At 36.0% G+C, this 72,089-nt stretch overlaps 6 protein-coding genes across 9 annotated transcripts; 2 read left to right on the top strand and 4 right to left on the bottom strand.

The window, feature by feature from the left end:
• Nucleotides 1-61: 61 nt before the first annotated feature.
• On the bottom strand, nt 62-1,347 carry LOC126799189 (LOB domain-containing protein 2). The gene is made up of 2 exons (XM_050526329.1): nt 563-1,347; nt 62-349 (listed from the first exon to the last, which is right to left on the bottom strand). The coding sequence occupies exons 1-2, from the start codon at nt 1,209-1,211 to the stop codon at nt 288-290; spliced, it is 711 nt and encodes a 236-aa protein (XP_050382286.1). The 5' UTR covers nt 1,212-1,347; the 3' UTR covers nt 62-287.
• A 199-nt stretch (nt 1,348-1,546) lies between these two features.
• On the bottom strand, nt 1,547-5,006 carry LOC126799484 (protein APEM9). Its single transcript, XM_050526692.1, has 6 exons — nt 4,842-5,006; nt 4,606-4,758; nt 4,275-4,352; nt 3,355-3,640; nt 2,972-3,276; nt 1,547-2,512 (listed from the first exon to the last, which is right to left on the bottom strand). Exons 1-6 carry the CDS (start codon nt 4,979-4,981, stop codon nt 2,383-2,385), a joined length of 1,092 nt encoding a protein of 363 aa, XP_050382649.1. The 5' UTR covers nt 4,982-5,006; the 3' UTR covers nt 1,547-2,382.
• A 264-nt stretch (nt 5,007-5,270) lies between these two features.
• On the bottom strand, nt 5,271-7,991 carry LOC126799644 (ribosomal protein S19, mitochondrial-like). The gene is made up of 4 exons (XM_050526885.1): nt 7,910-7,991; nt 6,298-6,377; nt 6,109-6,185; nt 5,271-5,943 (listed from the first exon to the last, which is right to left on the bottom strand). The coding sequence occupies exons 2-4, from the start codon at nt 6,367-6,369 to the stop codon at nt 5,655-5,657; spliced, it is 438 nt and encodes a 145-aa protein (XP_050382842.1). The 5' UTR covers nt 6,370-6,377; nt 7,910-7,991; the 3' UTR covers nt 5,271-5,654.
• A 12,858-nt stretch (nt 7,992-20,849) lies between these two features.
• Nucleotides 20,850-23,269, top strand: LOC126800987 (rac-like GTP-binding protein RAC2). Of its 2 annotated transcripts, none has more exons than XM_050528419.1 (7): nt 20,850-21,157; nt 21,247-21,334; nt 21,648-21,757; nt 21,854-21,917; nt 22,029-22,093; nt 22,210-22,275; nt 22,909-23,269. In XM_050528419.1, the coding sequence occupies exons 1-7, from the start codon at nt 21,059-21,061 to the stop codon at nt 22,960-22,962; spliced, it is 546 nt and encodes a 181-aa protein (XP_050384376.1). In that variant the 5' UTR covers nt 20,850-21,058; the 3' UTR covers nt 22,963-23,269. The 2 variants fall into 2 exon arrangements, with proteins under 2 accessions (XP_050384376.1, XP_050384375.1); XM_050528418.1 differs by having other exon boundaries at nt 20,853-21,157; nt 22,864-23,269.
• Nucleotides 23,270-23,922: 653 nt separating this feature from the next.
• On the bottom strand, nt 23,923-25,299 carry LOC126799102 (DNA-directed RNA polymerase II subunit RPB7). Its single transcript, XM_050526224.1, has 2 exons — nt 25,212-25,299; nt 23,923-24,664 (listed from the first exon to the last, which is right to left on the bottom strand). The coding sequence occupies exon 2, from the start codon at nt 24,622-24,624 to the stop codon at nt 24,094-24,096; it is 531 nt and encodes a 176-aa protein (XP_050382181.1). The 5' UTR covers nt 24,625-24,664; nt 25,212-25,299; the 3' UTR covers nt 23,923-24,093.
• A 13,253-nt stretch (nt 25,300-38,552) lies between these two features.
• Nucleotides 38,553-57,900, top strand: LOC126801252 (uncharacterized). 3 transcript variants are annotated; one of them, XR_007672777.1, is made up of 20 exons: nt 38,553-38,956; nt 39,119-39,193; nt 39,301-39,451; nt 40,086-40,154; nt 40,269-40,441; nt 41,289-41,426; nt 42,205-42,330; nt 43,707-43,805; nt 44,060-44,180; nt 44,435-44,498; nt 44,952-45,006; nt 45,435-45,559; nt 45,969-46,042; nt 47,018-47,067; nt 54,552-54,638; nt 55,918-55,968; nt 56,036-56,119; nt 56,957-57,007; nt 57,297-57,439; nt 57,552-57,900. XR_007672777.1 is itself a non-coding variant. In XM_050528747.1 (19 exons), exons 1-19 carry the CDS (start codon nt 38,648-38,650, stop codon nt 57,378-57,380), a joined length of 1,986 nt encoding a protein of 661 aa, XP_050384704.1. In that variant the 5' UTR covers nt 38,553-38,647; the 3' UTR covers nt 57,381-57,900. The 3 variants fall into 3 exon arrangements, 1 of the variants encoding a protein (XP_050384704.1); XR_007672778.1 differs by having other exon boundaries at nt 57,549-57,900; XM_050528747.1 differs by having other exon boundaries at nt 57,297-57,900.
• The last annotated feature ends 14,189 nt before the right edge of the window (nt 57,901-72,089 follow it).

Genomic DNA, 72,089 nt, shown 5'->3' with positions numbered 1-72,089 from the left:
TGAAAGTCGATTGAATAAACTTGTGAAGTCGAGAATTACACATGTATAAGCAAGTGTTTAATTTCTGCATGTACAGAATAAGCCATTTATAACTCGATACACATACCAACCTTTGATTCAGCTAATTGTACCAAGCAAGAAAAGCAAATGTCATTTTACAAGTAACAAATTATGGGAACAGGAGAATTACACATATATTAGCCAGCCTCCTGCATATTCTCTTCTAGTTGCAGTGTACGATTATGAGACAGTAAGGAAACTGTTTCATCAATCAACCCTGGAATCTATTACGGTCCGCCTTCCCATGTTGTCCGTTCTAATGGCTTCCCAATGATTTGATTAAGTTGACCTAAGATTTAAACAAAATCAGAAGAATTTTCATCAGCTTAGCCATGGAACATCAGTATTTATAGATAAATTAACTACAAGAACATCATGAATTCTAATTTCTAACAAATTCTGGTGAATGATCTCTCTTGAGTATTAAATTGTCTTGATCACAACGATTATGAATTTATGAAATACATACAATATTTTGCATACGACGTGGAACTTTATTAACCTGAAATATAGTATTGCTGATTAATGTTGTTGATAGAATGCCCCTGCTGGTGTACTACAGGAACAACAATGGAATCAGCAGCCATTTTCACTCGCTTTATCTTCTCTGCTGCAATCAGCTCACAAGTTAAAGGATAACCATATGGCGGGATTGAATCAATTCTGACGTTTTCGTTAACCTGAAGATCATAATCCAAACTGTTAGTAGTAATTCCATTTCCTCCATTCATGCCATTGCTAATCCCATTACTTTCATGGTTCCAAGCAACCAAATCTGACAGAGATTTGTAACACATGCCATTTTGCACTTGCAAAGGAACTGGTTGGTTCTCATGATTTTTATACGTCTTGAGCTCATCGAAAATCATCCTATACTCTCCATAAGGACCAAGCACCGGGTCTTTCTGCCTGCAAAGAGCTTCCCATACCAGTGAATCGACAACCTTTCTCCGATTTGCTTCATTGGCATTCTTCACCATCTTGGTTACATTGCTAACCCCGAAAATTTTGTGCACTGCTTGGAACTCTCGATTCCTCTCCACTGGAAAATATGGTGCCAAAGTGCAGCCTTCGCTGCACTTTTTCCTTTGATGCTTGCATGCTGCACATGCCTGTACTGCTCCTGGTGTGACACTACTCTCCCTCTGCATCCTATATATAGATGATATATCAACTTCTATCAATCAAAACAATAGCAATTCTTTAAATCATGTTGAAAGAAGCATTACTCAAAAGTAAAAAGTCATTGAAGTAACTTATACGTAAACAAACATACAGAACAAGAAGCTTACAGAGACCTTGACCCTTTTTCTGATGCGAATGAAAAGGCAATGTTGGATATAAATAACGAGGATTATGAAATTATCTAGAAGTCTACATGAAGGTTCAAATGTGTCTAAAAAAAGCACGTAAAGATTGGCAGGTTTGTGATGTATATAAAACAATGAGACGTGTGTAAGTTGAACAGGATTTAGGTAGCTCATGGGAAGAAAAAGAGTACTACCAAAAGAATAAAATAATTAGGGAACTATCTTCTAATGGGAGGTAAACCCTTAAGTGCTTCAGAATATAATTAAGCATACAATATTGATCATTATCAGAAAATATGTTTTACATAGTCTACTTGCGCATGAGTATTTTTCTCTTGAAGACCCCTTTCCCTCTACCGCAATGAGCTATCTTGCACTTCTGTTTTACTACTGAACCTGCCTGCTTCTATTGAAAAGTGGAGGGACTCGTATGAGCGACCCAATCTGCAGGGGAAAAAAATTAAAAGAAAAGAACCAGCAGATCTTCACCCGGGTTGGAAGGCTGACCGGTCGATTGCGAAAACACAAAAATGAAAGAAACTAACGAAGACATTGAAGATGGAGTTGATGCCCTATGCGGAGGACTTCAACAGATTATCACTTAATAAAGAGTCGCACAGTTTAGAGTTTAGAGTTTAGACTTACAAGAACAACCTATTCTGTTCTTTTTTCCTTATTAAATGAATGTATTCATCTGAAAGTGTCAGATTTTGTATGCTGAATATAAGCAGTAGCCGCTAACGAACAACTTCAACTCATTCATTTCAGAGTGGGGTGTTTCTTGTATTATTAAGGATGTCGTTTATTCAATCATCTGCCCAATATGCCCGTATTGTGTGAACAACAAAAGCCATAAGAAAGGACACTTGAACTGAGGAAAGGTGTTAAATGGAACATGTGAAACTATAGACCAGGTAAAAGAGCACAAGCAATACGCGTTTGTTTCATGCTATGTCTGCTGTTTGGTGATGATTCTAAGACCCTGCACTATTGAGTATCCTTGACAGAGTTATCACTGGCCTGACCTTGCTGCAGCAGCCAGTGGTTGCACAGCAGCTAAAGGATTCACTTGGTATGAAAATGCAAGCTGCCACACGTCTACTAGAGCATTTTTTATTGACATAGCTTGTCTCTGAACAATCCTGCAAAAGAACTTTATTTATGAAAGATGCTGTGGATATAATGTAGTGTACATATTACAGAAAATGAAACATTAGGAAAACTGAATAACGAATTATGAGAACCAACACATTCTCAATAAACAATTGACTGTTCAACATGTTCTCAATTGTAATGGATGTTTTCATATTGTTAACTGTTCCGAAACTAAGGTGGAAGGATTTTGCTTAAGAGTGGGATATACTGAAAGCAATGGAAGTTTAACAACGACATGAACTGAGAGAAAGCAAAGAGTATTCAGTCCTTCTGGTGAATATTCTCTTATTTCCACTACAATCTAAGTAAGATCAGATCCATTTTGCCAAAATTAGCAAGATCATTCATATTACATTTTGAAGCTGAAGATGTGAAAAATAATATCACAATTTGACCATCAGTATTGGATGCACACATAACAAGTATGGAAGAGAATTATTTCTCACCTCTTTAAGTTAGCTCGATTTCTCTGCAAAACATAAGATATGAGCAAAATCAAGCAGCCCAGGGTGATCTTTCCATTTGATAATACCATCCGCATATTCCCAAACTTCAGGGTAAAGGTACGGAACCACCAGAAGCATGGTTCTAATTTTTTAGACAAGTTTAAAACTGCTTGATTCTGAGCAGGATCTCTGATTAGAGGGTATTTCGCTTTTGGACGTCCCTCAGGTGATGGCACTTCATAGTTGTCCTCTGATGCTTTGGTGGCTTTAATTGAATGCAGAGAGTGTAATCGCCTCAGAAGTACCTAGAAAAGGGTGCAGATAGATCAATATGGATTCAACTTTTGCTTCTCTTTTAAGAATAGATGCATGCGTATGTTTACCTGTCTTCTGTCCTCTGGTATTTTAGCATTCTCGACCCAAGAAGTTGCAAGATCAACGTCATTCATTATGGTTCCCAGCAGATTCAAAGTATACACCTCAACTACTTCTAAATACTTATCAACTCCCAAGACAGAATGTCCATTGTATCGTTTTGTATAATCTGCACCGTCTTCTTTACCAACATGAACATAATATTGTCCATCCACAAAATTCCAACCTCTAAGGAACACTTCCAAAAATTCTTTAACACCTGAATAATTACCTTCTGAAATACAAAAGCATACCCTGACAAAAACAATGAAATAGAAAAATAAAAATGGAGCTTTTCCACTGATGCTTTTAGCAAACTCTTATAGGTGTAAGAGTATTATAAACTATCGCATGAACAAGGGATGTACTTTACTGACTCAAACTAAAAGGTAGGACTACCAAGCATCTATATAATGGGGGCCCTCCTCTAACTTGGAAGGAAATAAGATAATTTTCTCAGTTTTGTAAATTTTACAGTACATCTACTAGGACACCTTTGTGTTCGCTGCTCCAAGAGAAGGACAGATGTATGTATGTATGTATCCTATCCTATGAAGAAAAAATCATTCAATTCAAAACCTCATTCAATAAAAACGCTGGGGAGTTTTTCAGACTGATTTTTCCTAAGCTCCCTCTTTTAAATAAACTAAAATAAAAAAATAGGTCATAAGCACTGCACTTATGCATAGAAACAGGGAGCTGTAACAAGGCTACCCTAAATTTGGCTTTGTAATTCGACCAATGGCTATCTAAACACCTTAAACATACTACAATTTACATAAAACTGTTGGCGGTTACAATTAAGAAATATCCTAAAAATCCGAAATTCATATCACAGAAAGACTTAGAATAGAAAAATGGAGTAACTGGAGCAAGAGAAGAAAAATACCCAGTAAGAAGAACTTGAACAGGGATGGCAGGAATGGAAGCAAATACCAGTTTGAGCTCATTCAGAATCCCTGGTGTCCTGCGAACCCAAATTACATCACATCCATGATCAAAACAGATTAGCAGGACAAGTTAATACAGATAAATAATGAGTAAATAGTATAAGGAGATCAAATCTATGAAAAAAGATCGACATCAACCAAAGAATCAGCATAAATTGTATCGAATGAACACATTGCACACGAAGCCCCATTATTTTCGACATAGACTGCAGAAAATAAGATTGAGCATATGAAACTAAAACAAAGTTAAATACATATGTGACATCATACCTTCCGAGTTGTTTCAAAGATTGCACAAGCACCATACCAGCGGACTCCAACAGGTCATCTCTGTCTTCAAAGTCTTCACTGTGTTCCGAAAGCTGTTTGAGAATAGAAGAAGCTAATAAGGCTGCCTCCTCGTACATGGAGCTAACCAGGTAGCTGAAACACAAGTAAACAAGTCCAGAACGAGTAAGACGAGTGTGTTTTATGTACAATACAATCAGAAACGGATTATAATTCACCTTTCCGAAGTTTCAATCTGTTCCCAGGTTGTTGCTGTGGAACCCGTGTCGTCGTTTCTCTGTCGAATTGAAAAGTGGGTTACCTCGAACGAAGACGACCCATTGCTATTGGGGCTCTCTCTTTCTGCCTCCGTGTTCATTTGTCTTTCTGGTTTCTTTGTAGCAGAAGTTGCAACAGCTTCTTCAGGCCACAACTGATCCTCCGAGCACTTTTAAGACTTCGAACCGGTTGAGTTCGGAGGGTCAAAGTTGTAATTGTTCGTTGATAAATTACAAAATTACCAATAACTACAATTATGTAAGCAATAAATATGATCAATTGATAAATACCAATAAATATTTGATTTCCCTATTTCAGTTTTGTAGGTAAGTCGCATTTGATACATTTTAAATATGATCAATTTGATAATACAATTGATGAACCATTCATACAACTTCAAAGACTTGTGGTTAAACTTTCTTCCAAACCAAAAAGGAAAAATTCAGGCTGAAAAGAAACAAATGAAACTAAATCAATTTGATACAAAATTGTAAATGCAAATAACTATTGTAAACCTATAGAAGTGATTGCTTCCTTTCCATCAGCCCTCTAATACCCTCCACAAAATCATTAAGGAAAAAAGAAAAAAAAAACAAATTCCAACCAATGACCATGCGTGGTAGTGCAACTTCGATTCCAGTACACACCTGATCTTATTAGATGAAAAGGAGTGAAACTGAAATGTTAGATCAGGAGGCTTTCTCTAATGCATTGGAGATATTCTGGTTTCTTGACTGCTATATTCCATATGCATATCGTATGGACCAAGAGATTCACTTTTTCTTGCCGGTTTTATTCGCTTTTCTTAGTGGTGCAGCATTTTTCATTGGAAGTCTCCGTTTCCGAGTCATAGCAAATTCTCCGAACTTGTGACCGACCTTTTCTTCTGTGATTTTGCAGCGAACATGAGTTTTTCCATTGTATATACGTACAGTGCAGCCAACGAATTCCGGCAAAATAGTAGACCTCCGGGACCAGATTTTCTTGTTCATAAGAAGCTCTTTGTTATTTTTCATTTTCATCAGGAATGCATCCACAAAGGCACCGTCATAATAATGAGATCTGCACAAATCCATCCAGTGAACATCTCAGACATAAGTTTAGTAATCTCTTTGATCTCTATAACAAAGGCCAAGTGAAAAAAATACCAAACAAACACAAAAATCAAGGTGATGAGATATCTTCACAAATAGGAGAAAGATAGAACAATAGCTGAAAGAAACATACTCTTGCTTAACTTGCGTACTGTAACCCGCTGTACCATGTCCACCCAGTCCCACAGAAACAGCCTTTCCTGATTCCAGCTATATACCGCATTGACCAACCAAGATTACACCAATGGCATCCAGTAATCACCGTCAGATCCATATATAACGTATGAAAATACAGACTAATAGATATGTGCATTATACTAACCTTATTGGAGAATGTTGGGAGGAGTTTCTGAGCCCAACCATGGCTGAAGATTGAAGTCAGATGCTTTGCCATGTTTTCCTCTGTTACATCACAATTGAAATCAGATTTTTCCAGCATGAAATATACAGATAAATGTTTTTAAGAGAAGAAAACTAGCAGGGTCTCGATTGATGCAAACTTGGTTTATGCTACATGGAACCAATCTCTTGCTGGTCTGTAAGACTAACATGTACAATTCGATGGAACAATCCAAACAAACAAAAGAATGAAAACAGATTGAATGTTATGTTTAGGAATTGCACACTACCATACCTCTGCATACTTGTAATCAAATAGGGTTTTATGGGGTTTTTCCACTGAGTTAACGAAATCAGGACCCAAATAAGGGGGGATTAAACTGATCTTGGAACCCTATTGTTTTTAAACCCAGACTAAAACTCTTGGGTTCAGTAACTTCAGTCTAACTTATTCACTCGAGCAGTCTAACAATTTAGTACTCGTAACACCAGAAGCACTTAAAAGATGCACATAAGTCCTCTTTGGAGTCGTCCATCTAGACTTTTCTAGTAAGACAAGCAACAGAGAACACTTCATGAACAACCCATCTTGCTGAATCAGAGTCTTGACCAGACATAACACTAGAAAAACACGGGCTAACAGATCATTCCTCCACCCACACATCTTCCCACAATCTAATTTTTCTACCATTACCGATCATCAATGCAAAACAAAGATAGAACCAATTTACTTGAACAGATAACCCTTCTGGGGATATATATACCCTATTCTCTAAGAACATGTTTGGCATCCCTTCAAGTGACAATGTTCAAAACCACAACAATAACAGCAGAGAAGAACCGAACTCATTCATGTACAATGATGACTCTCAACTATTACCCTTAATCTAATAATACTCAAATGAGCTCCTAAAGTTGGATTATGGTGTAGTTAGAGCACATGACATCAGAGTAGAAAAGAAAGTTAATCCGATCAAATCATCAAGGCAGCAAAAAACTTAATGCAAAAAATCAAAAGCACCAAAGTCATGTAGCTAGGTCTGAAATTTAGCAACATGTATAGTCAGTTACTATAAATATAGTTGAATGGGATGCTTCGATTTAATAGGAATCTTAGTGTAAGCACAGCAAAACAATGTTGATTATGAACAGAGAAGTAATCAACATTTCTACGAGGGGAAAGAAGCACATACACAGAAAACAAAAATACATCAACTGTACATACTTCCAAGATTCAATGTGCATTGTACCTTCAAAAACTTGTGATTAACAACCTAGATTCCAAAATAAAGGAGACACAGAACCTGTAAAACATAGAAATCCACATAAGTTGAAAAAGCTTAGCAAAGAAAGATATCACTATCATAATCCAGGTGATTCCCAGTTCTTTGACGCATCAGGCCTCTCCTTTCTTCTCTATCATATCAAACCCACCAAGCTAGTCACACCCATTTCCCAAAATTTAATCAAACCCATAACTCGATTCAATTAAACGCATGATTCAGTTCATCTTACAAGTTCACAAGTACAACCATCGTTTAAGTTAACACTATGAAGCACCTTAACTCAATCAACAGAGAAGTGCTATGACTTACCCGATGCCAAGCCTCCAGCCCAAATGACGGGAACACTGCTTTGTGCAGAGAGACAGAAGTCACAGAACAGGCGCAGAGTCTGTTCGAGAGGTCTCACTCTTTTATTTCTTTTTGTTACAACCCCCGGCTTCCCACTTATTTCGACATATCACACATTTTGTAGCACATTGTCATTTTATTTAAATATGAAAAAAAAGGTCCAGTGTAGTGATACACTATTACAATAAATTTATGACGTTTTCTGACGTTACAACTTCATCATCAAATTGCTAAAATATGACTCACATAGTTTGTCATGTTACGAATTTTGATCCGTGTTGTAAGAGAATTACTTTTCGTAACCTTTTGGTGTATTCGTCATAATTAATTTAAGTTAATCTAGATAAAAAATGATATATAATTTCTTATTTAACATGATACTCAATGTAATGTCTATATATAAGATCTATTTATCAATGAATAAAAATTATTTTTTCTCCCTATTTTGATGCGTATTATATTCTTCTGTAACACGTTATCAACACGTAGTTCTAGTCATGTGTCTAATAGCCAAGAACCCTAATTTTTGAAAAATTCTTTTCTGTTAGGAAAAAATTTCATAGAAGAATAAGAAAAGTTTCTGCTGAAAAAAAAAACCAAAATCGATTTGACCAGAGGGCACAAAGAAATCTTTTCTGGGCAACCCCCTTCTTCGCCGACATGTCTTCTATCGAGACATGGCGCCGCCGATCTGGCACCTCAGTCCTACGCGCACCCATCGAACCCAAATAGATGGCAAAATCCTTCGGCATCGCCTACCACCTCGTCAACCTCGACGATGGACCAGCGGTTCTTGCCCAGAACTGGCGTCATACACATCTCGCCGATGACTTCTCCTTGCGACACCAATGACTTCTCTGGCACCATCCGCAGCCCAACTCATAGCAACGACGACCATCGTCGATCCTTGAGACTTCGGTCACACGAGCAACAGCAGCATCCAGATTTTTTGGATCCAACCCAGTTGAAGTGTCGATCCTACCCGGCTCAGTTCAAGAGAGGTTTTCACCTCTAGGTAAATCAGTAGTATGGTTAAGAGGCATGGTAACTTTGCCTCAAGGGTAAAAGTTTATTTACTTCAGTAATTCTTTTTTTATTTTATTGATTTTATATATGGTGAATTTAACTAACCATATGTTTTGTTTCCATGAAATTAATCGCACGACGAAACAAATGCAATGGTGAGTGTCACTTCGCCGCATATTCGTGGAAATATGGAATCAAGCATGATCGTAGAAATTAAACAAGAGCAACACTTATATGTTATTTATCTAGCAAACAACCAAGTATGTTTTAATTAACGTTGTTGCTTTCATGCAAATTTAAATAATTCTGAATTTTGTCTTTCATCGGGGACTTTCAACCTCTCTTTCCTTTTCAACCTGATTCTTTCGCTTCTCAGGTGGTATACAGAGATATGATTCCCCTGGTGTACCGCTGTTACCATCCGTTGCCGTTGTGTGTAGCTACGAGTTTGAAAAAAAATGGGATAAACATCGGCTTGCGATGGAAATTGTCGCTTATACCATTGGTTTGTGACGAAAATTGTCACTTATACCATTGTGACGGAATTTGTCACGGTTTAAAATTGAGTTACCATAATTTGGGACTTGACCTACTTTAGTACTTGGAAGTTGTATTGGATTTTGATACTAATGAATCTTCCCTCTTGTTGATCACAACACACTACAAGAAAAATGACATACGACAACATTATAATAATAACATGCGCGTTTAGAGCATTGTTGATTACTATTTTCGACAACCTGCTTATTTTGTGCGTTGTGAAAAGTTATGTTCAACCACATGCATCATTGGTATGTTGTTAATCTAGTTTTCAACTACGCATTATGCGTGTTGTTATTTGGAAGTTGTCGATTCAACATATTAACAACTAGCAGAAAAACATGTTGTTAAAGGCTTTCAAAATAACAGCACGCAACACGTTGTTACATGTTTATAAAAAACAACATGCAACATGTTGTTAAATGTTTCAAAGATAACAACATGCAACACGTTGTGATATGGTTCTCTTCAATTTAACAACACGCAACACGTTGTTAAATGTTTTTACAAAGCAACATGCATCATGTTGTTAAATGTTTGAAAAATGACAACATGTAGCTCGTTGTGATATGGTTCTCTTTAAAATTCGAAAGGGAAAAGGGGAAATAGAAAAAGAATCGTGCTTAAATTTTTATGAGATTGATCAGAATATCTTTTCTACCAAAAATGAAACAAAAAGACCTAAAAAATACATCTCATATAAAAGGAAAGCATTTATTTACTCTCAACAAAAAAAATTCTGACTTCGTCTCTCTAAAATTTTTCTCTTCTTCTCTCTCTAAAATTGAGCTCATCAGATTGAGCTCCATCTAATCGAAGCTGTAGGTATGTTCTGAATCCTCTTATTGCAGTTCTCTTCTCTTGTTGTTTGATTTGTATGCTTCGATTTCAATTCAAATTCTCACTTACTTTGAATTTTCTGTTTGTCATTCAAATATCAACCGGCGGAGCATCCGCCATCACTTCTGGAAAAGCTACTTTTCAAGGTAATGTTTCAGATTTGCTTTCTTGTCTGTTTAGTTTCGTTAATTTTGGTGTAGTTGTGTGTGGTTTTGAGTGGGCTTTAGAAATTGAGTTGATAGAGTTTGGAATTTTACTGGTGTTGCGTAAATGATCTAGACAAGCAATGAATTACTTTTCGTTAATTAATTTTGGTGTAGTTAATTAATTTTCGTTAATTTCGTTTTGTCTATGGTTGGATCTGCTCGATCCCTAAGAAATGAAGTATTGTGTTTCATATTGCTGTTGCCCTCTGTAACTAAGGGTTTTAGTTAAGTTTGTTTCTCATGTTTGGTATCTTTGTGATTGGAACAAAATAACTTACGAAGTATGAACTAATCTGGAGTAAGCTTTGTGATGACTTGGTTTTCCCTTTGTATTTCAGTTCAGCATCGTTCATTCTCAATATCTGAAATGATGTTGTCGAAAGAAAATATTTTGTGGAAGTAATGTGGTAATTGTGATGTTATATTTTGACTACAAGATTGGGAAGTTCTGAGTGGTACAACATACGTCAAGTATTCAGGTTTTGTATTTGATCTTTGGTGCCACTGTTCATTTTTGTATTTCAAATCGAATACCCCATTCCCTTGGCATATATATATTAGCAGGATTATATTCATCTCACTACTATATTGAAGTCTTGATGCCTTTGATATTTGGAAAGATAGTCCTCAGCGCCTTTGACTTGCTTGGCTTTGCTTTGCTATTAAAACTTGAAGTTTTGAGTGGGCTTTCGCATGATTCTTGTTTTTACTCTTATGATGAATGTTTACCTTGACCATGCTTATAGATAGTTATGATATGGAAAACCAAGGATATTTTGTCTGTGGAAGTACCGGGGTTGAAGCTCAATACCTTGTAAGTTCTTTTATTTACATGCGATCGATATTTGTTGATTAAAAGAATAGGGTGTTTTTCACTTTGTACTTTTCTATTTGCAAAGTATGAATATCATCTTACGCTAATATGGTGTCTTGGTGGGATTAAATCTGGAAACAAGGCCCATATTCAGGGTAGCATAAAATTAAGAAAAATATCTCCAATCCTGCAATTCAGGTTAAGTTTTGTTTCTTTAAAGATGATATTGAGACTTTGAGTGATACAAACTTTATTTAGCCCTTTAAATAACAATATTTTAGCTTAATGCTAGTGTTCTGCTGACACCACCATTTTAGATTTATAACATATCAATTACATGGATGGTCATAAGGTTCACTTTGTGGACCGTATACATATTATTATAGATTGGAAAGGATATATAAATCATGTGTTATTGAGATGACCAACATGATTTGGTAGTTTTAGGATGTAATAATGTTCACTCCTGATTCTTTAGTTTATCCTTGGAATTTCTTCCTTTGAGTGTATCTAGATATTTATATAATCTCAACCAAGCTCTTGTTTTTGATATAATGTAGGTATCCAGTGAGGAAGCAATTGAAACTGGTAAGTTGCATGCGCTAAAAGAAGGCCTTCAAGTTAAACTTAATATCTTGTAGACATTATTAATCTTTCAGATACTTTGCAGGTGAGAATTTCATCTGGTGCTGCAGCAGCAACAACAACGACTATAAAGTTGGCATGGTGTATCAAATTGGTACCATGCAGCGGGACTGCCTTCTTAGAATATTAGCATTTTATATCAAAACTGGGATTCTTTAATTTCATATAGTTTGTTTTGTTTAGGACTTGTATTTTCTCAGGGATACTGTAAGAAATCTTATAAGAGCCCAGCAAAATGGGTGTGATATACAATTATATTAAAATGCTATAACAACACATTCAGTAAAATAACAACATACATGTTGTGTTGTAGAAACCTTACAACAACATGTCGGGCATGTAGTTGAACACGAACAATAACATGCATAACTTGTTGTTAAAAAGTACAACCATAAACTTACAACAACATGCAATGTGTGTTGTAAAAAAACACAACATGCATTCTGTTTGTTGTTGAAAGATTACGAAAATAAACAATGTGTGTTGTTAAAATAATACAACAATGTCCATCATATCTTTTTTACAACGTGCAAGTCGTGTTGTTAAAGGACTTTTAAAGACTTTGACATCTACAACATGCGCGAAACGTTGTCAATTACTTTTGACAACATACATTGCATGTTGTTAAATGCTTTTTATGGTGTAGTGACATGTGCCTGAAAATTTGACATAATCATGTTGGATATATTTATGCAACTAGTCCAGATTAATATCTTTTGCTGCAACATCATTTCATTGAGTGACGAAAACATTATGGTCAAAATATACATTAGCGAGATATGAGAAGTTCTTGAAACAATACACTCATTATATGGAAGAACATGAGAATATTTTCTCACTATTACAAATTTCAAAGTAATTATACATTACGGTTATTAAAAGAAAATAATGATGCATAAATGCTTCGGTTAATAGTTTGAATGACTATAAATCCGTGTATTTTCCCAAGTTTTTGTGAATATATTCACCGCATAAGTGTGACTATAGTTACTTAGTCATTACACTTTGAATTAATTTCATGGTCAAGATCTCAATACAATTGTTGGTTATATATTCTCATGAAGTTCAAGTAAATGAACATACGAGAATGTCGCGATGCAATTATGGTTTCATTATCAAAAACAATATGTTAATGTAATGTAACGCATTACATACTACATGACACTACCTACATAAAACCACATTTTAAATTATCGCATTAGTAAGACTTACACGATTTTTGTGTGGCGCAATGCACACTTTTTATGATCCTTGATGTTGTTAGTATACATTTGTTTCGGTTCTCCATAATCTTTGGCGGATTAGGTCATCATCTATTGATTTTGATCAAAACTTTGCAAACTAGCATTTCAAAATTCCGAAGGACTATGAGCCATGAGCATTTGCTCTCAGCTGTATTTCGAACTGACAATGCTTGTTGTAACATAATTATGCCTCGTTGGCATGATGAAGCCTTGATTGATGTCTTGTTATGACATGTTTCCACCTTGTTGTGGTTATGATTTGTAGTGTTATATGTCATGTAATGCACTCTATATTCCACCGTTTTAAAATATGGTGATGTTTTCACAAATTTCGAATTGAACTAACGGTCGTATAAGATTAGGGGAGTGGCAAACTATAACAGGTTCGTGAGTTTCAACATTGGCAGTATCGCCAAGATGTTCTGTCTGCCGCCCGATTTTACCCCTAATGGCATCAAAAATTGGCTAAGCTCTTATCTCGAACCCTAGGCATCCAGCAGCCCCACTGCAAGGCTCCCCCCGCAGCCCCCTGCATGACCCCCGCACGGCCTCCACAGCCCCCTCGCACGGCCTCTTCACGAACTCTTAGCCTTTTTGGTTCTATTTTTTTTAAGCCGACAACTCTTTTTGGGTATTCCTAGGCAACACCGATCTATATATTTGGATTTATAGTGTATATACATAATATTTTCATGTCAAAATCACTCGTGAATGATGTTTGAGGGTCTAAAATCCTTAAGTAACATTATGCGGCCATTTGGGACTATATCAGTGCACTTGCCGAGCTTTATAGTGTGATATTTATATGTCTTAACATAAGACTACTTGTCTATATATTCTTGTTTATAAATATGTTCAAGAGATTTTGAGTGCATAGCTAGAAGAATTTAAAGCTATTAATGGATTTAATTTTTAATCCATTGTGACTACGAAGATAACAATGTCTTATGGCTTTAGAATTCAAGTCACATGTTTTTATGCATCAAGAGAGCAATTGAACTCTATGAAAGGGTTTTTGTCATAGTAGTTGTCTACGTTGATGAATTCATAACGATACTATATATAAAAATTGATGAGACGATAAGCTACTTGACGACAATCTTTGTGTCAATATTGTTTATCACCTACAAACTCATTGTGAAAGAGTTCTTATGTATCGATTCAAAATGATGTAGCGTATCTTATGAGTTGAAATAGTGTGAATGGTATTCTTTCACGGTACTATGATTCGGAATAATGAATCAATGACTCGTTTAGGTTATTCTTTTGAGCAAATACATTAAAAGGATCAATAAAATTCCTTCAAAGTAATGGAGATGTAATATATGCGTTAACAAGTGCATAAGCCTCCTCTACGATCCTTCATTGACTATGCTCAATCTCTAAGTCTATTCTTTAGTAAAATTTAGGAGTGTCATACACCCTCCTACGCTAAAGAGAATATGACATAAGATGAAAGCCAGAAATGGCTTATCATGATTCATTTTGAGGATAAAGTATGTTGTGGTGATACATATATCATGGTTAAACTCAAACCATAACATTTGGATGTTATGGAGCACCATTCTGGCTGATTCGGTACTTTTCTTACTGGTTCCGATAATGAGACTGGTGGCATTGGATTCCTAACACCCATATTTACTTGTTCCTAAAATTTCGTAGCATTCGGAGTTCGGGAAGTCAATGAACCATTTAAGGAAGTATAAAACAGAGGTTCAGTATTGGTTGTTGATGTGCCTAAGCTTCCAATGAACCAACAATTCAAACCATAAGCTACAGCTTGTAGCATGTCTTGTTTTACGGTATCCATCTATACCACCATCATTGACATTACAGTTGTAACGATTCAAATGTTAGTGTTTCAAGTCTAGCAATATGCATGTTTGTTAACAAATTATGTTAACAGTTTATCGTCAACATATTTTATATGCCAAATTGCGCCTTCATAAGCACATAATGATGGGTTAATTGATGTTGAATTTATCTTTGAATAGAACATGAACTTCCGCCTATGTCCGCTTGCTTATATAAAGACTTTAACAGACGATCTCGTTTAGTCACTTTTGTTGAGCCAGTCTCCCCGTCGTTAGGGGGAGAGAAGAACAAGTTTGTTCAAGTTCAACAACTTGGTTTTGTCGTGGTTTGTCCCACTGTGCCTCATCATGTTCCTAATAGTCCTACAGATACAAGTGACAACATTAGAGATACAACTGCAACTATGCTTGTAATAATTGATGTCTGACAGATGGACATGTGGTCACTCTTTATTGGTGACGTGGTGACTCCACAAATGTGATAGATGTTATCACCAGCCCGTGGCTCTTACGAAAGTGTAGAAAGACAACTTGGTTCAATAATACTTGTTGATTGCGAGTGATGACACAACTTGATCTATGATCAATAATACTTAATCGTCTGTTTTCTTGGATGATGGTTATCACTGGGGGACGCCTCAATGTCAATACTAATCTAAATAAGATCTTGAAGAATGACGATGCTGAATGAGTTTAATGTCGAATCATACATACATACTATGTTGAAGCAAAATTTCAACATTACAGATTGGCCTACATGGAAAGTGCTATCTAGCAGGAATTGATAGTGATGATCGACCTACATCGCCACCACAACCTCCTAGAAAGCCATAGGATCTAGTTTTAACAAAGAGATAGGTCATTGGTTGGGTAATGCCAACACCACACATATAAATCATATCGGTTATACTTTTGTTAGGCGTAGTGAGAAATAAAAGAGTTTAAACTCACCTTATGGCGCAAACTCTCTGATAAAACGCCCTGGAATCAAATATGAGACAATTTGTTGTCATAATCCTTGTTAGTTAGGTGGTTTTCAAAACAACTGAATTTGCAGCTTGTGGTCACATATCATCTCTGTTGGGACTAAGTTAAGAGATGTAGATAAAAGATCCTGAATAAATTAGTTTTAACCTAATTCAAGTGACTCCAGACCATGGAGCGCGATAACTTGATTAAGGTAAGGATATTAAAATGAAGTGTGCTGGACTCTTGATGAACTAAGAGCCAAATGCTGCAATTCTGAAGCTCCTTGCTTAAAACTCAGAGCTTACCACCTTGACCATCCAATCAAGTCTATTACACTAGATAATGCAGGAGAATTCACTTCGAAAACTTTTTATTGCATGGTAGGATAGATGTTGAACATCCCATAACCCCATGTTCATTCTGCATAATGGATGTGCGCATGAGCGACAATTAAGCGGTTATAGCTTATAGCTAGGGCCCTCGTTACGCATAAGTATTGTACCCATAACTGCCTGGGAATATGCAATATTGCATGCAACTGTACTTAGAATGAAGGGATCTTGAGAATAATAGGTCTCGAAAGTGATGAGCATGCTATTCATCAGGCTAAAGGCAGTAAGGACGTTAAACCGATGCCTACAAGTATTCCATGAATCAACGAAGTCAGGAAAAGACGTGTTTCTGCCGTTTGAGCGATGATAAGTCTTAAGAGTTGAAACTTCTAATATTTAAGTACGATATGTGTATGCATGTACTTGTTGTAATATACTTGACTCGACATCTCATTCGGTTTAAAATCATAAGGCCAGATGATGGCTGAGTGCGCCCACACATATGTCAATGCTTGATCACAGCACGTTATGACATCAAATCCTATATCCCAACACAAAAGACACTTTAATGAAGCGATGTCAGAATCTGCCCATATTTGTATGTCAAATTCCACGAGACCGATAGGGTAGCTCACTTGTTGGAAAATGGTTAATTTAGTATCATTGGAAAGCTCTATGTCTCTACTTTCCAAGAACACCAACCATTTGACCATATCTGTTATATTGAATGAGTTATAGCTGTTATAGTACAATATGACGAATCTGTTCGGAAATTGCAGTTGAGTCAACTTAGACAACGCTATGTGATCAACTCTGAATGAACTAGGTTGTGAATCATATATCACTAGAAAAGCCACGGGTATCTAACTTCCAGAAATGTTTATGGTTCATCCATACCTATTGTATGAAAGATGTTATGACTGTTATGGTTCATCCTACACGTGAATCTGATTTTCATTGCAAACACTTGTTTTGAGTTGTTATGCAATTCTCTTTCTTTTGATCCATGTACGGATTAGTATACATGTATGATTTAAGAATTTTTGGCGAGATTTGATATTCAATTCATTGACCCATTGCTACTTTTGAAGAATGTGAAGGGCGTTCGTATACGTTATTTATCTAAACTTCGAGATTGAGTTACCGATTAGGGAGAGTTGTTTTGCAGGCTTCAGAGGGAGTCTATACCACATGTTATCTTAAATTATAGTTGGTGTGTTGTGCTCTTTTTCCCTTCGATCAAGTTTTTTATTTTACCCAAGAGGTTTTTATTTTACTTGGCAAGGTTTTTACCGACACAACAGTTATGCACCATGACACACTAGGATCGAGATACAAATGCGAGTGTTGTAGGAGAATTATTCTCTGTAATATTCCGGTGTATCTTGTCCTAATTAGTATAAGTTTTTCTAGATAAGGAATGATATATAATCTCTTATTCAACGGGATACTCAATGTAATACCTATATATAAGGCCTCCTTATCAATGAATAAAGATGATGTTTCTCCCTATATTGATGCATATTACATTCTTATGTAACATACCGTAAATTATAATTTACATTGTTTCGTACAATGTATTCCGCTTGTTGTTTACTTATCTATCCAGAATGGGAACACTGTGTCGGCTGATCAAGTTGTTGTGCAACGATCAATCCACCAATATGATTCTGAGGGGGACTATATATGCTGAATCAAATTTTCATCTCCAAAATATTCTCACAATTTATCGATAATCCTAAAACACTCCCATTTGAAAACCTAAAATGAAGACACATCATAAACACATTTTGGTAATTCATTTTCTTATGATTCTCATTCCTACATGTTAGTAAATACATGAATGATCCAATTTTGAATAACAAGTAAACAAAGGATATGTAATGACTTCTTCTCTCTCTCATTCCTCATTCATTCTCAATCCCATTACGGTTTAGTAAACGTGCCCTATATAATGGTATTCTTTTCATATTAGCAAAACTTTTTTGGCAGCTTTGAGCAATAGAAGTCGTTGACGAATCAACTGAACTAAAATCAACAGTCTTGTACCTTTTCAGCCCAACGGTAGTTTGTCTCCAGTTTTGCCCGGTACAATGAAAATCTACATGTCCGTCCACACAATACTTCAAAAGGAGCCATTTTAATGCCATACTGATGACTATTGTTATACACAAATTCAACCAGCGGTAAGTGATCCTCTCAACTACCTTAAAGACCAAAAACACAAGTACAAAGCATAACCACAAGTACTATTTGGATTGTCTTTTCAGATTGACCATATGTATGCAGATTAAATGCAGTGCTATAGCATAGTTGAGTCTCTAAAGCATCATGTGGACTTTGCAAAAATTGAGATGTATATCAGAAATCACGATCGGAAAAAAATAGATAACACTATGAAGTTTGACAACTTTTCAAACATATAACTTTCTCAAGGACTCTAGAATCGGTAGAATTTAGGCAGATTTTGTTAATCGGACTACGATTACCCAAACATAATCATGTCCATAAACTAATCCGATAATCTAGAACCAAATTCCATAATGACATGCTCCCACAGTCCCACTTCCACTCCAATACTGGGAGAGGTTTAAGCTATGAAGCACGGACACGCGGCCAAGGGTCCGTATTGCGTGTCCGACACGGACACGGACACGGACACGCTCGGACACGCTTGGACACGCTCGGACACGCGAACTCAATTTGGACACGGCTCGGACACGCGAGTGTCGGAATCGGACACGCGAGTGTCCGAATTGGACACGCGGACACGCACCAACTCATAATAAAATTGAAAGTGCTTATGGTGAGAATCGAACCTTGGTCATCCAAGACACCCAACAACTCCTCAACCATTCCAACAGATTCAGTTTTTGTTATATTTATGCACACTTTAATATATATAAGGAGAGAAACTCATGATAAAAATAAAAATGCTTGTGGTGGGATTCGAACCTTGGTCATCCAAATGATCCAACAAATCCTCAACCATTCCAACAGATTCAGTTTTTGTTATATTTATGCACACTTTAATATATATACACATCTAAATACTTTCAAATTTTTAAATTATTTTTTTAATAAATATATATATATATTAAAATAATTTTAATTGACGTGTCCACCACGTGTCCGTGTCCAAAAAAAATTTTATATGCCGTGTCTACGTATCGAATCGTGTCCAATACGGACACTCGTGTCCGTGTCCGTGCTACATAGGGTTTAAGTAATTCAACTGACTCTTATGCTCCACCGTCATTTGTTCAAAGGTGCGACATTTTGCTATAAACTATAAACTCTGCTATATCCGCTTCATTCCACTCCACCAATATTGTCTACGCAGATTGTGAAACATTTTAGTACCTCCAGGATATACTGCAAAGCGAGAATGATGAAATTCACGTAGGCTACTGGCCAAGTGCAAGTTGAAAGAACTAGATATTACAAAATAACTTGTATGATCTATGTTTGAACCCCATTTTACGATGGAAGACAATACCTTTTACACGCATTCGATTATGAGTAGTTGAGTACTTAGGTTAAGTTAAGCTAGGCACGGGACTTTAGACTCGAGAATCGTTTAGAACCATCGGAACTACACCGTAATGGTCGATTCGCATTGATTCTAAAAATAAATACTAACTCTAGAGGAACCGCACCGAAACAATCGATTCGATTCCAATTCCTATTTTTGAAAATGATTTTGGAACCGTCTATATAAGAAAAACTCATAAAAGAAATATCTTTTATCGTCGCATCCCTCATCAATTTCCGTGTTTACTTCTTAGACTCCTACTAATCATATAAACTAAAAAACTCTATTTTTGCCTTACGCCCTCACTTCCTCAGTTCCTCTGGCTCACTTCCTCTATTATTTTGTTACTCTATAAAATTCAAATTGTCATAGATTTGCATTCTCTCTCTCTCTCTCTCTCTTTTTGAAATAATTGAGTATGTTAGTTGTTGATCATTAGGTAATTATATTAGAAATGTTATTGATTTTCTGTATTTGAATTTTGAAGTTGTTATTTTATATTGTTATTATTTAAGGCTTAAAGATAAATATATATTACAGTGAATTTTTGGAACTTTAAAAACCTAAAAACCAACCCGATATTTACGGTTATGGTTCCTTCTGGTTTCAGAAATAAATTGTATTAAATCCGGACCGTTTTTTCTTTTTTAGTTCCGATTAAAGGAAAAATCATTATTTTGAAACCGATCCGGAACTAAGTTAAGCAAGGTTTGATTTTCTCAAAGACTCATGATTAAACCCTCCCTTGTCCCACACTTATAACCAACTAACACACTAGCACCAAACTCCAACACCTCCTTGGTGACCATGGTCTTCTCTCTCTGGCCTTCCCCTTAAAGAAACAGAAAGCAATTGGCAATCATAGTAGCTCAAGAATAAAGCACCAAAAGCTAAAGTGGGTGTCTTGTTCTGGCCCTCATCTTTTTAATTAAATTCCAACTCGCCCCCCATTTCTATTCAAACATTTTCAAACTCACCCACCATTTCTAGCTCCTCCTATTTCTCTGTCTTGGCTCTCATTTCAGTAGAAAACCAAAGCTTAGAGAGGCAGAGGTGAATTGGGGTCGAACCAGGTCATGGAATGAGCAGAGGAGCTTAGTTGGCTAAGAGGGTGGAAGCAAAAGTAAGCAAAGCTGCAGAGGAAGATGAGCACAGCAAGATTCATCAAGTGTGTCACTGTTGGGGACGGAGCTGTAGGGAAAACTTGCATGCTGATCTCTTATACCAGCAATACCTTCCCTACTGTAAGATTCATGGTGATCATAATCAGTTCAGTTTGTTTTTCATTAGATTATGACCTTGATTTTCTTCTTTTTTCCAAATTTTGTTATAGGATTATGTGCCTACAGTGTTCGACAACTTCAGTGCTAATGTGGTGGTGGATGGAAGCACAGTTAACCTTGGATTGTGGGATACTGCAGGTAAGTAATTGCTTTATGTGGGTGCTTGGTTTAATCTGCTATTTTACCATTGTGAAGATGTTCTTTGAACTTAACGTTCTACATAACACAAAATAAATAGAAGCTAAGTGTGCATAACTTATATTGGGTTATTCCTAGGATGATGTTCTTTTGAAAATCTCTCTGCCATAATGTTTCACTTTCTGTCTGAATGATCAAGTCGGTGAATTTTGTAAAACAAAAAAAATTGGTTTGAATTGATGTTAGAACAACTACCATGAATCTTCACATGTGTACAATATGCAAAAAACTTAATCTGGTCTGGTGGATTCAGGACAAGAAGATTACAATCGGCTGAGGCCTCTTAGCTATAGAGGTGCCGATGTGTTCTTGTTGGCCTTCTCTCTAATCAGTAAAGCCAGCTATGAAAACATTGCCAAGAAGGTTTTTTTTTTTCAAGTACCATTTTCAATTCTTGATTCTCTTTTGTACTATAAGCTGTCTGGATCTAATTATACATTTGTGTTTTTCTATTTGCAGTGGATACCTGAGTTGCGGCATTATGCCCCAACAGTCCCAATAGTACTTGTGGGAACAAAGCTAGGTATGTTCTGTTTATACTACAGGAATAAGCTTGGATGATAAAGAAGCTGTATGCATGTTTACTAGTCCTGCCAATTCAATGTGTAATCATATGTGGTTGTACTGGCTGCAGATTTGCGCGATGACAGACAGTATTTGATTGATCATCCTGGTGCTACACCAATAGCAACTGCACAGGCAAGTCCTTAATATATACAAAACTTTATGTAGGAGGCGATATTCTATCGTCTTTGTCTTGTTTCATTAATTGATATAAATACATCAACGTAGTAACAACACCCAATTTTGAGCAGGGTGAGGAACTGAAGAAGACAATTGGTGCTGCAGTTTATATTGAGTGCAGCTCCAAGAGTCAACAGGTAATTCAGTAAATTCCCTAATGGTTATAATGAAGATAAAATTCTAATTACAGCTAACTTATAATGAACCTTTGCCAGTCTTCATTAAAAAAAATTGAGTAGATATGAGAACCGCAACTTTCACATCTTTATTACTTTCAACATAGCTGTGATATCAAAGTCCCCATCAGCAGTATGTACACAAACACAGGTCCTAGGAATCACATGTGTATTCTTTTGGTAGCAAAGATCATTCAAACAGCCAAGGGAGTCTTCTTCTGCATAACATTAATGATGATTCAAATAATCATTTTTCTGTTACTAATAGTTACTCAAGATTCATAACAAATAAAATATCTTTTGCTTCCTGTGACACCTCAGCCAATACATGTAAATATGTAACTAATCACGTATACTGAGTGGAACCCATTGGATTTATCAATTGTATACGAATATTTCTTTTCTGTCGCATAACTTTGACGAAAAATCTCAAATTACTTCACTGTCTCCTATTCAGGGGTGTAGTTTGTACATTTTCTTGATACATTACTAGAAGTATGCACACATCAGTGCCTAATCTAATTTTTTGTTCTGTGCTTGAAATTCTAGAATGTGAAAGCGGTGTTTGATGCTGCCATCAAAGTTGTTTTGCAGCCTCCTAAACCGAAGAGAAGGAGACGGAAGGCTAGGCTGTGTGTGTTTCTCTAGATGTTCTTGTAGCTCCTGTCTCTCGTAACAGTCTACGTACAATACTTCTTCCAAGTCTTCAATCTTATTAATGATGCCAATACTTCTGGCAATTGTTGCTACCCATATTCTGCTGATATATTTTTCCATATATTGTAATATTAGTATATTCCTGTTCCATGCTTGTTATGGAATATAAAGGCAAGTATGCTAGATTTCTTTATTGTAATTTTTGCGGTCAACAAAAGCAAGATAGCCAGGCAGTTCAATCTTTGTCAAAATGGAAATAAAATTGAAGCTGATATGCAGCAAGTCAATTGTTAAAATGATAATTGGATCATCGAAGGAAACATGTCCCAAAATTAATACTCTTTTTTTGTTCCTGTAGTTTGTATTTCATATAATCTACCATCAACTCCATCCAAGCTTTGATAAAAATGCAAATGATCAATTTAATGCTGAAGATAATTTCCATATAATGCGTCGCAGAAAGAGAAGCAGTTGTCAGTTGGGTGATTCCTTCCATGGTTGTCTCTGGCTATATGCACAAGACAACAAAGTAATAGCATTTACAGCAGAAACACTTCAAACATGAGGATTAAGGCCAAATTATATTAGAAGTGAATCATATCTGAGGACAGATTCAGTTATCACCTATACTGTAGTATTTTTAAAAATGAAGCATATGGTTACTCATTAGAAAAGCTCTTTTGTATGCTTAAGAGAGAGCTTTCTGATGTTAAATGTAAAACAACATGGAACACTATGATTGTCAGTTCTCCTAAATTAAAACTCTACACTGGTACGTTAGTGGTTACCAGCATATAAGTTTTATCTATGACAGAGAGAAACAGTAAAGCGGATTTACTTCGTCGAACATCAGTAGTCAATGTTGCTCATCGTAGTCCTTTCAATTAGTTCTGAACTACTCTCCAAGACAACTTACCAAAATATCCCGATTCATCAAATTATGACCAAATGTTCAAGAAGTATCCATCAAATTATCACCAAATGTTCAAGAAGTATCTGATCATCATAACCATTACAAACTGGACTTAATGTCAATAGTTGGCTTGCTAACTCTCACTCTTAATAAGTTCCACATGGTGATCATTCACTACATTACATTTGCAAGTGTATCAATACTAGATCCTAGACACTCGCAGGATCGTTAATGACACCCAAGAAGTCATCCTTGATGGTACCAATGCAGAAAATTTCTGTGGCATCAACTCGGGTTCCAATTATCTTCAACCGCACTTCACTATCTTTCTGTATCTTAACAGAGCCGTCTGATGTTGTATAGTTTGGCATATCGCCCGACTGAAACTCCATGTCATCCGGTATCAAATGGTTAGAAACAAAGATTTGTACCGGACCAGCCTCAGCGAAAAACCCCATCTTGTTCACCATTGTAACCACAGCTTCTAAGATCTCTCCTTTAAACGGTCTGAACACAACACACTGATACTTGACTGGAAAAGAAACAAAGCCTGTACCATCCCGAATCAGCCCTTTGCCAATGTTCTCAATCGCCGTTATGGCAACCACAAACCCATGTTGGCCACTGCAAGTTCCTTCAACATCTTTCATGAGCTTGGCCACCAGATTGTCCCGGAGATTGCGACCAAAGTGGCGAGGATGAAGCTGCATGTTCCTCTCCAAGACAATATGGAAAAACATCTTTCTTTCTTTTTTTTTTGTGGTCGCGATTCCAAAGCACCTGAATGAAACAAAGAAACACATTTAAGAATATGCTTCCGCGGTTGTCTTGAACAGCTTAAACCCCAGAATCTGCTCGATATTTAGTGAATCGAACTTGTTTCGAACATGAAAATAACTAACTGAAACAGAATAGAATAGCAGATGATATAACTAACTACATTAAAGAACACATTGATGTACATAACTTTTAGTAAACAGATTGATCGAGATGCTTTAACGATTGTTGTCAACAAATATGCGCACGACATACAGCTTAAAACTGAGAAACTGGCCGATAATAAGTTATTGAAGTTGCTCCGAACATCAATTCAACAAGTGTAAAGGGTATAAATAACCAAAACAAAATTATAAAATCCCTATGAATCTTTGTCCCTGTGGGCTGTGGCTGCTGTTGAATAAAGGAAACCCTAGCTATCCCAATTCACAGGAACAGCGAAAGATATCTATACGCAGAGAACAAATTCGATCGCTCCGATTTGAATTAAAAGAGAAATAGAAGAAGAAATCGTGAAGAGGATGAGAAGGCAGAGAGGTTTGAGACTTACCCAAACACCAGAGACGCTGGAGAAGAAAGGAGACTACTCGAGATCTCTCTCGTTTTAAGGTGTAGGTTTATAAAAGGGACCGTGTATTATGTGTATAGAAGAAGCCGACATAGAGGAAAGAGCCACGTGTCCGTATATTCATTATTATTTTTTCTAAAATTACAAAAGAACTCGGTAAATTTCGATCAAATCTCGCATCGGGTTTGGCACATTGAGCCCCACGGACATAGTAAGGCGAAAGATTCTCTTTGTGCTCTCAGTCTCGATTTGCTCTCTGGTTCTCCGGCGGATCAGTAGCAAAGGATCGGCTAGTTTCATTTATGATGTTTAGTGTGGGACTTTGAATCAGTAAGTAAGATTCTTGGGTTCGATTGATAGCCTGTCTTCAATTTGGTAGCTTCTGCTCATTCAATTTGCTGAAGGAAAGCCTTCTGCCATTTGGGAATTTGAAGGCTTCGGGTGCGGCTTGATGAGCCTTGAGTCAACTGGAAGCCTACCTGAATCGGTTTGATCACACAATTTCTGTATTCTGCTTAACTATGTCTCTCAATAAGGATTTTTCCGAAGAGCTGGTGGCGTCGTCTCCAATCTTCACTTTCTCCACCCTTCCTGGTCGAAGTGGCGGATGTATGGCCTCTATTAGTTTGCAGCGAAAATGTTCTAAGTGTGGTGGGGATATGGCTTCTGATATGGAGGCTCTGCGGGTGGAAGAGCTTGATTCATCTGTAACCAATCCTCCTCATCCCTCTATGGGCTCGAGCTATGCAAGCAAACTGAAAAACCCAGTCGATCGTTTCAGCAAGACCATGACTGAAGAGTTCATTTTCTGTGAGGAAGATTGCTCATACACCCAAGGGGTTCATGGTCAAAGTGTTTCGTTTTCGGCTAAAGTACACAACAAACTTGACTATGAATGATGTTGTGCAATAGTGATCAAGTTGATGGGTAAGCCAAATTCTACAAACTCCTTTGATTTCATGCTTAGAGGTCTTAGACGTAAATGACAAGTTAAGGGTGGATGACAGCTAATTAATTTACCTAATGGTTTCTTTATTGTTAAGTTTAATTTGGAAGATGATATGAACTATGTCTTGTGCAATGGCCCTTGGATTTTAGCTGATCAAACTTTAACTGTTAGGCACTGGAAACCAAAGTTTGATCCTATGAAGGAAGTGATTGGTAAGATGGCTCTGTGGGTTAGAATTTGTGGTTTTCCTGTGAAATATTTCCAAAATTACACAGTTAATAGGATTGGGAAAATCTTAGGGGATGTTGTTAGGGTTGACCCAATTACCATCAGCCAAGCCTAGAGGTCAGTTTGCAAGAGTTTGTGTTGAAATTGATCTTAACAAACCATTAAAACTTTTTGTGGAAGTAGAATTAATTGCCTACAATGTCATTTATGAAGGTATCTCCCTAATATGCTTTGAGTGCGGTTGTTATGGGCATGCCAAGGATAAATGCCCCTCTGTGGTTCATATTCCTTGCCCTACAGATGCTGATGAGTCTAATTATGATGTCAATACTGCTAATGTAATGGATACAAAAGAGAAGGAATGCCCAGTCCTTAGTTTGTCTAATCCTTGTGCTCAGAATTCAGTGATTAAAGAGGACATGGGTTCTTGGATGTTAATGAATTACAGAAATAAAAAGAAAAGTAATGAGAGTGTCAATGGAAAGAAAAACTCCAATAAGGGCTATAGGTTCTTTGTGCTTCATGTTGAGGAAGATAATGCTCATGTTGAGCCTGAGACCTCTGTAGACAATGCTAATATATCTGATGTTCCTCCTATTGTGAAACTATGGAATAATTTCCAAGACAAAGTGAAGCTTCATAATAAGACCTCCCCTACTAAGAATAAGGCATGTTCTACCTCCAAGGATGCTAAAGGTAACCCTCTCTCTGCTAACTTATCTAAAGGTATTTGTATTCCTATGGAAGATGTCTCTAATGTTGCTAGTGCTAGTGGTACTAAAATGGTGAAGTTTTATCAGACGAAGAATAAAAATTTCTCAACTACTATTACCAAGTGATAGGAGCACAAAGTTTGACGTTCTTAATGCGTTTATGTCATATTTTTACTCTTTGTTACCTCTTATTTAGTATGTTTTAATTTCTTTTGTATAAATAAGTGTCTAGATATGGCTTATATCGATGATGAGTGAATTGATGATAAAATCGTGCTAAGTGTAAAGAATCCTTGTTGAGATATGATTCCTTATTCGAGTAGGATTCATTTCCTATTTCTTTGTTTCTAACGTACTTATTATTATTAGGAAATACAAATCCATGTTGGAAAAGAAAAGAAATCCTAGTTCCACAAGAAAAGAGAAGAAGATACACTTAAAAGCCCAATTCATGCAAGAATCAAAATGCTGTCAAGATTCGTAGTCCAACTTCAACGATGTTCCTTGGATAGCTTCGATCGAGTTAGAAGACGTACCTTATATGGATAGAAATATGTGTGAGTCTAGTTTCTGTAGGATTTGGAATCAAATCATTCCAATCAATATCTTATTCCTACAGAGTGATATGTCCGAATCATTACTCGGAGTTCCAGTGAGCTCCGCGGAATTATCTCAGCCATTAATTTGCTTTTTGATCCAAGGGCTACGAGGGAAACTTGGGACCTTGTTTCTCCTATATATATAGCACAAATATATATCAGAATCTCTATAAATTCCTGCACTAAAGAATGTCAAAGAAGGCATGCGGCAAATTTAATGAGAGAGGTAAGAAAGTCAAAGAAGACATGCATCAAATTAAATGAGGAGAGGTAAGAAAAATCAAACATGGCTGCAACAATTAAGACTTTTTTTGCCTCCTTAATTCAAAGGAAGAAATGTGTGCAAAACAAATCAGCATTAAATGAGGAAGAATATATGCAATTAATGTCCAATCTTTATAGAAATCAGAATTATGGCAGTGCATATCATCCAACTTTGACGGGCTCCCCTGGACAACTCAACAATGACTCAGAAAATGCATGATATATGGATGGAAAGCTACGGAAGTCTAGTTGAAAATTCCAGTTGGAATCACCTCAATATCTATTTTCTAGAGAGAGTTATGGCCAGAACAAGGCACAAAGGTCAAATCTGCCGAATTGAGAAAATCTAGGAAACCTCAACCAATTTGGTTTCAACTTTGTGGACTTTGTGGCCAGCATCCCTTGGGTTTCTTCCTCTATATATAGCCCCTCATTTTCACAAAAAAAGATCATCAACCTTGCACACAAGTATAACCAAATCTCTGCCCAAACACTTTCATTCACCAAGAACCATAGAATTCAAATTCACCACCATTCACCATATTTTCTGTTCAAAACTTGGGAGCCTAGGATACCATACTCTTGAAGATCTCATGCTACCTCTGTAAGGAACCTTGGGAGGAGAATTATAAAGTGTAACTCTATGATCTTCATGTTTAGTTTTCGGATTTTTATGTTCTTGTTCTTGGATGATTTATGTTTAGGTTTTGTTAAAGTTATTTTTATTCTTATCTATGAGATATTTGTAACTTTTGAATGACATGATGAATTAAGGTTTTCGATTTTAATTCAATAATTTTAGGTTTTATGCCATGAGTTTTTGTTTATTTATGTTCTTAATTAATTTTCGGTGTGTTCTTATATTACATGTGTGATTAAGACAAGTAGTTGATGTCACATATTATAATCATTCAAAGTTAAAAACAATTTTGATACAAGTAGTTGATTAATTGTTTGTCCCCTTTGTTCCTCCACCGATTATGATCTTAAGTTCGACATTGGATAGGTGCTTTAAACATGTTGATTTCTCTTTGTGATACGTAATTGCATGATGAATTGGTATGTTAGATTTCGTAGCAAGACAAGTAGTTGAGCTCGATAATATCCATGTATTAGGAACCAAGTAGAAATTTGATGCATGATCGAATTTAAGATGAACTATGATACTTACGGCATGAACATGATTGAGAGTAGATTTCGTTACCTTTGTTCTTATATGATTTGTTTGGTAATTGTTTATGTGTTGGTTGGTTGATCACATATATGTATTAGTTTAGGTTTAATTTCTGTTTGATCCGAAATATATCTCAAATCTTTTAAACTCTTATGAATTCGTTGTTAAATGTTTGTGATTCTTTACCCTGGTTGGATCCCCGGTTTGTGAACGATACCCTATTGCTTTATACTACTAACGATGCTTACATGGTTAATATTGATCTCGAGTAATCGAATCGATCACCAAGCAACCAACTGCTATTAAGAAGCTCCGATATGATAATTTTGGTAATGAGATATCTGCTCTCTTTGGTCATTGCCCTCCTGAGAATGTTTTAACTAATGCTAGTGAGATTTCTAAAGTGTAGAGTTCTGATAATATTGTTGACCAGATTTATGCTGAAAATAGCAAGTTGTCTAATGCTGCTGATATTCTTTCCCACTCTGGGGAAGATATGATTGATTCCTAGTTGGGTTTTCCCTCTCTTCTCCATTTCATCATTTTTAATGGATCATATTCTCTTCTGGAATGCTCGAGGAGCTGGGGGTGAAAAGTTCAGGTCTTCTATCTAGGATCTTGTGAAGATGAACAAGGTAGACTTGCTTATTGTTTGTGAACTTCGAATCCAGTTCTCTGGTGCTAAGAAATGCTTACTCTCTCTTGGCTTTATTAATTTTGAAGCTATGGAAGCTAATGAATTTTCTGGTGGCCTTTGGTTTTTGTGGAATAGAAACAAAATTACTGTTGATATTGTTGATCCTAATTTTCAGTCTATTTCAGCTAAGATCTCTTGGAATGGCTCTCATACTTGGCTTTTGACGGGGATTTATGCTAGTCCCTGCAACACTTCTAGAAGTGGACTTTGGACTTCTCTTGATGATCTGATTAAGAAACACAATTTTCCTTGGATTTTTGGTGGGTGATTTTAATGAACTTCTCTCTTTTTCTGATAAGATTGGTGGCTCTCAACATTAGTGGACACTTCGGCGATCGACAACTCAAATTCAAAATATGGTCGATCGACACCAATAGATGTGATCGGTATATATATTTAGGGAACCCGTAAAAATTTCGTCTGTTTTGGACATGGTTTGACCGTTCGTATCAACGGTCAACTAAAAAAAGGCGTTTTGACATATTTAAACCTCATTGACCGGGGCTTTGCCAACTAGATTTCTTCAGTTCTACCGCGCACGATAGGTAACAAAAATTAGGTGATTTCAAATATGTAAACAAATTTCCACATTCGCATCTTGGTAATTGGTCCCCCCTTAGGGCATATTAGTGTTGTTTTTGGTTTACCGGAAATTCCGACGGTTAAACGAGATCCGAATTGCATGAAATTTTAAAATGATAATTAAATATATATATATATATATTGATCACATCGGATGGTGTCGATCGATTCCGAGAAGTTTCCTTCATATAGTCGCTTCATAATGTGATAGTTTTATTATAAACCTAATATAAGGTTATAATACATTAGTGGACACTTCGGCGATCGACAACTCAAATTCAAAATATGGGTGATCGACACCAGTAGATGTGATCGGTATATATATTTAGGGAACCTGTAAAAATTTCATCCGTTTTGGACATGGTTTGACCGTTCATACCAACGGTCAACTAAAAAAGAGGCGTTTTAACATATTTAAACCTCATTGACCGGGGCTTTCCCAAATAGATTTCTTCAGTTCGACCGCACACGATAGGTAAAAAAAATTAGGTGATTTCATATATACAAACGGCTTTCAGCATTCACATATTTGTAATAAGTCCTCCCTTAGGGCATAATAGTGGTGTTTTCGATTTACTAAAAATTCTGACGGTCAAACGAAGTCCGAATTGAATGAAATTTTTACAGGGTCACTAAATATATATACCAATCACATCGGCTGGTGTCGATTGATCCCGACAAGTTTCTTTCATATAGTCGCTTCATAATGCGTTAGTTTTAATATAAACCTAATATAAAGGGTATGATACATTAGTTGACGCTTCGGCGATCAATAACTCTAGTTCAAAATATGGTCGATCGACACCAGTAGATGTGATCGGTATATATATTTAGAGAACCCGTAAAAATTTCGTCCGTTTTGGATATTGTTTGACCGTCCGTACCTACGGTTAACAAAGAAAAAGGCGTTTTGACATATTAAAATCCTCTTTGACCGGGGCTTTGCCAAATTGGTTTCCTTGGTGCGACCACACACAATCGGTGACAAAAATTAGGTGATTTCAGATATGCAAACGACTTTTGGTGTTCGCATTTTGGTAATGGGTCTTCCCTTATGACATATTAGTGTTGTTTTCGGTTTACCGGAAATTTCGACGGTCAAACGAGTTCCGAATTGGATGAAATTTTTACAGGGTCACTAAATATATATACCGATCACATCTACTGGTGTCGATCGATCCCAAAAAGTTTCCTTAATATAGTTGCTTCATAATGCAGTAGTTTTATTCTAAACCTAATAAAATATGTATGTATAATATTTTATTATTTGGCCGGCTTTTACTGGCCGGGCCCCACGGGCCTTACGGGCTTTTGGTGGGCTGGGCCCACGGGCCGGGCCGGGTTTCACACCTCTAATTTAAGCACGGCCCTCTACCCACGGAAGCGGGCTTTGGCGGGCTTTCTCACGGGCTGGGCCGGGTAAAAGCCCGTCGGGCTTGCGGGCCTCCGCGGGCTTTTCGGGTCCGCGGGCTACATGATGAGGCCTAATTGAAGCTTTGTTAAACAAGTCTTACCTATGGTCATCATTTAAAATATTTAATTTAATAGAAAATATGCGATTATTAAAGAGTGGTTTAACTGATAATGAGAAAAAAATATTTCTGAATTTGCAAATTGGATGTTACAGATTGGCGAAGGACGCATGCAATCAATGCAAAATACAGATGACGTAGACGTGTCATGGATTAAAATTCCAGAAGATATGTTAATAACTTCTTATTCAGATCTTATAGAATCAATATTCTTAGTCATTTATCCATATTTTGCTACTTACTACAGTAATACTCATTATTTAATAGAACACACAATTGTTACGCCACGAAATTCAACAGTTCATGATATAAATAATTATGCCATAAATTTATTGCTTGGTGATAAAACTACATACTATAGTTATGATTCAATCTCAGCAGATTTTGGTTGCAATGAAAACATTAATCTTTTGTACCCAACCGAATTTTTAAATCAACTTGAGTTCAGTGGATTACCATCATACAAATTAGTTTTAAAAGTCGGCATGCCCATAATGTTATTAAGAAATCTTAATCAAATTTGTGGCTTATGCAATGACACAAGATTGATTGTGACAAAATTATATGATAGATTAATTGAAGCAAGAATTTTAACCGGTAATAGTATTGGACAAAAGTTTTTTATACCAAGAATTGTTTTAACTGCAACTGAACATAAATGGCCATTTTTGTTTAAATGACGTCAATTTCCTGTTAGACCATGTTATGCGATGACTATAAATAAGAGTCAAGGTCAATCATTAAACCAAGTCGGTGTATATCTCAATGAACCTATTTTTACACATGGACAATTATATGTCGCACTATCCAGAGTTACATCAAAAAATAGCCTTAAAAATCTTAATAAATAATAATGGTGGATTATCAAATAAATACACAAAAAACATAGTTTATAAAGATGTGTTACAAAATCTATAGCATTTAATATGAACTATACTTTTATTTGAATTAAATAAATTAAAATAATAATACATATAGTATATGACATCTCCTTCCAAACAATTATTAAAAATGTAAAAATACTTAATTGTCAATTAATCATACTTCTAGAACGTAATAGACCTTTAAAGAAGGTAATAGACCCTTAAAGAAAACTTATCCAAAACAGTATTGACACATGCTAAACTGTCCAGCCTCATTACTTTATAAAATATCTAAAACTCTGAAAAGGTCATTGTCATCCTTATCCAAAACGTTGTGGTGAGTTTGGCCTCTACATCCACAACCATCTGAACTAAGTATCTTCTTTTTTCCATTTCTTCTTTATTAATTACTTTCACTTCTATTTCTTCTCAATCACTACTTATTACAGTCATTTGCAGTGATCTACGTTTGAGAATCAACCACTTTGTTTGTTTGCTATTAGAATCCTAGATATCCTGCATATTACATTATGTAATTGTACTTCTTAAATAACTTATGCATCCTACTATTATTTTCAGGTTCAGATTTGGCAAGCAAGGAACTAACCATCTCTAGATCAAAGTTTAGAACAATTGCTTATGGTAAAATCAGAAAATTTTGTGGACATTAGTAATAGTAAATAGTTGATCCTAACAAAATCCATTCACTCACTAATATGCTTCTTTTTAGGCGACAGAAGACACAAACCCAACACTCATTCGCAACATAAGGCCATTCACTATGTATTACAGGATTAGAGTCCGTGTGGGGAGGATATGGAGACCCAAAGCACATATGAGTGATGTATATGATGGTCTTCATTATCTCTTGATTGACGAAATGGTACTCCTTCTCATGAATGTATCTTAAGTGATATTGATTATTTCCATTAAGATATCTATTTTTGTTTGAAACTTTGTCTCAAATTAGTTCATTATATTCTGCATTAATTTAAGTATAAAAATTTAATAGTACTTTCACATCAATTTGAAACTTACCACTTTACTAACTTATATCAGTAGCTTATATCGTTATTTGGCTACTATTACATTGACAATGCTTTCTATTGTAATGAAATTTAATTATATTAGAAGTTCAATTAACATACTTTATGTATATGGATTGTTTGTAAACATACATTTCAGCATATAATTACATGAACACTGAGTACATTCTATTAATTAGGTTCTTTGTTTGGGCTCACTATTGGTTTATCAAATTGCATCTTTCAGTGTGTTTATAAAATAATTACTGAAGGCCTTAAACTATATTCCCAGCTTCACACATCACACGTTAAATTACTTTGCATGATTAACAATCAACAAACTAAAATATACTTGGACTACTTTTTATCATCATTTAATTGATGAGCGAACACTTTTGGTCAAGTGCAGGGAGATCGAATTGAAGGTGTTATTGAAGAGGAGAACTGTGACTCTGTGATTGAAAAAATGAAAGAAGACCATATCTATGATATTTACAAGTTTAAGAGCAGAAAATATAATTATGTGGGAATCAAATTAGTGAATCATGAAGTACAACTGCTCTTCAATAGATTCAGCACATTTGTGCCAATCAACGACACAGTCCCTTTACCTCCAAGATATGGATTTCATCTTCTTCAATTTGATGAATTTGCTGCTCAGCTTAAGAACCAAAAGTTCTTGCAGGTATGTCCACAATTTTTGGAAATATATATATATATATATCATTTCTGAAATATATAATGCATGTTTATGTATGACACTAAAAATGCTCTCTTTTTGTTATATGTAAGATCTTTATGGTTGCATTAAAACCATAACAAGAGAATATGAAGTTTATGTGACATGGAAAAAGAAATGGGAATGGGTACGCGATATATGTCTTCAAAATCTGAGGTACAACATTAACAAACCTCATTATATACATATAACCATTAGTTGTTTTGACCAGTTAATCTGTAAATAAAATAGAATTTAACTATTTCGGTATCAAATACAGAAGAACAGGTAAAGATCTCCCTATGGGGTGAGATCGCAAAGAATTTTGATGCCAAAGCTATCGAACAAATGCCACAACCAGTGCTTGTTGTCATCACCAGCCTGAAAGCAACAATGTTTAAATGTAAGGCCTGCATAAAAAATAATGCAACACTTTTATAACCAACCATTACACATAAATGATCGCTCTTGATCATTCACAGATGTTCTCATAGCATCAGGCGAAGATCACACATGTGTTGTTTTAAATCCAGACATTGATGAGCAACAAGAATACAAAGCCAGGTAAACCTCCTCAGTGTTCATCATGCATCAACCTCTTACCTTTCATAACACTAATGTCAAACGCTTGAAAAATCGTTGCAGGTTTTCTGAAGTTGTAGATAGAGTGATAATAGTCGAACCTGAAGCATCAGACCGACCAAACAAAAAAAATACTAAAACAGTGTCCCAGCTGTATGAACTAAATCCAGACTCTCACCAGGTAAAAAATAATATATTCAATAATTTTATTGCAGCTTAAACTTTAAAAAAGTTTAAAATATCCTCTTTAAAAAAAATTAAAATGCAGCTTAAACTATACAAGCTCTACTACAAAGCTTAAATTAGTTCTATTTTTGTATTAATATCTCATTAATATAGGGTGAAGCAATCTACTGCAAAGCTATAATTGGTAGATATGCAACCCATAATGGCTGGTGGTACCAAGGTTGTTCATCACCAAATTGTAACAAAGTATTCAAGGAAAATAATTATGGTGTTGAAATTGGTTGCGTCACCCATACCACTAATTTTAAACCTGTACCATGGTAAGATCATACTTCTATTAAATTCCTCAATTAAATACAATTCCATATCATTACCGCATTCTATATTTGAAACGAAATGAGCATTCAAAACAATATGTATATGACATGATCATTAGCACAACAACCACAACTAAATGATCCATTCTTTGTAACCGATTGAGATGCTTTTTACTTCATTGATCATTGCTCATCTCAGCTTCATTTTAAATTTGTCACAGTTACCGGGTGTCCATGATTATTGAAGATAAATGTGATGAGAAAACGGTTACATTAATGGGGAAACAAGCATAACAACTCTTTGGGTGTGCGTGTGAGGAGCTGGTGAATAGAATATCCCATGAAGCACAGAAAAACTCTGCCCAAAGAAATTAAGAATACCATCGGTCAGAGCTATACATTTCAGCTGAAAATTAACCGATATGGTGAACTGACAGTGACACGCATCCTCCCAGGACCAACATATTTCAGGATCAGCAACCGAACAACATCCAATCATGCCAACACCAGAAAAAAACTCTAAAAAAGAGAGAGGAATTAATGCATGTACAAAGGCATTATCCGCCTCAGGATTGAAGAAGAAATTAGAAAGGTAAAACTATTTACTTTTTATATATCCACATACTTGACTACTTAACTACTTAAAATTTAACATGCCATCATCTCATAACTAAGAGTTGTATTTCTTTCGATTCAACATGACAGGGAATTGACTGGAGCAAGGAATAACTAGATGTGAACTATATATGTTTATGTTTATATATATATATATATATATATCTATATAAATTACTATTGTTGAACTTATGTAAGCTATGTAGCTACATCTATCAGTGCATTTTTGTTTAGTGGCAGTGAACATCCAAATAGAGCATTTTGTATAATCAATTAGCAATGGCTCCATTTTAAATGTAATATATGTATTAAATGCAATTTAATATAATTTATTCCCTTCATTGATGTCTCATACGTTTCTTATACTTTAATCACCAGCGTAGAAAACTGCAGCAACGCGCGGGCATTTAATCTAGTTCGCTATATTTGGTGAGAGCAACTCTCTTCCAACATCAGAAGGAGCCTCTGCTAATAACCGCTCCGAATTATATCAGCAAGTAGTGATTCTCCATGTACTCCATGCCCCCAGACATGGTCAAATTGATAAGCTAATTATCTTTTGCAGAAATAAGACAACAGTAAAACTAGAAAAAGCTCAGAAAGGTATTGAAACTGTGGATTAGATCATATCAATCTAATGCTATTACGAAATACTGCAAGTATCGAGGATTTTGTACTGTTCTGTTGGATATAAGAGGAAACATAGGTGATTTTGTAAAGGTTCTCCGAGATGGTACTGAAAGAGTCCAAGTGAAATAGTAGAAGTAAAGAATTTGCAGGCTTTAGAGTTTACGTTGTTATCACTTTTTCTGTTATTTACCTTAATTGTACCAAGGCTTATTTACCTGGAGGTAATAGTTGTTGCTGAATGCAATTTGCATGCTTTGATAGAAAGCCCAGGACTCCAAGCCATGGGATATTTTTGTCAAAAATGAAGATCACAAGTTCATTATTCTCGTGTAAGATCAACTTCTCAAAGCAGTTCTCCATATGCCCTAGGGTGTCAGTTGAGGCACAAGAGTTCGAGTGAAATCAAGCGCAGGTGTGTGATGGGGAAGCTCCAACCATGTAGGAGTGTTAACACCACCCCCTGAATGGGGTGATCTCCGGCTTAATCCCCTCCTACTCTGGTCGCCGGAATGGTGGCCGGAAACTTGGAAGGCCCAGCATGCAGGCAAGCCGGCCCGGTAGCCCCTATGCTTGCTCGGGTATCGCTATTAACGCCACCCACGGTGGCTCGCCTTCAAGGATAAACACAATGTACTGTGCGTATTCTCACATCGAGGGAAGAGCCAGATACATTCTCCACTACACCTATAAATAAGCTGCCTAAACCACCTAAAAGGGGTAACGTGTTCCTAAATTCTTAACTCTGGAACTTATTCCGTACCGGATACTAATTAAGTTTCGGAGGGTCAAATGTTGGTGCACCGCTGGTCCTTTGACTTTGACTTGTGTTGTGTGCATATCCTACTGAGCTGACACATTGAAATACAAGGATACGAAAAACTCGATCCCCCGGATTTGGCTCCCGTAACATTTGGCGCTAGAAGAAGGGTTCGAACCTCCGACCTTGTGGTTAATAGCCTACCTAGGTCAAAACCTGACCCGGGTATACTTAGGTCACGCCAGATCCATAGACGTCCCGAGGGCGCTAGTTAACCCATGTGCCTAGACCCGGGGTCCTAGATCACTCTCCATAACCACGAATAGGCCGGCCCAGGTTCTAAGTAATTTGAACTCGGATATTTGGGCCAGAAATGAAGATATGAAACTCCCCACCAAGGGAATCTCCTCGACTGGAGACTTGTTAACACCACCTCCTGAATGGGGTGATCTCTGACTTTATCTTTTATGGTTTTTTTATGGCGTCCATTGTCTACCAACTATTGTCTATTTGATATTTTGGTATAGTGTCGTCCTTGCTCCTTCCCTTGATGCAAAGACTCAAAACAACTTGTTAGTTGCTTATGCCGACGCATGGTACCTTTCTGATCCTCACAAGGCTCGTTCTCAAACTAGTTATGTATTTAACATTGTGAATACAACGATATCTTGAAAATCCACTAAACAATCTCTTGTTGCTACTTCTTCGAATCATGCGGAGATCATTGCTCTCTCTGAAACAGTTAAAAAATGCATTTCCGAAAAGGGAGCTTATGACGCTAGACTAAATTGTACTTTTCAAGTATGTTGTTTTTTGATGGTTGATATCATTATGAAAAAATTACGATATCTTTTTTCATTTTATTTTTTTTTTCTAAAAAAAGAAAATTGAAAAACCCTAGGAAACAGGCTTAAACCCGAAACGCAGGCAAGTGCTTAGCAAACTGAGGAAGCCATTTCCGAGAGAGTCTATCAAGTCGAGAGAGAAATGGCGGGGCCGTTGCTTCGCTCTCTCTGGTCCTCCACGCGCGCCACTCTCTCTTCCTCCTCTCCCTCCAAACCCTACCTCCTCCGCCGCCCCTTCTCCTCCGCCACCGCTGCCTCCGATGCGACTCTCCAGAGCAGCTTGCTCGACCCCGCCCGCCTCCGCAACGTGGCGGTCATAGCGCACGTTGACCACGGCAAGACCACGCTGATGGACCGCCTCCTCCGCCAGTGCGGCGCCGACATCCCCCACGAACGCGCCATGGACAACATCAGCCTCGAGCGCGAGCGCGGCATCACCATTGCCTCCAAGGTTTGGCTCTGATTTGGTTCATCACACAATTGAAAACGCCTTGAAATTTTCAGTGAACTCGTGACTAGATTTTGGATTATACTGTAAATCCTAATGTTTGATATTAATGATTTTGGTTATGTTTGGATCAATGTTCATCGAGTGAGTGTGTAATTACTGCAGGTGACGTCGGTATTCTGGAAGGATAATGAGTTAAATATGGTTGATACGCCTGGACATGCCGATTTTGGTGGAGAAGTATGCCACTCGTTTGCCCAATTTGTATTTTATTTCAGTTGTATGCTAGTTTTTATGGATTTAAGTTAAATGGTTTGATTCGTTTTCGGCAATGTGGATGGATATAGGTTGAGCGGGTTGTTGGTATGGTTGAAGGGGCTGTTTTAGTTGTTGATGCCGGGGAAGGTCCGCTTGCACAGACAAAGTTTGTGCTTGCCAAAGCCTTGAAATATGGGCTGCGTCCTCTTCTTCTTTTGAACAAAGTTGATCGGCCTGCAGGTACATATTTCTGGTCTTTATTGTGCAAATTGTGCAATCTAAACAATTGCATGAGTAATACTATGAAACTATAAGGGGAAAGACTTTTGGTTTTCAGTTAGCTACACTGTGCTGTGTGAATTCATTTGGTTGAGGAACAGTTTGGCTTTGTAGAATCCTTATTAACTGATATTATTATATGAAAATATATATGGAGTAATAAATGTGATATGAATGGCTCTAAGTACTTATAGATTATGGTGGATCTTTCATTGTAACCTTATCACTTAAACTTGGTGGGGGAAAATCCGTTATTTGTACTCAATAAATTGTCTTGAATTGATTTCACACATTTTTGTTGGACTTACCGATACCGAGTAACTGAGCCGTCCCAAATTTTAGTGTGATTTGGTTGGTCAGGTTTGTCCCACCAGATTTCAGGATTAATGCTGATTTTTTTTGGTATGCGAACATTTGTGAAACAACAGACAAATGTTGATGGTATAAGAATGAAAATCTGTGGCTAAGTATTTTTGTTGCTTTGTGATAGCATTCTAAATGTGTGTTTGTATGTAATGCGCCCCCTCTGTATGTATGTGTGGCATTCATTTTATGTAGATTAATTTTCAAGTTCTTGTTTTTATTTTCTATGCAGTTACCGAGGAGATGTGTGATGAAGTTGAGAGTCTGGTATTTGATCTTTTTGCAAATCTTGGTGCTACAGGTGTGATATTATTAAAAGTAGAATTGACTTGACCATTTATTCTGTTGACTTTTACTCTCCCAACTCCTATAGGTTAGATAAAACACTAAATCAGTGATTCTTATTATTGATTAGAAGAACAGCTGGATTTTCCAGTGCTATATGCGTCTGCTAAAGAAGGATGGGCTTCGTCTACTTTTACTAAAGAACCTCCTGCTGATTCAAAAAACATGTCACAGCTACTTGATGCTATTATCAAACATGTTCCCCCACCGAATGCAAACATTGAGGCACCTTTCCAGATGCTGGTTGGTATTCAACTATTAAAGAGCTTGTATTTGCATTTTATCTCTTCCCTGTTGCCCCTCCATTTCTGCACTTGGGTTATTTAGGTTAAGTGCATACTATTTACATGGTTTTGCTAGTTCGTTAGTGCAATTTATGTCTCGATTTATGGTGCAGTCTTTGGAACCTTTTGTTTGATTTATGCTATGTGCATATTTTCAGTCTCTGATTGAGGCTCCTGAGTTCTACTTATAACCACATTATATAAATATTTCTTTGAGTATTGGTGCAAAGTCACATTTTAAACAGTGTGGCATATGTGGTGAGTTTTGAAAGAAATAAGTCTATAAAGTCTTGGGAAGGTTTTATCTTACTAGCATTTGGTATGTGATTCAGGATTCGCTTTTTGAAATTTGTTGTGAACCTGGGGTGAAACAATCATGGTCAAAATAGTCGTTTACAACGTCTTTTGATATTTTCCTTTTTGATTGATTGGTAATCAGTAAAATGATGGACACCTTTTTTGGGCATATTCTGGAGAGTTATTCCCAAATGAATTTTGTGTCACTGTTTTCGTATGCTGCATCATTTTCTCTCTTTTTCTCTAGGCGGGGCTGTTTTGGGGTACTTTGAATTCTATCATTCTGGTATTCTTTGGTTATGTAACCTTTCTAATAGGTTTTAACCTTGTTAAATGATACATTGACCAGTTTGAGTAATTTCTCATTTTTTATATACAATTGCAAGTTTAGAAGTTGCATGCCTTACAACTAAAGGACTGAATGAATTATTGATCTTCTTTTCTGCTCATTATGTTTGATTTTCATAGTATTGGGATACTGAAGTAGCATGTATTGACATTGTGTTAAGGTTTCCATGATGGAAAAGGACTTCTACCTTGGACGCATATTGACTGGACGAGTTTCTTCTGGTTGTGTTCGGGTTGGTGATAGAGTTCACGGGCTGCAAAACAAAGAGTCTGGAGTTGAGAAAGTTGAAGAAGGGAAGGTAGTTGATCCTATATTTCATTCATTTGAGTTGAAAGCAAGTATTTTGTTTAAGAACAATGCATGGACTATGTTTAGTGATTTTTTTTCCCATGAGAAAATGAAAACGATATTTAGCCATAACTTTGTAAAGCTCTTTCAAGTTTCACCATTCAAAATCCTGGTTCTCACATATGTGCTGTTGTATTGTGAAAATGTAAGGGTCACTTAATTCAGCTTGCATGAGATGGCTCTATTAAGGTTTTCCTGTTGGTACCCTTTGAGTATATCTTTTTTTTTTCTTTTCTTTTTTTGATGTTCTTATGTAATTTATTTAATTTTTAAACAAATCATTTGGAGCCCTGCAACTATACTTTTCTCAAACTAAGATTAAAACATACAACCATTGAAGCATGTTCGACTCTCAGTGAAAACAATTCATTTAGATGTACCCAGGTTTGATTGAAATCATAATGCCTTTTCGTTTCATAAGCACAATACCAACGATATACGAAGGATTATATCTGAACGGTATTTTACTTGAATATAAGCCTTGATCTGCTTTATGAAAGATTTTGAAATATTAAGAACTGTAAGACTCTTGAGCCAAACTTTTCTAAATCTACTTTTTTTTTTCATTTTTGAGAATTGAACTTGAGCTATACTCTCTTACATTATTAATAGGAACACATTAGAATGCTGAAAAAAAAAGTTTCTTTTTGAGTATTTTGCTTGTTTCTTTTATCTTCTTAATTTACTTGGGAGTGTGACTAGTAACAAGAGACTGCTTATTCTTGTAGATTGTGAAGCTGATGAAAAAGAAGGGAACAAATATGGTTCTCATTGACAGTGCTGGGGCTGGTGACATAATATCAATGGCCGGGTTAGCACGTCCATCTATTGGCCATACAATCACTAGCGTTGAGGTGTGTTGGTGTATTTTATAAACTTCTATTTGAATAAGCTATAGCCAATGGTTTAAATAGCGCTTATCAGGATCGTATCACCGATACGGTAAAAAGATATATCGGGAATATATTGAGGATATATTGGATTTATCAAATTTGCTATTTTTAATTAAATTTATGAATTTTTCTACAAACAAGTACCAAATAAAAATACACAAATGGTTTCAAATAATAAAAAGAAGTCTGAACAAGGATTTGTTGGGTTTGAGGCAGACAGGTAGTGCTTTGGCTTCACATATGAAGTTGGAGGTTTCACTTGATTATGTTTTTGGCTTCCCTGATTTATGTTATTAGCCTTTTGTATCTTATTTGTTTTTTGTATACTCTTCTTCTTCTACTGTGTGTTCCTGCTAGTAGTTGTTGGCACAAAAGTTAATACTCTTACCCAGGTTTTTCAAAACTGCTGCTAGTTGGAATTAGGATAGATGGTAATATGTTTGCGCGCACATGTATTTATATTTATAGCCAGGACAAGTCTTTTTGTGGCTTTTTAAGTTTTGAAGTTTAATGTTTGGGGAAATCAATTTTAAGTTTTGAAGTATCCACAACATAACAATTGAAAAATGAGCAATACCAAGTGCCTTTTCTTTTGGCTGTGAGCTGGGTTTTGGTTATAGAATTTTTAGAAGAAACTTAAATGACAAAGGGTTAAGGAAGTTGTCTTTACTGTTGGTGTTGTTAGTAAAGAGTCATATTGCAAGACTAAAAGGTGGATCAGAGGAGATGAAATCTGGAGTCATGATGACTTCCAAATTTTGTTGCAGTTTAATTTTTAGAGGTGATAAGATACTCCAAAACTAGAGTATGAAAATCTTTCAAGTTAACAACTTTCTTATTATTTTTTATTTTTTTTTGTTTTGTTTAAGCGGTTGGTTATTTCGTGCAGTGTTAAGGCTGAAGCTTTCTTTTTCCACGAGTTCTCTTATTCTCTCTTTATTCTTGGCAATAAAGTCTTGTACATCCTTTGTTTTAGACTTTTAGGGAAGTGAAATCCACACTCCCCATTTTACAATCCACACATCCTCATTTTCTTTGGTAAACGTGTAGACAGAAACAAAACACATGTAACTAAAGACAAAATTTAAGTTACTTAAAAAGGAAATAAGGAGTGGATTTTAAAATAAGTGGATCTTAATTCCCATATTTTATTTTAAATTTACTTGTATTCAACTTTAATTATTTATTTAGCTAAATCTCTCTTTAAAAAGATGCAGAATATATATATAGCTGTGCAATTCCCTTTATCTACGTGTTCCTTAGCATCATTCTATATAATTAATGGTGTATTTGGTCAGGTACAGATGTGAAACCTGACTTTCCATTATGTGTGATAGGTAATGACTGCATTACCAACTGTGGAGTTGGATCCTCCAACTATTTCCATGACTTTTGGTGTGAATGACTCTCCATTAGCTGGACGTGATGGTACCCATGTAAGTCATGATTATTTGTTGTTGCAATAAGTTATTATATATTTACACATATATACATGTATAGAGACACAACATCAGTTATTATAGTGATGACTACTTATGCTGTCTTCTATTTAACATGTTGTGTATTAGGTAGTTCTTTGCTACTATAATTGAGGATTAAAACTTTAATGCAAAAATAATTTATGAATTGCAACAACTGGGTTCACTTGTGAACCAATCAACATTATCTGACATATGGTGATGTATTGTAGCTGACTGGAGGAAAGATTGGGGATCGGCTATCAGCTGAAGCAGAAACAAATCTTGCTATTAATGTACTCCCTGGCTTATCAGAGTCATTTGAAGTTCAAGGCAGGGGAGAACTTCAACTCGGTTGGTTCCTCATTTGTTTGCAACTTTCATTCTTGATCAGTATTTGTTTTGCATATAAAAGATCAGAGAGCACCAACTAAGTAGGTGTGCTTTGGCTTTTAATTTGCATAGTTCTCATCCATTTACATGTTTTCATTTCATTAGCACCTGGGTTTATATAGATTGAATGGTTCTCATCCACTGGCATTTATTCATTTCATTGGCACTTAGGTTTAAACATATTTTAAAAGCAGTTTACCTGTTACATAAAACAGGTATCTTAATTGAGAATATGAGGCGTGAAGGTTTTGAGCTCTCTGTGTCACCACCCAAAGTCATGTGAGTTTCGATGTTGCTTACAAGCCACTGGTTGATCTATTGCTCGTTCAATTCTGACCATTTTATATAATACAGAGTTCCCACGTCAAAGATTCTATCTCTCTCAATCTTTATTTTTGAAAGAATCATATTAATATTAATTAGTTTTTAAGGAGACATAACCAAAGTAACAGCCCATATATGATAAAATAATAGGGAATGGAGGAGATCTTCAATACTTTTACCGGATATTCCTGAAACAATTCATTTGAAAGTAAATCTTATTTGTTCCAATTAATTAGTTTTGGCATAAAAAACAATCTTAAAGCTCTAGTTGTATAGAGTTGGTGTTATATGTGTAATATGTCTTCATTTGTATATGCACACAGGCATTGGTCAGTGTACAATAATTCTTTGCTCCATCTATTTGAAATATTCTTTGAACAGTGGACCGATTTTCCTGTACTGAATCAGGTATAAAACAGAGAATGGTCAAAGGCTCGAGCCAATTGAAGAAGTTACTATAGAGGCAAGAAGTTCATATGTCATTTTTCGTAACTTTTTCCTTTCAACACTGATGCAGGCCCTAATAGGATCTGAACTGGGGTTGGGTAGAAAATAGCTAAAAGGGAAAGAAACTGAAACCCTTAAGCTAAAAGATTTGAATAAACTGATTCTATTGAACTTTAAAAACTGAGAAACCAATATAAGCTACAACTTCTTAAATAACCTAGACTCAATTACTCACAATAAATGCTCCTAAACTACTAAACCTTCAAGCTAAACACAAAAAAACACTAGATAATAATGACTAACACAAGTCAAGAAAACACATTTAATGTAGCTGGACTCTAGGATACTTTTTAGAAGTCAAGAAAACACATTTAATCTAGCTTTTAGACTTTCCAAAGAAATACTGACTGCTTCAAACACAAAGACTCATGTATGAAGTTTCAGGTAAATGAAGATCATGTGGGGTTAGTTATGGAAGCCTTATCTCATAGGCGAGCTGAGGTTCTTGACATGGGTCCTGTTCCAGGAAATGATGGCAGGACTAGATTATCCTTGACATGTCCATCCAGGTTTGCTTATCCTCTTAACATCAATTATTTTTTGCTGCCTCTTTGAATTTATGCTACTTTGCTGTCATTGAGGTTATTTTGCTTGACTTCATAATAAATTGACCAAATTATAAATGAATATATAGTGCCATAATGTTAGAACAAAGGTCAGCATTCCCAGCTTGCTTGTTGGGTCTAAGACGCTTCTTACTATTGTGGCACAGTCAACATCATGTTTGATATACCGTAGGACTATACTTTAAACATTTCTGGGGTTTTAAAGAAAAGTGAATTTTATTTCCCACTTTCCCCCTCTTTAGGACAATTTCTTCTGGTTTACTTGACATTCTATTCCAAGTTATTATGTGTGATTAAATTAAATTCAAACTCGAACAATATGATCAGTGTTTTTTTTATTTTTATTTCTCAGGGGACTAGTTGGTTACAGAAGTGTATTTAGCAGTGCCACACGTGGAACTGGGTTTATGCATCGTGCTTTTTTAAGTATGATATTCCTCATCCTTTTCCCTTCGCTTGCTTGTTATTTTGGTTCTCCTTTCTTTATGAACCTGTCCCCCTTTTGACTGCTGACATGTGTGTTTGAACTCTGATTCTGTGTGTAGTCATGCATGTATTTATTATACTGTTGGAGCATACAGATATCTGCATCTAATTGATTATAACATAAAATTTGTATGAGAATTTATATTTCATGTTTCTGTTGTGTTAACCTTTGAAATGTCAAATTATCAAACTCATGCTGGCCCAAGTGTGAGAACACTTTAAATTTGATAATTTTCTGTACTGGAAGGGCATTTTATTACATCCCCAGGCTGTGGCGAAAGAAGTCTACATATGCTGTATGCTGAGAAAATTTAATAATCAGTTCCCAAACAAAAAGAAGCACCTTTAATATTAAAATGGGATTAGTACTTGTTGCCCCAAAAATATTTGCTTGTGGGGCTGATTCGGGTTATAGAATAATTATACAAAATGACATTTTGGGGTTTCTTGCAGTTACGATTGTTGCATGACAAGCACATTACTTTTTTATGAAACTTATGTTAATTTTTCTCTCATCTTACGTATCCCTTCTTTTTTTCATGTGAGCTCTTTATACTCAGAACCCAAACTGAATTTCATATTGTAATTTCAATATAATTTCTACTGCATCTTGTTTGATTTGGGACATGAGAGAGTTAGAATCATGTCCGACTTAATGGAATGATATACTGGATATGGACAGAATCGGGTGCACTTAAGTTTGCTATATCTTCGGGGTTGTGATTGTGGATGGAACACTTTTGCAGGTTTATATGTTTTTGTGCTGAAGTATATAATACTTTCTCCAACCTTCTTTCCTTGTATTGCTTGACTAATTATCTTTCATTTTGCTTTGTGTCATTGTTGCATTTGTTGATTTTCCACTGTTATTTCATTTGGTTACAGTTTTCTCATGCACGTTATTGTTTGTTACAGCGTATGAAAAATTTCGAGGTCCTCTTGGAAATGTGCGGAAAGGGGTTTTGGTATGTCTGCACTTGCCTTTGAATCTTTTCTGAGATATGTTCTTGATGCAGGCCAGGTTCTGCCCTATTGACTAGATTAGTGTTGTTATAAGCGCCTTTAGATCTTAATAGTTATTCGCGATATAAGCAAAGAAGAGTAAACAGAAACACACCAAAATTATAGTGGTTCAGCTGAAGCCTACCTCCACTGTGATCTCTCTTGAGAGATTTACTAGTACTGAAGAATTTAGGTACAAGTACTTATTGCAGACCTTAACACCTCCCTGTCTAGCTCCTATCTCTCTATCACCCTTAGCTCTCTCTTTAGGATTTCTGTCTCTCTGTCTAAAAAACCTCCCTGCAGCCCTATTTATATCAATAGGGACTGCTGATACAATATGGACTAGGATTACTAAACCTAACACAAATCCTAATAGAATATTGGAAGATATACTCTCCTAAAACATATAGAAAAGCTGTGCTAACTTATTTCTTTTCTAAACCTGGATTTGATTACTGAATCCTAACTCCAACATGCATCAACGAGCCAAAAACACAACAATCTCCACCTTGGTGAGTTGATACCAAATGATTGTTGCAACCTTCAGGATGTCTTGTATCTCTTGAAGTAACCCTGAACAAACCTCCAAGATCATTCACCTTGGCAATACTCCTCTTGCCTCATCACACCTCAAGTGAGGAGGTGCTCCACCACAACTCAGCATGTTGTGACACTAAGCAAGTTCAAGCAGTGCTTGAACTTCTCCACAGAAACTGGCTTGGTTAGACAATCTGCTGCATTGTCATTTATGTGAACTTTCTCCACAATAATATATCCAGCTTCTATCCAATCTCTGATCCGGTGATAGCGAACATCAATGTGCTTTGTCCTTGCATGAAACACTTGATTCTTCGCCAAATGTATGGCACTTTGGCTGTCACACTTCACTACCACACCTTCCTGGTGAATACCAAATTGACCTGCTAGTCCATTCAACCAAATAGCTTCCTTAGAAGCTTCTGTCAACGCCATATACTCTGCCTCAGTAGTAGATAGAGCTGTAACCTCTTGAAGATTTGCTTTCCAGCTCACAGGCCCTCCACCATAAGTGAAAACATAACCTGTTGTAGACCTTCTTCTATCTAAGTCTCCTGCAAAATCAGAGTCAACAAAATCAGCCACGCATGCTTCTTGTTTTCTTTTAAACTTGATTCCAAACTGTCTAGTTCTCTTTAAGTACCTCAGAATCCACTTCACTGCTTCTCAATGACGCTTTCCCGGATTTGACATGTACTTAGAGACAACACTCAATGCTTGAGCTAAATCTGGTCTTGTGCATATCATTGCATACATGAGACACCCTACTGCATTAGCATATGGAACATTCTTCATCGCATCAATCTCCTTTTGATTTGATGGCTTATGCTCTGCACTCAGCCGAAAGTGTGCAGCTAATGGGGTAGAAACAACCTTAGCTTCATCCATGTTGAACAGTTCAAGTACCTTCATAATGTACTTCTCTTGTGACAGCCATATTTCACTTGTGTTTCTATCCCTTCTTATTTCAATTCCAAGGATCTTCTGTGCAGCTCCTAGATCCTTCATGTCGAATTCAGCCCCCAACTTTTCCTTACGTTTCTGAATTTTCAACATATCCTTGCATGCAATCAGCATGCCATCTACATACAATAGTAGTAGAATTATCTCCCCATCTTCGAATACATGGTAGTAAACGCATCAGTCATATTGACACCTTGTGTAGCCTATCTTCAGCATGTATGTGTCGAAACGCTTGTACCACTGCCTTGGCGATTGCTTGAGTCCATATAAAGACTTCTTTAGTCAACAAACCAGATTCTCTTTCCCTGTTTCGACAAAACCCTCCGGCTGCGACATGTAAATGTCTTCTTCGAGGTCCCCATGAAGAAAGACAGTTTTAACATCCATCTGCTCAATCTCCATATCATACTGAGCTGCTATAGACAACAACAACCGTATTGAAGTGTGTTTGACGACCAGAGAGAAAATCTCGTCATAGTCCACTCTCTCTTTCTGCGAATACCCTTTTGCCACCAAACGTGCTTTGTACTTTATGGCATCATCATGTATTCCTTCTTTCTTCCTAAACACCCACTTGTAGCCAACAAGTTTTCTTTCTTTGGGTTTAGGAACCAGCTCCCACACAGAATTCTTATGCAGAGATTCCATCTCTTCTGCCATAGCACCAATCCAACCTTCCCTTTCTTCGCTTTCTATAGCTTCTTGATAAGTAGTTGGATCACCTTGACTTATGGTCAGAGCATGACTCACATCTTCTTCGGTTTCGAATCCGTACCGTTGTACCTTCTTTAAATTCCTCTTTGGTTTGTCAAGTGTTATGACTCGCCTCACTGGCTCAGGTTCTTGTGGGATAGGAGGATTTTGACCCCTACGTGGGGACTGCTCCACCTGAGCCCTAATTGGTGACTGTTGTTGCCGCTCTGGTTCCTCAATGGCTACTTGATCATTCCCTACTTGCTCCACGTGAGCTTGAGAATCTTCAACTGATCGTTTAGCTAATGATATCTCGATTGCTTCTTCATCTTTTTCAGCAACAGTCATCTTCTCCTCCTTGCTATTAGCTTCTACATTTAACGGCATAGTCTTCTCATAAAAAACAACGTCTCTGCTGAGCACCCTTTTCTCGTTGATTATATCCCACAACTTATAACCTTTTACTCCTCTCTGAAAACCAATAAACACACATTCAAGTGACTTTGGTTCCAGCTTGGTTCTTTCATCCTTGGGAATATGCGCAAAGGCGCTACATCCAAACACTCAAGTTGGAATAATCAACTGGTTTTCCAGACCATACCTCCTCTGCACACTTGAAGTTAATAGCCTTTGAAGGTGATCGATTAATCAAGTAACAAGCATGATTAAGCGATTCTGCCCAAAACTCTTCAGGCAACCCTGCATGAAGCCTCATGCTTCTTTCTCTCTCCAAGAGAGTTCTGTTCATCCTCTCTGCAACACCGTTTTGCTGGAGAGTTTTCTTAACAGTAAAGTGTCTTGTAATGCCTTCATCCTTGCAAAATTGTAAGAAATGATTACTTCTATATTCACCTCCATTGTCGCTTCTCAACACTTTGATTTTCCTGCCCGTTTGGTTCTCGATTTCAGCCTTCCACTCCTTGAACTTTGGAAAGACCTCATCTTTTGTCCTCATAAAGTAAACCCAAACCTTCCTTGAAAAATCATCTATGAAAGAGACAAATTATTTGGCCTTACCCAACGATTTTGTTGATGTAGGCCCCCAAACATCTGTGTGAATATAGTCTAATACTCCTTTGGATATGTTCTCACTGCTGCTCACTTTGAATGATACCTTGGTCTGCTTACCGAGTGTGCAATACTTGCAGAAGTCAAGGCTGCAACTCGTTATGCCTTCTAGCTTATCTTGCTTGTATAATTCTTGCAGGCCCCTTTGACTCATGTGCCCTAGCCGTCTGTTCCAGAGCTCAGTCTTGTATTCTTCCGTACAAACTGATGCCCCACCTACTATTGTAGAACCTGTGAGTTTATACATATTATCAGGCTGCAACACACCTTTCATGTAGACCAACTGACCCTTTCCGACTTTGAGCACTCCATTGTTACCTTTATGCCACAATCCTTCCCTATCCAATAGACTTAGAGAAATCAGATTTCTGCTCAAATGTGGAATGTGTCTGATCTTTTCCAATGTCCTGACAATGCCATCATACATTGAGATCTTTACTGTGCCGATTCCCATGATTCTACTTGGTGAATCATTCCCCATCAAAACTGATCCGGTGTCCCTCTATTCATGTGTCAAACCAATCTTTGTGTGCACAGATGTGAAATGTGCTGGCTGTGTCCAAGGTCCAATGTCTAGGCGCGCCGGAGTTGGCTGTGATTGCAAGGAGTTCTCCATCATCGCTATCATTCCCAATAACGAGATTGGCTGACTGAGAGCTTCCTCCAAGCATCTGCGCCTTCTTCTCCTTCCATTGTTTGCAATTTCTTTTCCAGTGGTCGGGTGAACCACATACGAAGCAACCATCATTCTTCTTTTCTTTGCCTTTTCCCTTGGATTTAGACATGCCCTTGTCTTCAAATCCACCACCTTTACTCTTAGACCTTCCTCTCTCCTTTCCTCTTACGCTCAGTCCTCGTGCTTGGGAATTATCTTCTTCCCTCTGCATCCTGACATATTGTTCCAGGTTCTCACACACTCTTGCAAGTGTGATGGTCTCTTTGTTGAATATCATGGTGGTCTTGAAGTGTTTGAATGATGATGGCAAAGACTATAGTAGCATCATAGCCGAGTCCTCATCTCCCATCTTTGCCCCAATCTTCTCCAAGTTAATTATGCAGTTCTGAAACTTGGATATATGATCAGTAAGATCATCCCCTTCCTCCATCTTGAGGCCAAAGAGCTGTTCCTTCAAGAGTAGCTTGTTGCTGATGGTTGTACCCATATAAACGCTCTGCAGCTTGTCCCATGCCTGCTTTGCAGTCAGCTCCTCTCCGATCTGAAGCACAACATTATCAGCAAGATGCAACACAATGCAACTCTTTGCTATCTTACACTTTTCTGCCCAATCTGCATCAGACATTGATGTAGGCTTTGATTCTTCAAGAGCTACATCAACCTTATGCTAGATTAGAACGTTCCTCTTCTTCCTCTGCCAAAGCGTGAAGTTGTCCTTGCAATTGAATAGCTTTATGGACGCTCTCACCTCTCCTGCCTCAGCCATTCCTTTGCCAATCGACATCGCAAAATAAAACTAGCTCTTGATACCACGTGTTGTTATAAGCGCCTTTAGATCTTAATAGTTATTTGCGATATAAGCAAAGAAGAGTAAACAGAAACACACCAAAATTATAGTGGTTTAGCTGAAGCCTACCTCCACTGTGATCTCTCTTGAGAGATTTACTAGTACTGAAGAATTTAGGTACAAGTACTTATTGCAGACCTTAACCCCTCCATGTCTAGCTCCTATCTCTCTATCACCCTTAGCTCTCTCTTTAGGATTTCTGTCTCTCTGTCTAAAAAACCTCCCTGCAGCCCTATTTATATCAATAGGGACTGCTGATACAATATGGACTAGGATTACTAAACCTAACACAAATCCTAATAGAATATTGGAAGATATACTCTCCTAAAACATATAGAAAAGCTGTGCTAACTTATTTCCTTTCTAAACCTGGATTTGATTACTGAATCCTAACTCCAACATGCATCAACGAGCCAAAAACACAACAATTAGGACAATAACACTAGGAAGCATAGAAGTTTCCAACCAAAAACATAGAGATCTAAGCTGTAGATTTAGGAAGGAATGATGTATTTGAGTTATGGGTTGAATATTCCCAAAGAAACTCTATATATATTAGAAATTATCAAAAACAAGCTGATTACAAAGACTCTAAACACAACTATATAAACTAGGTAACTTTAATCCTAATAAAAGCCTAAGTAAATGAAAATCCAGCAAGAATGTAAAAGGACTCAAAACAGCAATAAATGACAATAAACTCCTAATTTAATTTAGTAGTTTCATTTCTCTTTGGATGCTCCTGCAGATTCCCCTCGTTGGAAAGAATTTGCCCTCGAATTCAAGCCAGAAAAAAACTTCTATTGCATCCAAATCGTGGTTGATCCTTTAGTTTGCAACTGAACTCGTCCATTCCAAATAAATAAATATTTAGAATATCTACCATATCCTGACCTCAACAATTTGCTCTCCAAATTTGCATCCATCAATCCCAAGCTTTTCTCACAATTCTTGATATGATTGACGAGATCTATTAACTTGTTGCATATCTTCCAACAATAACTATTAACCCCAAGAAAATTGAGATCATGGTCAAACCCCAAGAATAATGCACTCAATGGTACTCCCTCGCTTGTGTCTTGGACAATCAATCCTCCCTTTCCTTCCTCCATACCACAATGACCACCACAAGCCTCACAAAAAACATTCATCATATATTGGTGGCTTAATAAAGTCCAGACCATCTTTTCTTCCATTTTCTAAATTTTCATCCACTGAAAAGGTAAAGATAGATTGTTCATCCTCAGAATGACCTTCCGGTCTATCTCCAAAGGGGTTGAGGTTGCCTTCCGGATTCTCCATATGGGCTCCTCCATGCTCTTGACCTTGAAGAGCTTGCACCGCTCTTGTCAGGTCCTCAATCATACGGCGGATCTCAAGCATTTCTGTTTGTTGATCCTCTGAGGCTCCTCTTCCATAACCTATACCACGACCCACCATTTTGCAGGCCCAGAGCACTGATCTGATACCTGATGCAGGGCAGAAGCTGATAGGTTCTGCCCTATTGGCTAGACTAGGACAATAACACTAGGAAGCATAGAACTCAACAAGAACAACCAAAAACATAGAAATTTAAGCTATAGACTTAGGAAGGAACGATGTATTTGAGTTCTGGGTTGAGTATTCCCAAAGAAACTCTATATATATTAGAAATTATCAAAAACAAGCTGATTACAAAGACTCTAAACACAGCTATATAAACTAGGTATCTTTACTCCTAATAAAAGCCTAAGTAAATGAAAATCCAGCAAGAATGGAAAAGGACTCAAAACAGCAATAAATGACAATAAACTCCTAATTTAATTTCTCTTTGGATGCTCCTGCATCAGTTCTTCTAGTAAACTATTGAATTAGGGGTAGTATTTCAGTCCGTGACCGCTTTGGTGACACATACATCTCAAGAATACTACTTATTTATAAGATGTACATTTGGTTCATGATTGATTTTTGTTTCCTGCATCACCCAAGAGAGTATATTATCTTCTGGAAAAAGAAAAGGAAAGTTTAAAAAACTCCATGCCTAGTCTCAATAGTGTATTTCAATAGCTTTTGTTTGCAACCCTCCAGTAAGCCTGAAAATTAAAGAGCATAACCGTGATGTATCAATTAATTTGAGCAATAGAATCAAACAATAAAAGAAAGACAATTATTTAACTAAAATTACAAATAAATCTAATTTTCATAATGACCCGAATAGTCCTGGAAATTGTATTTAATGTCCAAATGCTTGACCCCGGCGAGAGCCTCCACAAAATCAGGAGCTTATATAAATCTTTACATCTTTTTCTCAACTCTTTCTTCAGCAAGCCAAGTGGTGGTTTAGCAAGTTTACCATCAATGCCACTAAGAACCACTTATAATGGTTTTCCTTGTATCTGAATATATTTTGCATGCAATTTTCTACAAGTCAGCTACTTCAATTTTACTTGTCTTTTCAAGATTGTATATAATCCATCTCTTATGTAAGACTTGTCTTGAATTGATTCTCCATTGGCTTTCATACTGTACTTTTCTCCTATTCTTATTATCTAACAATAACTGCACGCAAAAAGAAAATGGAAAGAAAGAATTAAGAAACTAACTAACACTTATATTTATTGAAGCTATACGTGCATGTGTTTTATCACTAACATCTATCATCCTCTTTCTTCATATAACAGGTGTCAATGGGCTATGGTACAATCACCTCTTATGCATTAATGAGTTTAGAACCTCGTGGAACTCTATTCGTGACACCTGGGATGGAGGTTAGTGCAAATAATCAGTTCTCATCTCAGACGTATTAAACAGTGCTTCTTTTATTTTGATAAATCAAATCTTTATTTAGCCTAAGTGATGCAGTATACTCACTGCCTAGAAACCAGGATCAACAAACTCTTAAGGTTTAAAGCTTAAAACACAGAGACTTCTATGAATTTGGAATCACTCTCAGGATCTCACTTAAAACAACAATCCCATGATTCCCATCGTCTGAAAAACTCAGAACACTCTGCTAAGTTCTATTCAACACACTTATTTATACTTGAGCAGATAGCTCACATTAACTGGACGTTAAAAACTTATTACCACTCGTAAATTTTCAAACCTGAAGACCTTAATAAAGGAAACCTTACAACTTCTAAACTGAAACAGAAATTTGATAAAACACCAGGGAGAAGTTTGAAAGGACACATTAGGCTTAGAGACTGTATAGAATCAGACTTCATCTTTCCCTTCAAGCTGCAATAATTATCTTGAGAGCAATTAATCAAGCCATATGGAAAAGGAATGTGATTAAGTGCTCTCTTTCGCTCATAATCCTTGAAAGGTTATACTGTGATGTCCTCATTACTCATAGTATGGGTACTCTGCGTCTTTGCTGAACTAACATCTTTATGGACACCAAAGAAGGTTTATTTTTATGCAATTTTTGGGCAAGTTGTTCAAAATGGATTGCCTCAGAATTTCATTTGGTGTCAAATTCCATTAAGGGGAGAAGTGGAGAACTATAAGTGAAAATAGAAAAATGGAGGAATGTGGTTTTCTACATATACGATTGTTCAGTAGAGTAGGAAAACAGCAATTTGATTTAAAAGAGATCTGGTCAAGAAACGTTAAAATATTGACTATAACAGATATATAGAATCAATTTGATGATATGCCTACAGAAATATCAGAAAACAGAGGTTTAAGTTACAAATAGCTAAGCATTTATCAACATACATACAGTTGTTATCCAAGTCGTGTAAACAGAATAGTACGATTCTATACTGGAACTGCAGTTGTAATTGCCCCACCTGAACTGCAGTTCCAACTTCATTTCAGTCAAACCTTGGTTTGAAATCTGGTAAGTTACTTCAAAGTATCCATGTATATCCGCTATATCAGTCTGTAATTGGCAATAAATATCAGGGATCTTGCTCCATGCCTCATATCTGCGTAGTGACTAGAAATTGAGCATATTGGCAGATTTTTCAAAACTTTGATCAAGTACTGGATAAATATGTTTATGTGAAAACAATTTTCATTTTGGTTCATTATATGCAGACATATGATGGGATGATTGTTGGTGAACATTCGAGGGAGACGGATCTAGATGTAAGGATATCCTGTGTCCTTGATGATATGAATTGTGTTGTGTAGTTGACTGACTTTGCAATTACAGGTCAATCCAGTAAGGAACAAAGAACTTACAAATATACGTTCTGCTGGCAAGGATGATAATGTGAAATTATCTCCTCCCCGCCTTGTAAGTATCCAACAGTTATAATCTTTGTTATTTCATTCCAATTCTACTGGTGGATTCCTTTGTTCACCAATGATATAATTTTGTGCATGGGTTATGTAGCATGCATCATATTGTCCTTGCATTTGGGTAGGGAGTTCTCCAATAGACGAATACTGTGCATTGAAGAAATAATGTCTAGCCCGGCGTAGTTTATCCATCATTGAAGAGGTCTAGTCTTAGTGTCAGGCTATCCAAAATATTTAGGCCTATCTAATGGTAGAATAAGTTTATTGCAAGTCTTAAGTATGATATATGCCAATGTGGCAATAGCATTTGTATATATGTATATATGATTATAGCATCTAGAATTTGATGATCTAAAGTAACTTATCTGAAATTAGTTTGTTTGAATAAGAGCTTCTTACTTTTCAGCTAAGAATTTTTCCATTAATTATATGTATGTAGGGATTGATTTGTAGCTTTATATTAAATATATGGTAAGTGTTCCCTGGCACAATGCATTTTCATTAAAGGGATTAAGTCTTTCCACAGTTGATAGTTGTAGGTGGTTTGTCCTAAAGAAAAAGACTGGATATTAGGGGCCATTGAATTTGAACCTGACATAAGCATAATATTCTTTTATATTGCATCTCTGACGAAACAATTCCAGAATGTTATAATTTCAACATACATAAAATTTTTACTCATTAAGACACTGCTATTATTCCAGAGGTAATAAATAAAGAGCATATACATTTGGGAGTAATAGACTGCAAGTCTACAATAAATATTAGATTCATGGTCTTTATCAAGTAGTAACTGATGTAGTTTCTAATATCTAAACGTATTTGGGTGCAGATGACTCTTGAAGAAGCCATCGGGTATGTAGCCTCAGATGAGCTTATCGAGGTATGGTTAATTATGTTCATTCTGCTTATGATTGTGTTAGTGACGTGGTCATTGTGTCCATTGTAAAAATTAAACTAGTTATTGAGACTTGTTCGTTAACCACAATTTATCAATCTTACATGCTTCCAATTAGTTTTAAGGTCCTTCAATTGAACGAAATATGTAAATGTTATCCTACTGTTAAGTGCTTATCGTGTTCCATCCCTTGAAACATAGGTATTCCTGTTTTTAAGAGAATCCCGATACGAAATCATCTGTGATTAAATGTATTGTCTTGCTATATGTGCAGGTTACACCAAAGTCCATCCGGTTAAGGAAGAAATATCTGGATGTCAACAAGCGTAAAACCATGAGCAAAAGGCAAAAGGAATGAATCCACGTCTCAAGCAGTTTTGTAACGTTACTAGGCAATACTTGCACGTTTAAGAACAGGTAATTATAATACCCACTTAACTAGTCCACCTCAAATTTGGTCGATACCCACTCAGTTTGTCCACCTCAATTTTGGTGGATTTGTTTACTAAGATATATATTCTTTTAGCAGAGGGAAAATGTTGATGAGCAAATAAACTTATGTTGTATTTGGTGAGAAGAAACAATACTCTAGCAGTGAAATGTTATAAAATTTTCTTATCTGAATGTAACATAATTGCAGAGGCAGACCATGTAATAGTTGGATTAATTAATAGTCACCTCAATGAGGTTCCCAAATTTTGGTTAAGATAAAGATCGTATGTTAGCAATCAATATGCTTGGTATTGGGCTTCAGTCTGAAGTGGTTTAAGACTTCTGTATGTTAGCAATCAATAAGATCTATTGTCGGATATCCAATTTTGGGATGGTTTTGAACCAGTCTACATGATTCAGATTTCATGGAACAATATTTTTTTTCTTCTGTAAAACTAGTAGATAGTGACAATTTCTTTGTCAAGGTAGTGACAATTTTCCCAAGAAAAAAATTAACGCGTTCGTGACATGTCATTATTTTAACCTAGCACTGATGGAGATGGGAAGGAAGCATCACGACCATATCAAACTAACTAAATAAGACTTCAAAGTGTCAAATTGGCATGGTTGAGAGTTTGAGTATCAAATGGGTGAAGGTACACATTGGTCTCCATGATATTGATGAGGATCCAAAGAAGTGGAGGACAAGTTGGAATAAAAGGAAGAATAAGATATGCTAAAAGAGATCTGATGGAGTTTCCTAGTTGATCTACAAACCAGAGAGGATAGAGTGGTTTTTGGGCATGACTAGAAATAAGGTGGGCTTTGCCCACGCAAGTTCGAATCCTACCGACCACATTTTCCTTTAAAAAAAAATACCATAGAGGTGGTTTATCTGATTTGATTATTTAAGGGTAGTTTGAGATATATTTGGAATGATGTGTTTAAATATATTTTCAGCAAAATAGGGAATAGATTTGAAAAGAAATTGATATAGAAAAGGGGTTTTGATTAATGGAAATATTTCATATTTATGTGGGTTTTACCTTTTCTAGTTAGAGATATATTAGGGAAGTTGTTAAGTGGGATTTCCATCCTTATCAAGGTAGAAGACGTCAAGGGCTCTGGGTATATAAATGGTAAGATACTTGACGCAATTGAGGGGGTGAATACAGAGAGAAGAAATTCAATGAAAAAAAAAAGTTTAGTGCTAGGAGGTCTGAGGAACTCCGTTGAAGACCTTAGTAGCATATGAGATTTGAGTGACTCCATGGAAGACATGTGTCAACATCGACGATCTGAGTGAAGTCGACATGCGGTGTGATTACAACAATCTGAGTGAGGGTGTATCGACACTTGAAGCAACGATCTTAGTGAGGTTGTTTCAATAATTGATTGTGACTATCAAGTAAGAAGTATTTTACTTTTGAGAATAATATTATTATTGATTAAGGTGTAATCTTTGTAATATGAATTATTCAATAGAAAAGTGAAATTCTTCTACATATTCCGCTGCTATTACTCGTTATTGTTCTATTTTTGTATTTTCAATGGTCCTCTACACTAAAGTTTATGTTGTATTATTGATCTGTTTTTTTTCTTTACAAGATTTACATGATCACACTTGTAAAATCACCATTTTTACGACATGAACCCTTGACACGAATTAATTCTCTGAACTTAAAACGATCCTTAATGAAGAAATTGTGTGATTTTGATTAAAAAGATAAAAATAAAATACTTGTGACACCTTGTAGCGATGAAAGTATAAGGTGTCACTGTGCGTGTCTGGGGCGGCATTCAGAAGTAATGCGTATATCAATAACATATTTCTATGCACGAATCTTATGCACCAGTGGTCAAGTGGTAGCTAGTTGATGATTGCTCGATTACTCGACATCAATATTTAACCCTGTAAGCATCGTAAGTAGTATAAAGCAAGAGGGTATCGTTCACAAACCGGGAATCCAGCCAGGGCTTAGAATCACAAACATTTAACAACGAATTCATAAAGATATAAAAGAGTTTTGATATATGGGATCGGATTGAAAGATAAAAACAGAAAATAAAACCTAAACTAATATATACATGTGATCAACCAACCAACACATAAACAACCACCAAAACAATTCATATAAAGCTAACGAAAATCAAGTTCTAGTCATCCTTTAAGAGTCATGCCGAGACACTATCATGAATGACTAAGGTTGGATCATGCAATTAGGGTTCTAAGCAGTAACCTAATCACATAGACACTTAACACATTCGATTCATTCTAAGCGGTCTTAATCGAAATCTAACATACTTATCCTACTATGCAACTTCAAAACCACGCATATTGAATTCATTAAACATGTCACCTACTTAACCCCCAATCATGCAATTTCGAAAATCACATAGAAAAGATAAACATATTCATGGCATAAGTCATAAATCCAACAACCTAAATATCATGCTACAAGCATATACATAACACATAGATACTTTCGAAATCACACAAAGGCATGTCACGGAATAAACTAAAATCATAGAACTAAAAACCTAAAATCGCCACTTTATATAATTTGAATCAAGTATAAAATCGCCACTTTTCATAGACAAAATCGAAACAAGATTACTCTACACAAATTGCATAATCATCCAAGAACAAGAAAAACCAAAAACCGAATTGAAACAAAGAGAGAATCATGGTTACACTTCTTCAATCAAGCGATTCTACAAGGTGTAGCCATGGCTTCTAAGGGGATGGAACCTCTTCACAAGCGTGCTTCGAAGCTATAGATTGGTGGAGAATGGTGGAACCGGTTTTAGGATTTCTTGGAAGGGTGAGTATGAAATTCGGCAGAGCTAGGCTTGTGCTTGTGTGCAAGGTTGATGATGATTGAATGGGGAGGCCGAGCTTCTATATATAGGAGTCACAAAACCATCTTTGCCATCCCTTGTAGGAGATAGAAACCAATTGGAAAGCTGAAATCTTCTTTAATATGGATTTTGATTCATGTACTCCAAATCCAACTTGATGTAGGAAACCAAATCCAATAGGGAAACATATATGGGCTGCACGGCATCTCTCCTTATTCAACTAGGAATAGCTAGGCCGGCCTCTTCTTCTCCTTCTTCAACTCGGATATGATTTCCTTGTCTCATTAGGAATGCATCAAGACATCTCTACTCCTTGTCCAAATATGATTTGTCTTTCCTGAAAAGAAATCAACAATTAAGGAATAGGAAAGAATGAAAATAGGAAAGTAGAGTCCTAGTCGAGTAAGGAATCCTAGCTCAATAAGGATTTCTAACACTTAGCACAATTTCATCATCAATTCATCTAAATTCGAAATAGCTCTCCTAAAACATACAAATGACAAATATGAACCTAAAACAACTAAATAAGAAGTAACAAAGCATAAGAATAGGGCATAAATACATTAAGAACGTCACACTTTGTGCTCCTATCACTAGTGAAGTTGAAAGAGTTTTTCAATAACAGATTATCAGATAAGTAAGCTAGCTAAAGTCAGATGTGAATAAGGAATCTTGCGTGATTGATCCTGGATCAGCCTTAGTTATTTGGACTTGCCATCATATTATGATTGAGCATCTTGGCCTGTCTGAATCATTTGCAAAAATAATGACGGACTTTGTGGCATGGTCAATTTAATTAATGGTTTCAATTTCTGTTTCTGTTCGCTAACAAAAATTGATAACTTGCTTGGTTTTTCTTGATGTTAATTTTCCTATATGCCGTAGATATTTTCAAGTTATTCCCTTAATGACAAAGTGTTCTAAAATGAAAGTAAAAGAGATTGAGAGAAGAGAGAATAGACACATAGAATCAAGTGTATATTATTGAATAGAGAACCATCTCTTATATAGAGATGAGATTATGATGCAAATTACAGTAATAACCCTGATCAACTAATTATAAGAATGTGCACTAATAATAATTATTTATAACACTCGCCCTTGGGTATTCTTTGTCATTAGTCTTCTCTGATGTGTGTGTTTTGGTGTCGCCTTGTCAAAAAACCTTGCCAGTAAATAAAAACTCAGTGGGATAAAAACAATCCTAGTTGAAGGAGAAAAAGAGTACCTTAATGGAGATAAGAATTCATTTGTGCCAGGTTTACCTTTTTTTGGGGATAAGAATCATTCAAACCTAATGGTGTACCTCGCTTTTGGGCAATGACATAAGACTGGTTAGCCGCTATGACTATACTTCATCCAACTAGGATGACATGTCCTACTGGACGTGTATCCTTGTAGGCACATTTGCAGTAGGTATATGATCTCGTCACTTTAGCTAGATCAGATGAAGTGCACGTCACACATATTTTGTGCTACACTCTGTATCTAGAATTCTTTTTACTTCCATATTACATGTGCGATTTTGGGGATCAAGATGAAACATTGTGGGGATGTTGATGTTTCACATCACTCACACCGTTCATCAAGAACAATAACGTTCTTATCTTTCCCTAACGGCGGGAAGACTGTCTCACTATAGTGACAATCCGCAAATATAGCGGTAAAGAGATCGCTTGTCAAGGGCTTCAAAGAGCACATAATGGATTGGATACATAATCATCAAGTATGTCCATCCTTTGTTGAGGACCTAAATTTGTACGTTGTGGCAGCACAATTGGCACTAAAACTGCAAACCCAAATATGCGTAAGTATGAAACATCATATTCATACACAATCACCAGCTATAACGCGATGATAGGGTAGTAGTGGGCCTCAACTGGACAAATATTATTGCATGCAATATTGCATAATCCCACACAAAAATTAGAAATTTAGTGTGCATAACTAAGATTCTATCTACGAGACCATCTTGGGTGTGAATATAGGGAAATGTATATTTAACATTAATCTCAAGGGATATGCAATAATCATCAAATGATTTTGATGTAACTCTCTAGTATTATCAAGCCTTCAAGACTTTATGGGATAATCTGATTGGTGAACACTCAATTTTATGACTTAGGTGAAAGGTTAACAGATGCAGCAAATCTTGTGGACAATACTGTAACATGTGATCACTATGTCAATGCCTCAACCAAAATTATTTAACTGGTCCGTGTTTTAATTGGAAATGTCCACTAAAAGTTTTTCTCTCGCATTTTGTGTGGTACTAGGTAATGTATAAACTAGTCTTTGCATTCTGTGTGGTACTAGGTAATGGTTTAGTATTCATAATGAGCAAGGTCGACATAATTTGAAATTAATGGCAAGAGCCTTATTCAGAAAGGGATGCTTATGTGATAGGTTGAGGATATGACATATCACATTTATACATGGGAGTCCCAAACGGGGATGTCAAAGTGAGAATTTGCTCGAATCAATTAGTTTCTGGCATAAATGCCGATTTGCACCCCAAATCTGGCTGAAATTGTCAATTTACACCCCGAACTTGCATTTGAGTCAATTTACCTCCTAAACTTAGTAAAAATTGCCGATTTACACCCCGAACTTTTATTTGAGTCAATTTACCTCCTAAACTTGGTAAAAATTGTCGATTTGCACCCCATCCGTTAAATTTAACTGTTTCTATCCAATTTTGCGTCACATGTCATGCATTTAAGGGGTAGTATTGTCATTATATATTTATATTTTTCTTAAAAACAAATAAAAATATTCTTTAAAATGAGGATTATTTTGTTAATCAAATTATTTATTTACATCTTTTTTTTACCTACTTAACCCTACTTTGAATTATATATTCAATATACTCACCCATTCAAATATAGTGTGTTGTGTATAAATATATTTTTATATGTACACATTTTTGGAGGATGAACAAAACGAGAATAATAACGACGTAATAGAACAGAACGTAACCGTTTATTGATTGATAATGAGGCCAATATATAGGCATTACATAACCATAATCTCGTAGGATTCGAAGTCCTAATCTATTACAGAGATGCAAATCTATCTCCAACAGAAAACCTAATAAGGCTAAGACACACACAATGGTAGAATAGTAATTCTCTCGGAACACACATTTATTTTTAATTTTCAATGTATTTATTTATTTATATTTTTTCTAATATCTTTTAACATACCATATCACATAAAATAATAAATATATAAATCAATAACATGTTTCGAAAAAACAAACATTGTAACAAGTGTTCATCTTAAGTAATTTTATTAATTTATTTCATTATTCAATATGAATAAATATATAATGACAATACTACCCCTTAAATGCATGACATGTGACGCAAAATTGGATAGAAACAGTTAAATTTAACGGATGGGGTGCAAATCGGCAATTTTTACCGATTTTAGGAGGTAAATTGACTCAAATACAAGTTCGGAGTGTAAATCGGCAATTTTTACCAAGTTTAGGAGGTAAATTGACTCAAATGCAAGTTCGGGGTACAAATTGACAATTTCAACCAAGTTTGGGGTGCAAATTGGCATTTATGCCTTAGTTTCTAGCTAACGGATTTATATTAGTCCAATGTATGCTCCTGGTCATACACTAGGAGTATACAAAGATAATTCTCTCCTTTTCTTTAATAGTTTCAACGTGATAAACGTCAGTTTATATATCCTTAATACTTAATAATATTCTTATGAAACGTAAAGATATTAGGCCTCCTTAATGGTAAGTTCACTACCATTAGACAACATAAAGGGGGGTTTTTTCATGACTCAAGTTCGATTGACTGGATATGATTGTCATTAAGGTATGAGTAGGAATATTCCTCATATAATGTGTCTGCTTGTTCATTTAATTCAATGGATCACATGCATAATATAGTTTATTGAATTAAATATACTCGAACATGACAATAAGCTCATAAATCACAATATATAATTAGAAGATTAAATCCGTAATAATTTTGATGTAAATATCAATCATACCCATGTTCAAATAATTTTAAGTGAAATTGATATTTCGAGTTTCGCAACTAGCAGAATATTCTTCAACTTATATATTTTGCACATCAGGTGTGAATACTAATCATTACCTTAATGTCGAAAATACATATGAATCCAATATTACTACTTAGTCTTACTTTTGTCAATTAAATAACCGAATTCATATAGTTTCTTCTAGAAACTTACAATTGGTAAATTCTATATTTAAGAATAACTAATGGAGGTAAGCGATTTTAAGGAATAATCCATAAGTAACTAATAGGAATTTTAAGTTCCATAACATGGTATGAAAATCAAATTAAACATGTAAAATCTACTTATTTATCATGTGTATGTGGTGAGCATATGAAGGAAACCCCAAGTTTATTAAATGACTTTATCAGAACTGCAAGTTTGATTTATGTATGTACAAACTACGTATATGTGTATTTATGAACTACCGGTTCAAACTATTATAATCAAATTAGTAATCTTTTTATTTGATTCTGCTGGATCGAAGATTAAGTTGGATTAATAGCGAGACATTGATGCCTACGAAGTTTAGTTTGTAAAATCGTTACTCAGACTTTCATGTGTGAGTTAAAGAGTTTTCAGTTCATCTTCTACCTGGAATACATATCAAACTAGTGGTTTTAGGAGGGTATGTCCAACATAAAGAGAGTAGGCCTACTGGGCTCAGAATGATACGTACACCAAGAAACAAAAAGTTATTAGTCAACTCTTTCAGTAACTCCAACTGGATACGATCAAGTAGAAGATGAGGAAGGTGGAGCGAGGCTCACTTAAGTACACAACCTCACCGGCCTAGGCATCGTATCTAATTGGATAAGCCTAGTTTTAGAAGATTCATAAGTATTGTCATGGCGACTAGTAGCAAGCTTCTATGCTAGCCTTATAGCTTGAGCCTGAGCTGCTAGCCTTACAGCTTGAGCCCCAGTTCCCGTTATAAAAAATAATGGGTATTCCCCGTCCCCATCCCGCTGGGGATCAGTTTCCCATATCCGCCCTAATACCCATTAACAGTATTTCGTTATATTATATAAAACTTCATATGAAGTATAGAAAAAAGTAAAAAATCTAAAAGGAAAACTAACTATCATGATAAAATTAGTTTTTTACATTAATCAAACTTCAACAAATACAAGTCTAGTTCAAAATAGAACAATAACTGTAAAAATAGTTTTATTTATATAAATATTTTTTAATTAATTGATATTAAAACATATATAATATATATTTTATTATTATTGGGTGGGGATGATAATGAGGATTAAAAATATCATCCTTGCCCATTACCCGATTACATATTTCGAATATAGAGGATCCCCACACATGTTCCATGTTTTTACTCATTTCACAGCCCCATTAGGGTTGAATACCCATGAATACCCTACCCTACCCTATGGGTAATATTGTCATCCCTAAATAGCATTCACAGCTGCAACACCATCCAATATCACACCTTTTTCGCCTTGCTGTATTCTCGTAAGTGTTAAGCAATTGTCTTTCCACAAGAGAATCTCTTCTTTAACAACAAAGTAGCACAATCGACAACACAGTAGCATAGTCATTAGAAAAATCACCATAGTAGCACAATCAACAATACGGTAGCAGCAAAAGACACGCAGTAGCACAGTCAACAATAGAGTAGCAGCAAAAACACGTAGTAGCACAATCATTTCCATAAAATTGAGGCTAATGCAACTGAGTATAGACCACAGTAGTATTAACACTGTAGTAGCATTAACATCGCAGTAGCATAATATTTCTAGACATAATAGTAACAGCATAGTAGCATAATTCATTTTTTGACACAAAAACAACACCGTAGCATAATTTAAAAACACAATAACAACAAATTTACACACTAGCATATATAATCAACACAGTAGCATAATCAAAAATACAGTACCACAATTAACACAGTAGCACAATCAACACAGTATCATAATCAACACATGAAAAATCTGCTACTATCTTAAATCCACTTTAGCATAACCAACACAGTAGCATATACCACCTCACATGTTCCTCTTAAAATTTCTAGACATCGAAAGTAATGTTAAAGAAGATTTACGGCTTACCTTATCGCGTTCATAATATTTACACACCATTTGAGAAGCTGCATTGATTCGAAATTTGGAGACGGAAGAGATCGATGCTACTGATTGCGAATCTGGAGACAGAAGAGATCGATGCTATTGCTACTGAATCTGGAGATGAAAGAGATTGATGCTACTGCTAATGCTATATAAGCTTTTCAGTTTTCAACATCTAGACAAAGAATCTTTTTATTAAAACTAGTCATGTGGTCATAGTGGCAGATCTTGGAACCAAATTCCAAGGAAGGGCCGAAATATCTTGAGGGGCCAATTTAGGATAAAGTTTTAGATTAAATACTAAATATTACACAACTATACTATAGCTAGAAGAAAATTATACCATATATATGTACAATTAGAAAAATGCAAAGTAGCATAAATTTTTATACCAAAAAATATATACCAAATGACCTAGAGTTATTTAAACTCTTATGTTTCCAATTTTCCATCATGTCCTTACATCATATCAGATATGAGATTATTGGTTATAGAAGATATTAAATATACAAATTAGGAGATTCTTATTCTCATCATCAAGTCATCACTCATATATACCAAGTTGATGATAACTCTATTCTCAATCATTTGGCAAAGACACCAATGCTGCATAATAAAGCATATGTGCATAGCCTATGGTTGGGTTGTTGAAGCATAGACACACTCCCAGGGTCACGTATCGTGTGTTCGACACGTACATGGACACACTCCAATACTCTCGAACACGCGAATTGAATTTGGACACGGGTCGGACATGCTGCAATACTTAATGGACATGCAATTAAGGATAATAAGGTGGGTATTTTTGCCTTATAAAGTTCTTTAGGTCCAAAGTCGCCAACCCCTCTCGCTCATTCGCTCTAAGCAGCTCCAGAAGGGTTCCACCTCCGAGGCTCCGACCACTTCCACTTTGTCGCCAAGCCTCTTCCTCCTATTGTCACTCATACAACGACGCTCTCTTTGGCAAGGTAAGTCCAACTTGTGACTCTCTCTCCTCTTTATTATTCTTCTTCTTCTACTTATGTTGATTGAATAAAGAAATTAACATATTTTTGATATGTTATGGTCGATTTGTTATGGTTGATTTGTTATGGGTTATGGACATATGGTTGAATCGAAGGAGTTAAGGACTTATGGGTCATCATCATTAGAGAACGAGGGTTTTAGCTTTTAGGGGTTTCAATTCATTTTTTTCAATCCGTGGAACTACGACGGGTTTGTCCAAATTCATTTGCTTATTTTCTAAGAGAAAATATTACATAGTGCATACGATTGTTTATCTACAAATTGTTTAAGAATCAAGTTTAGGACGTCAAAGCTATACAAGTTGGGTGATGTGCTAAACTGCTAATATTGGTACTTGGTAAAAGCCTATGAGGGACCTAACTTTAGGTGTCCTAAGGTTAATCGCGAAGCCCATGCTAAATTGGTCAAGTTGGTGAAGAATGCGAGGAGAGATTAACAAATGCAGCTCCTAAACAAGTTCCTCTACCATCAACAAGATATCAAGGGGGAGTGGTGTCACTAGTAGCGTTGGACTGAGCACTTGTCATGCATATGTACATTAACCAACAACAGGCGATACAAGAAAGAAGAGAAAAACAGTTGCTGGTTCTAGTTCTATTGAGAAAGCTTAAAAAACTTAGCTAGGAAAGAATGTGATGTTGAGGTTGTAAGAATGTTCTACACCGGTGGTCTACCATTTAATTTGGCAAGAAACTACATTACTGAAACTCTTATAGTCGTGCTTCTACTTTTTCGGACTATGTTCTACCATGTTACAATGTCATAAGAACCACACTTCTTGCAAAGGAAAAGAAGAATATTAAGAACCATTTGCAACCAATCAAAATTACATGGAAGGATAAGGGTGTGAGTATATGTAGTGATAGTTGGTCCGATGCATAAAGAAGACCATTGATTAATGTGATTATTATTTTTAATAGTGGTCTGATGATGTTGAGAGCTATAAATTGTGAAGGAGAATACAAGGACTCAGAATCAATTGCAAACTTGATTATTGAATCAATCAATGAAGTTGGATATGAAAATATAGTGCAAGTGATTACTGACAATGCTCTCGTTTGTGCAAAAGCTGGTGCAACGATAACAAGTATCATACTATTTTTTTGACACCATGTGTAGTTCACATATTAAATCTTGTTTTGAATAATATTTGCACACCTTCTAATTGCTTGAGCAATATAGATGTGTATGACCCATGTTCTTGGATACAACCTATTGTGGAACATATTGTGTATATTAAGAACTTCATAATGAATCATGAAATGAGATTAGTTATGTTTAATGATCATTGCCCTTTGAAGTTGTTTTTTATTGTTCCCACAAGGTTTGCATCTACGATTATTATGTTTAAGAGGTTTGTGGCAATCAAGAATGGTTTGCAACAAATGGTGATTAGTCCAAAGTGGGATGATTATAGATCATTAGATGATCAACTTAAGGTGGCTAGGGTAAAAGAGATGTTGTTGGATTATTTGATGTGGGATAATATTGACTACATTCTTGCTTTTACCGGGCCTATCTACAGGCGCGAATCTAGGTAAGGAGTTGGGGGGACTTAAGCCCACCCAAGATTTTGTAAATATATCATATATGATGTGTTTTAACTCGTTACTAAAGATTTAGTTGGCTTGGTTGAGCATAAACACAATTTTCAAGCCTACCCTAGTTCGATCTGCAACTTCTATCACCTTCTTCATCTACTTTTTTATTTTTTCTTTAGTTCTTAATTTCTCAATTCTACCCTTAATGCTTCAAAATTGGACAATGGGCTATTGGGCTTCCCTCTAATCTAACTTTTTGAATCCATTTAACCTTGATTTATCAGCCTAGCACTTCAGTTGTTTCTCAGGAATCTTATATTCAATAGATTATTTTATCATCTAATATAAGAAGTTTGAGAAAATATATTTCTAGTTAGCTATATATTAGACGGAGTTTAGGATGGTTTTTAATATTTGCATGATATCTAGTTTATATATAATATATTTTTATTCAATATCGATGATTATCGACATTGCGATTTTTTTTGTATAGATAGCGTTGAATTTCTTAAGACTTCAATAAAAAAAAATTTTAAGCCCACCTAAACATTGAATCCTAGATCCGCCACCATCTATCTATGAGATAATTAGGAAGGTGGATACCGACAAACCTTGTATTCATTTAATGTATGAATGGTGGGATAATATGAGTGTTCAAGTGAGAAAGTTATCTATAGGAAAGAAAGAAAATAACTTAAAGAAGAATCTCTCTTTTGGAATGCAGTTCATGAGGTGTCGATGGCTCATTGGACCAAGAGCAACATGCCCTTTCATTGCTTAGCTCATTCTTTGAATCTCAAAAAAGTGTTATTTGTTATCTATCTTAATTAGTGCACTTTATATTCTTGTTTAGTAATTTTATAAAATATATTCCTATTTCTTTAATTAGTTAGTAGAAGCTTATAGATATTTATATTTTAATAGTTAGGTATTATAGTTCGGAATACCTTAGTGAAACTACTCATCATGTTGCTCCCCAAAAAGATTTGGAGATTACAGAAGAAAGGAAAACATGTCTCATGTGGTACTTTGCCGATGAGGATGAGAGAAGAAATGCGTAACATAGAATTTCCCAATTTTTCTATGTGTATGTAAGAGTTTGGAAGTGGAGATGCTATGAAGGATATATACTTATTAGAGCCAATTACATGGTGGGCAATCCATGGAGCTTCGGCACCTACCCAAGGTATAACCTTCAAGCTTCTAGGTCAACCTAGTTCTTCATCTTGTTGTGAAATAAATTAGAATACATACAATTTCATTCATTCTTTAAAGAGGAACAAATTGCTCCCAAAAAGAGCAGAAGATTTTAGTATTTGTGCATACCAATCTTCACCTCTTATTTAGGAAAAGCACAATTTATAATAGTAGTGTAACTCTTATATGAGATGTATGAGGTAATCAATTTGAATCCTTGTAAGACATTACTGTTGAAAGACTTGAGATGATCAACCTTACACTTGATGAACCACAATTGAAGGGGTGTTTATTTGATGATGTTGTTGATGATGATGCTATTGAAATGAAGATCATCGTGGAGGATGACATTGGAGTATGAATGAAGTTATTAACTATTTGTATTTGAATTTCGTTATGCATTTTGTTTGAAGTTTGAAACTTTATTGGACTTGTATTTGTATTTGGAATTTGAGATGATCTTATTCTAATTTAAGAAACTATGTTACTTATTTTTTTTCTTAATTAGGTATATATATTTAAAATAATATTTGATTAATGTGTCCAAAATGTGTCTGTGTTCAATAAAAATTTCATTTGGCGTGTCCGCGTATCGAATTATGTCAAATATAGACACTCGTGTCCGTGCTGCGTAGGACTTGTTTCTCTTATTCAATTCTCTTAAAATCAAACAAATAATAGGGATTTTAGTACCAAGTCTGGCAAATCATAATTAAAATCACTTTCATCTCAATTCTCTGCTCTTTCATTCTTTATCTCTTATCTTCTTTCACATTTTCATGGCTTCCCACAAGATAATCATCGATCAACTCGCAGAGAATCCCAAATCATTGATTTGAAGGCATACTAATCCAAGTAATCCTTTAGTCCTAAACCATCGAAATATTAGATACTCCTATATAAAACCAAGGTTCTTAAAAACGCTAGGCGCTAGTCGGACGAAAAGCCAGGGATTAGCGCTTAGAGGACTAGTCGGGGGACTAAGCATGGACTATGTGGTTTTATATTTTCTTATATTTTTTAAATTTATAATGTTAAATTTATATATATTTTATTATATACACTAATAAATATTAGATGTATTATAATGTTCGAATATAATTAAAATACTCAAAATATATATGAAATGCTTAACAATAATGAGACAACGAATTCTTAGAACTTAGAAGTTAGTAAACATAAAAATATAAGGCATAGTGCATATTGGGCAACAACCTAGGCGTCAATTAGGCGGACTAGTCGGTCGATTAAGTGGACTAGTTGGTTGATTAGGCGGATTATTCGGTCGATTTTCATTCTAATGCCTAGCTCTAGGGACTAGGCCATCATCGAAACGGTGAGGCACCGCCTAGTACCTAGATGGAGATTAATCGGGTCTAGGCGGGGTTTTTAGAACCATGTATAAAACAAATGAGGAATGCCCGCAATTTTCCTTCTATTTGCCTCTTTCCTTAAAATCAGTCTTAGGCTTGCATCGTTTTAATTTATTTCATTTCTTTTTTTATCAGAAATTTTATATCTTTCCTTGTAATAGTTTAATTATATAGAAACAAATTATTATTTTTTGAAATGGGAAGTTAATTTAGTATCCAGTAGGTAATGACATGGAATGTATAATTCATGATATGACATATAACACATCATTTGGTATTCAATTTGGTAAAATATTTTAGTGTCTCTAGCACCACTCGTATAATCATATCATAATTATATAAAGGGGTTTATATAATTAAGGGCATTTAAATACTTAAAATGTTAATTAGGGCCACTAGTTTGGAATTCTGATAAATAAGGGGCCGAACAAAACCTCTATCATTTAAATTTCAAATTATTACAAGTGTGTCACTCATTAACCCTACTGTTTCACAACCACCA

The sequence above is a fragment of the Argentina anserina genome, chromosome 6, assembly GCF_933775445.1.
Source record: "Argentina anserina chromosome 6, drPotAnse1.1, whole genome shotgun sequence".
NCBI lineage: Eukaryota > Viridiplantae > Streptophyta > Magnoliopsida > Rosales > Rosaceae > Argentina > Argentina anserina.
The sequence above is the reverse complement of the archived record's forward strand: the minus strand, read 5'-3'. Positions and strand labels throughout refer to the sequence as shown.

Coding starts and splice junctions, on each gene's coding strand:
- LOC126799189 (XM_050526329.1), bottom strand. CDS start 1,211: ATGCAGAGGGAGAGTAGTGTCACACCAGGAGCAGTACAGGCATGTGCA. Junction 350..562: donor TCAGCAATACTATATTTCAG/GTTAATAAAGTT, acceptor TTTAAATCTTAG/GTCAACTTAATCAAATCATT.
- LOC126799484 (XM_050526692.1), bottom strand. CDS start 4,981: ATGAACACGGAGGCAGAAAGAGAGAGCCCCAATAGCAATGGGTCGTCT. Junction 4,759..4,841: donor CAGATTGAAACTTCGGAAAG/GTGAATTATAAT, acceptor CTTGTGTTTCAG/CTACCTGGTTAGCTCCATGT. Junction 3,277..3,354: donor TACCAGAGGACAGAAGACAG/GTAAACATACGC, acceptor ACCCTTTTCTAG/GTACTTCTGAGGCGATTACA.
- LOC126799644 (XM_050526885.1), bottom strand. CDS start 6,369: ATGGCAAAGCATCTGACTTCAATCTTCAGCCATGGTTGGGCTCAGAAA. Junction 6,186..6,297: donor TCCCAACATTCTCCAATAAG/GTTAGTATAATG, acceptor TGCGGTATATAG/CTGGAATCAGGAAAGGCTGT. Junction 5,944..6,108: donor AGTACGCAAGTTAAGCAAGA/GTATGTTTCTTT, acceptor GGATTTGTGCAG/ATCTCATTATTATGACGGTG.
- LOC126800987 (XM_050528418.1), top strand. CDS start 21,059: ATGAGCACAGCAAGATTCATCAAGTGTGTCACTGTTGGGGACGGAGCT. Junction 21,158..21,246: donor CCAGCAATACCTTCCCTACT/GTAAGATTCATG, acceptor ATTTTGTTATAG/GATTATGTGCCTACAGTGTT. Junction 22,094..22,209: donor CACCAATAGCAACTGCACAG/GCAAGTCCTTAA, acceptor AATTTTGAGCAG/GGTGAGGAACTGAAGAAGAC.
- LOC126799102 (XM_050526224.1), bottom strand. CDS start 24,624: ATGTTTTTCCATATTGTCTTGGAGAGGAACATGCAGCTTCATCCTCGC.
- LOC126801252 (XM_050528747.1), top strand. CDS start 38,648: ATGGCGGGGCCGTTGCTTCGCTCTCTCTGGTCCTCCACGCGCGCCACT. Junction 40,155..40,268: donor TGCAAATCTTGGTGCTACAG/GTGTGATATTAT, acceptor ATTATTGATTAG/AAGAACAGCTGGATTTTCCA. Junction 43,806..44,059: donor CTGGACGTGATGGTACCCAT/GTAAGTCATGAT, acceptor GATGTATTGTAG/CTGACTGGAGGAAAGATTGG.